The sequence below is a fragment of the Sminthopsis crassicaudata genome, chromosome 5, assembly GCF_048593235.1.
Source record: "Sminthopsis crassicaudata isolate SCR6 chromosome 5, ASM4859323v1, whole genome shotgun sequence".
Lineage (NCBI taxonomy): Eukaryota > Metazoa > Chordata > Mammalia > Dasyuromorphia > Dasyuridae > Sminthopsis > Sminthopsis crassicaudata.
Genome location: NC_133621.1, coordinates 27,163,607 through 27,235,695, shown reverse-complemented (window position 1 = coordinate 27,235,695; position 72,089 = coordinate 27,163,607). Strand labels below are relative to the sequence as shown.

At 39.1% G+C, this 72,089-nt stretch overlaps 1 protein-coding gene across 4 annotated transcripts; it reads left to right on the top strand.

Moving 5' to 3' along the window:
• Positions 1 to 25,243: 25,243 nt before the first annotated feature.
• NR1D2 (nuclear receptor subfamily 1 group D member 2) lies at positions 25,244 to 65,167 on the top strand. 4 transcript variants are annotated; one of them, XM_074268744.1, is made up of 9 exons: positions 25,245 to 25,619; positions 37,370 to 37,437; positions 41,407 to 41,652; positions 42,393 to 42,481; positions 47,205 to 47,349; positions 49,078 to 49,709; positions 52,276 to 52,461; positions 60,804 to 61,014; positions 63,733 to 65,167. In XM_074268744.1, exons 3-9 carry the CDS (start codon positions 41,625 to 41,627, stop codon positions 63,927 to 63,929), a joined length of 1,488 nt encoding a protein of 495 aa, XP_074124845.1. In that variant the 5' UTR covers positions 25,245 to 25,619; positions 37,370 to 37,437; positions 41,407 to 41,624; the 3' UTR covers positions 63,930 to 65,167. The 4 variants fall into 4 exon arrangements, with proteins under 4 accessions (XP_074124844.1, XP_074124845.1, XP_074124846.1 ...); XM_074268743.1 differs by lacking the exon at positions 37,370 to 37,437 and having other exon boundaries at positions 25,244 to 25,619; XM_074268745.1 differs by lacking the exon at positions 37,370 to 37,437 and having other exon boundaries at positions 25,245 to 25,609.
• The last annotated feature ends 6,922 nt before the right edge of the window (positions 65,168 to 72,089 follow it).

Here is a 72,089-nt window from a genome sequence, read left to right as displayed (position 1 = left end):
CAGCATGGAGGAACACCTTGATCAAACCATATTGAATTTAGGTAATAGTATTTCATTGTGTCTAGGACAATAGTTCTCACATGTGGTCCCCAAGACTGAATAAAAATTATTTTCACAACAACACTAAAATATTTTAATTTATAAAAAAAGAACTTTGGGGGAGGAGGTTCCCTAAGAGGTCCTAAAACTTAGAAGTTTGATATCTTCTGGAATAATAGTGGTATTATATTGAAATAGGGGACCCCACAGGGGCAGTTAGGTGGCGCAGCGGATAGAGCGCTAGCCCTGAAGTCAGGAGAACCTGAGTTCAAATATGGTCTCAAACACATAATACTTCCTAGCTGTGAGACCCTGGGCAAGTCACTTAACTCCAATTGCCTCAGGAAAAAAAAAGAAAGAAAAAGGGCACCATAAAATTATACATGAGGTTCTTTTCTGGCTACATATTGATGGCCTTAAAATGTAATGTTGTTTTATTGTATTTTCATTTATTTTATAAAATATTTCCCATTTTCATTTTAATCCATCTTTGAATGAACCCAGTAATGTCTTGGGCCACATATTTGATACCTCTGGTTTGGAACAGACTCTAGAAAGGGTATGAATGTCAAATCAGATGGTAAAGCTAAAGCAAAGTGCAATTCTGGAAGTCCTTTATGACCAGGCTAAGGAATCTGCATTTATTTTCTAGGCAACACAAACCCTGAAGTTATTAAGTAAGCCTCTGCTGTCTATGTGCCGGGCACTGGATGCTGGGGGTACCTTTGTCCAAAAAGTTTCTGCTCTCCTTAGTACAGGATGTGTCCAAGTCCTAATGGACTATTAAGCTTTAATAACTTAGTAAATGATATTTACACTGAGACTTTGGGGAACCTTATATTTATCACCTGCTCAATTTTGTGCATTAAAAATATTCTTAAGGAATTCTCAGAAGTGGAGCTGAGATAATAGAGTAAAGAAAGTTAAGCTTTACCAGCATTCCCCTAAAAGCAACTTTAAAATAATGCCTCAAGTCAAATTCTGGAATGTCAGAGCCAACAAAAGATCAGAGTTCCAGTCCAAGACAACATAGAAAATCAGACATGGTGGAGGAAACTGACCTGGAGCCAACGTGGATGAAATACAGGGATGGGAATGAGTGGAGATGACAGAAGTAGGAACTTCTTCAGGAACTCTTGAGGGAATCAGACAACTTGTCAGAAATTCCAGGTGACACAAATGCTAGCAACAGACATAGGACCAGATGATGTTTGATAGCTCCATTGCTATGCCCATTTCTGGATCATAGTTTAAGGTCAGAGAGGAATACTTTCCATCAAGACACAATGGAAGCTCTGAGGGTCTGTATTACTTCCTTAGATCAGAAACCCTGGAATGATATTATTTCTGGTTCCAAGGGAAGAGTGGTCCTAAGGAGCAGTATTGATTACAATTTTAATAAATCAGAGGCTCTTCCTTAATAAGGATCAGATTAAGACCATCTCTCCCTACCTCACAACATCTTGAAAGGAGTGAAAACTTCCAAACCTTGAGAATTAGCTTTGTAAAGAGCTGTGTGGAAAAACCCTGAAGCTTGAGACACAATCCCTTCTTCCTCCCATTCTGAAAATTAAGATAACAATAAGATAAAATACCAAATTAAGAAAAAGGGTGTGGAAATGAGCAAATAAATGAGCAAAACTGACCATTAAAAAAATAATATGGTAACCAGGAAGATTAAGGCTGAAACTCAGAAGACAATGAATTCTAAAAACCTACAAGCAAAGCTTCAGAGAAAACTGTGAATTGGACACAAGTCCAAAGAGAATTCCTGGAAGAGCTTAAAGAATGATTTTTGTTGTTGTTTGTTTTTTGTTTTTTAAAGAGATAATTGGGATTAAGTGCTTTGCCCAGGATTGCACAGCTAGGAAGTGTTGTGGCAGGCCCAATTTGAACCTGGGTGCTTCTGACTTTAGGGCCAGTATTCTATTCACTGCACTATTTGGCTGCCCCCCAAAATGATTTTTAAAATCAATGCTGGTAAAGAAAAAATTAATTAAAAGAATGAAAGAAAACAAAGACAGAAAATTATGAAAAGAAAACAGTTTGGAAAAAGAGATACTACACATATACATCAAAAAAACAAAAAATGAAAACAACTCAAAACCCTGGAAAAAAAAGAAGGCCTCAAAAAAATGGAATTAGTTAATTCACTAATGAAAATATCTCATTAAAAAGCAGAATTAAAATAAATGGCAAAAGAATTATAAAAGCTTACTGAAGAAAATAATTCCTTAAAAATTAGAATTGGGTAAGTGGAAGCTAACGATTTCATGTGACATCAAGAAACTATAAAATAAAATGAAGGAAAAAAAAATCTTAAATGTGAAATAACATATTGCAAAAACAATTGGCCTAGGAAATAGAGCAAGGAGAGATATTAAAAAATTACTGGATAACTTGAAAGCCATGATGAAAGAGCCTAGACATCATATTTCAAGAAATTATCAAGGAAAACTGACCCAACATACTAGAAACAGAATAAAATAGAAACTGAAAGAATTCATCCACCACCTAAAAGAAATCTCAAAAGGAAAACTGCAAGAAATATAATAGCCAAATTTCAGAGCTCTCAGGTAAAAGAGAAAATACTTTAAGCAATCAGAAATCAACCATTCAAATATTGTAGAATATAGCCAGGATCATAGACAATCTAACAGCTACCAAGTTAAAGGAGTGGCGTGCTTAGAATATGATATTCTTCAATCAAGAATAACATACCCAGTAAAACTAATCCTTTAATGAAAAAACGAAATATTTGATTAAGCAGAGAGCTTTCATGCATTCCTGATGAAAAGGCCAGAGCTGAATAGAAAATCTGATTTTCAAATACAAGATTCAAAAGCAACATAAAAAGGTAAACATGAAAGAGAAATCATAAGGGACTCAATAAGGTTAAATTGTGTACTTTTCTATACAGGAAGATGATATATTTGTCTTTGCTTTATTGTTAGAACAGTTGCAAGGAGTTTACATAGAAAGAAGGTGCAGTAATGAGTGGATTATATTGCAATGATACAAAGAGATGGATAGGCGAGAAAGTAGAATGCCCTGGGAGAAAGGAAAGGAAAAATGGGGGAAATTCTCTTATATTAAAAAGATACAAGGAAGATCTTTAGCAAAGGAGAGAAAAATGGGAGGGGGGAGATAATGCTTGAAACTCTTTTAAAAAGGAAGTGTGTGTGTGTGTGTGTGTGTGTGTGTGTGTGTGTGTGTGTGTGTGTGTGTGTGTGTGTGAACTGCTAATAGAAATCTACCTTAACCAACAGAGAAGTAGGAAGGGAAGGGGATAAGAGAAAGGGGGAAAAGAGAAAGTAATAAAAGGTAAGGCAGAATAAAAGGAGTGGTCAAAAGCAAAACAAACTTTAGAAGAGGAACAAAATAAAAAGAAGGAAATAGGATGAAAAGAACTATACATTTTGTAATCATAACTATGAACATGAATAGGATGAACTCCCTCATAAAACAGAAATGTATAGCAGAATGGATTAGAAAGCACAATCCAACAATATGTTGTTTACAAGAATCATACTTGAAACAGAGAGATACATAGAGTTGAGGGCCTGGGGCAGAATCTATTTTGCTTCAACTGAATTAAAAAGAGGTAGCAATCATGATCTCAGACAAAGCAAAAGCAAAATAATAATAATAATAATAATAATAATAATTAAAAGAGATAAGCAGGGAAACTACATGCTGCTAAAAGAAATCCTGAGCAATGAAGTAATACCAGTATTTAAAATATTTTTGCCAAATGGCATAGCATCCAATTCTTAAATGAGAAATTAAATAAATTAAGGAGGAAATAGTAAAACTATATTAGTGAGGGAATCTTAACTTTATACTACAACATAAATAAGAGAGAAGTCAAATACATGAAAAGAATCTTAGAAAAGTTAGATATGAGAGATCTCTGGGGAAAAAAATTGAATGGGAATAGAAATGAATATACCTTTTCTTAAGGTATATGGTACCTTTACAAAAACAGATAAAAATTACATTTAAGAAAGGGCATGGAAACACACATTAAAAGCTTATTGAAATTAAATAATCTAGTAAAGAATGAAGTCAAAGAATAAATCATGGAAATCATTAATAAATTCAATAAATAAAATGATAACATTGAGGCAACATTACAAAATGTGTAGAATTCAGCCAAAGCAGTACTTAGGATAAAAGAGAAAGAACAAATGAATGAATTGGGCATGCAACTTAAAAAACAACAACAACAACAACAACAATAACAACAACAAAACTTTCAAGAGAACAAATTTTAAAATTCCCAATTAAACACTAAAATGGAAATCTTGAAAATTAAAGTAGATATTAATAAAGGTGAAAGAAAAAAACCCCAAATATTGAAATAGTAAATAAAATCAGGAGCTGGTTTTATTTTTTTTAAAAAAAGCAATAAAATAGATGAACTACTGGTTACTTTGATAAAAAGAAAGAAGAACTAAGTTACTAGTATCAGAATTTTTTTAAAAAGGTGACTACACCATCAATGAAGAGAAAAGTAAAGTAATTTTAGGAGTTACTCTGCCCAATTACATGTCACTAAAACTGATTATCTCATGAAGCTGATGAATAAACTGCCCAGATTAACAGAAGAGGAAATAGAATATTTAAATAAGCCTATTTTAGAAAAAAAAATATTGAACAAGCAATCAATTGAGCTCCCTAAAAAAAAAAAAAAAAAATCCCCAGGGGGCAGCTAGGTAGCCCAGTGAAAAGAGCACCAGCCTAAAGTCCGGAGGACCTGAGTTCAAATGTGACTTAACAGTTAACATTTCCTAGCTGTGTGACCTGGGCAAGTTAAGTCACTTAACCCAAATTGCCTCAGCAAAAATAAAAAAAATTTAAAAAATCCCCAGAATCAGATGAATTCACAAGTGAATTCTACCAAAACATTTAAGAAATAATTAATCGCAATACTATAATAACTATTTGAAAAATAAGTAAAGAAGAAATCCTATCCAAGTATTTTTATGATACAAATGTAGTTTTGATATCTAAACCAGGGAGAGCAATTGGACTAAAGAAATCTATAGTCCAATTTCCTTAATGAATATCATCAATGCAAAAATTTTAAATAAAATACAAGGAGATTACTGCAATAAATCACAAAGATAATATACTGGGATTTATACCAGGTGGAATTTATACTAGACATGTAGGGCTAGTTCAACATTAGGGCTAGCTCAACATAATTTGTCGTAACAATAATAAGAAAGCTCCTATAATTACATCAACAGATACAGAAAAAGTCTTTGACAAAATATAATAGTAATTCCTATTAAAAATATTGGAAAACATAGGAATCAATGAAGACTTTCTTAAACTTATAAGTAAGATCTATATAAAACCAAGAACAAGCATTGTCTGTAATGGGAATAAAACCTTGAAGCCTTTCTAGTAAGATCAGGAATGAAGAAAGGATGTCCATTATCACCACTATCATTTAGTATTGTACTAGAAATGCTAGTAATAGCAATAATACAAGAAAAATAAATCGATGGAATAAAAATAGGCAACAATGAAACAAAATTATCATTATTCACAGATGATATAATAATATGCTTAGAAAATCCTGAATAATCAAATAAAAAATTAGTTGCAAATAATTAACAATTTTAACAAACTTAATCCATATGAATCATTAGCATTTCTATATATAATTAACAAAATTCAGCAGGAGACAGAGAGAGAAATTTAAAATAACTTCAGACATTATAAAATATTTAGGAGTTTACCCATCAAGACAAACTCAGGGCTTATATGAACAATGCCTTTCACCCAAATAAAGAGATATATGAAAATAACTGGAGAAATATTAATTGCTCATTGGTAAGCTGAGACAATATAATAAAAATGACAATTCTGTCTAAATTAATTTACATATTCAGTGTCATACTGAACTATCAAAGAATTATTTTATAGAACTTATTCAGCCATTCTCCAATTGATGGGTATCCATTCATTTTCCAGTTCCTTGCCACTACAAAAAAGGGGCTGCTACAGTTTTGTACATGTGGGTCCATTTTTCTTTATTTTTGTGATCTCTTTGAGAATAGGGACACTTAGGATCAAAGGTATTCCCTTTGGGCATAGTTGCAAATTGCTCTTCAGGATGATTAGATCAGTGGAATTAAATTTTAAAAAATGATTATTAATTTTTTGCATGTAATTATAAAATATTTAATGAAATAAATAAATAATAAAATTAAAAACAAAAAGAAAGATTCTTAAGGCAAAAATGTGAAAAATAGATTGAAAAGGGTCATGACTGGAATCCGAGGAAACCAAATTCAACTTTTAAAATAGAATAGACAAGAAAAGAAAGGGCCAGAACTATGGGAGTGGCAGTGTTAGTGGAATGAAGGATTTGGGATCCAGAGTGTGGAGGGAGAATCATTAAGATAGATCAATTACCAGAGAGGAACGAGTCCAAGATGATATTAAGTTTTTAAGTTAAAGTAATTGTCATAACTGTCATATCCTCAATAGAAATAGAGAATTTAGGAAGTCAAACAAATATGGGGGATCATTTGGATATTATTGAGTTTGGGATACCAGAATTACATCCTTATGATTTGTCTTCTAGTCACATCAATACATTTTAAAAGAGATTGGATAAATAAATTGAAATTCCCTATTCTACTAATAAATAATATATTACTCCAAAGACCATCACAGCATGTTTTTTTATGGAGGAAAAATAAACTGAAAATGGAGGCTATTTATATGAACAGCTGCTCAGCCTGGTGTCTCAATAGTTAGAGAATCTGCTGCTGGGTTAGTGCAGTTGTTGGCCAGCATGTTGAAATGTCCAATCTGTGTTTATCATGCACATACTCTCATATGGAGTGTTAAGAGTCCAATAATTACACAGTTCCAAGAGACCTTTTCATCTGTCTAGTCTAGCTTATACATGAAAGAGTGTTTCTACATCTCAATCAACTCACAATTACTCATTCAGTTCCTGCTTGAAGACCTTCTCCCTCACAACCCATTTCAGTTTGGGACTACTCTTAGGGTTAAAAAATGTTTACTGACAACATAACAACATTATTCTCTTAGAGGTTCCGTTATTGCCTAGTTCTGCCCTTTAAAGGGCCAATCTGATTCCCTTTCCACAGGAGAGCCTTTCAGACCCTTAAAGACAGTCAGCAGGGCCCTCCTAAATATTTTCTTCTTTAGACTGAACATTCTTCAATCCTGGAATGAGCTTATAAGTGACACAGTGCCTAAGAGTAATGTACTTGGAACCAGGTAGCTTTGAGGTCAAATCTGCCCTCATGTAATTAATAGCTATGTGACTTTAGGTAGCCTCAGTTTCATCATCTTTAAAATAGGGATAATAATATCACCTCCTTTTCAGGGTTGTTTTATATATATACATACATATATATATATATATATATATATATATACATATACATATATATATATATGTGTATATATACTGAGCTTTGAAAACCTTAAAGAGCTAAATAAATGCCATTATGATTTTTACTTAATCCTAATTCAACACAAATTTGAAACCTTTTTCTATCCTGGTTGCTCTTGAGCAGGGGTTCTCAAACTACAGCCCATGGGCCACATGCTGCCCGCTGAGGACATTTTTGTGGCCTGCCAGGTTATGGCAAATGGGCTGAGGGTCGGAGACAGAGTGTGAGCTTTTGCTTTTACTATAGTCCGACCCTCCCACAGTCTGAGGGACAGTGAACTGGCCCCCTATTTAAAAAGTTTGAGGACCACTTCTCTTGACATTCTTCAATTTATCAATATTCTTCCTAAATCTTGGCATCCCATACTGAACATGCCACTGAAGATTTGATCTGACCAGGACAGGGTATAGTAAGATTGACTGGCACATTACAAGAAGTTAAGTTTCTCTTAGCCCAGTTCAATACTGCTATGGGAAAATATCTCCCTTTGAGTTAATGTGATAGGCAGGTTTCTACTACAGAATAAACCTATCACAGAAATTGTAGAGGTAAAAACCTAAGTCAAAAAAATAACCTTAAACCAAGGCTTAAGTTTCTGATAAAGGCTTCATATAAAAAGTTTGTAAGAGTGACAGATATAATTTTTAAAAAACTATAGAACAATCTTTGTGGCTTTAAATTATAAAGGTCACACAAGTCTAGTCAGATTTCTTATCTTATGCTTTCTTGAAATCTTTATATTAAATTCCTTTCTTCCTCTCCTTTGGTTTCTTGTTTTAAGAATGTCAAAAGTCTTACCTTACTACTATTATTCCATAAGACATGTTTTAGCTAGATAAGGTTAATATTAACAAGAAACAGGTTTCAATTAGCCAAATATTCCAGGAGGAATAACATAACAAAAAAAAAAAAATAAAATAAAATAAAAGGGAAAAATGCTCACAACAGCTATACTAAGCTTATAATTCAATAAAATTCCCTGGTCTGTCTCCTTTATAGTGTAGAGGTTGGACTGTACTAGGGCAAAATAATGTATACATTGTCAGATAAGATCTCCATAGTAGATTATTTTACTTAATTGTTTCTCTTTGATACAAGGGAAAGTTGAAATTAGAAACAAGATTAAGATAAGAAATGACTTACAAGAAGAAGAGTTATTTATTAAACATTTTAAAACAATAATAACATTTCTATTCCCTCTCCCCCAATCATACCTCTAGCTTCTGATATCTCATATTTGTGTTTTTTTCTCAATAACATGTTTCAATTAAATGTAAAGATAGTTTTCACGTTCATTTTATAAGATTTTAAGTTTAAAGGTTTTTATCCCTCCAAAATTTTATCTCCCCTTCTCAAAGACAATAAATAATCTATTATAGGTTATATATGTGCAATCATTCTAAACATATTTCCATATTAGTTATGTTGTGAAAGAAAAGTCAGAACAAAAAGTAAAAGAATGAAAAAGAAAAAGCAAATAAACAAAAAAAGGTGAAAAATTTGATCCATATTCAGTATCCATAGTTCTTCCTCTGAATATAGATGGTATTTTCTATTCCAAGTCTGTTGGAATTATTTTAGATCACTGCTCTGCTGAGAAGAGTTAAGTCTATCATAATTGATCATCATCCAATCTTGTTGTTACTTTGTACAATGTATTCCTGGTTCTACTTGTTTCACTTTGTGTGTCAATTCATGTAAAATCTTTCCAGGCTTTTCTAAAATCAGCTTGTTCATCATTTTTTAAAATAGAACAACAATGTTCCATTTCATTCATATGCCACAATTTATTCAGCCATTCTCCAACCAATGAGAATCTACTCAGTTTCCAGTTCCTTGCCACTACAAAAAGGGCTGCACAACATGTGGGCCCCTTTCTCTTTTTTATGATCTCTTTGGTATACTGGCTCAGTAGAGACACTGCTGGATCAAAAAGTTTGCAATTTTATAGTTCTTTGAGCATAGTTCCAAATTGCTTTCCAGAATGATTGAAATAGTTCAGAACTTCACTCACAATGCATTAGTGTCCCAGTTTTCCCCCATCCTCTCCAACATTTATCATTCTCTTTCCCTCATATTAGCTAATCTGATAGGTGTGAGGAGGTTCCTTAGAGTTGTTTGAATGTGCATTTCTCTAATAAATAGTAATTTAAAGCATTTTTTCTATATGACTATAGATGGCTTTAATTTCTTCATCAGAAAATTATTTACTCATACCTTTTGTCAACTGGGGAAAGACTTGTATTCTCATAAATTTAACTCCATTGTCTATATTTTTTAGAAATGAGGCCTTTATCAGAAACACTGGCAGTTAAAACTATTTCCCCGCTTTCTTCTTTCCTTCTAGTTTTGGCTGCATTGGTTTTGGTTGTGCAAACACTTTTCAGTTTAATGTAATCAAAATTATTCATTTTGTATTTCATAATATTCTTTTTTCATAATTTTTCATAATGGTTTTTTTTTTGTTTGGTCATAAATTCCTGCCTTCTCCAAAGATCTGACAGGTAAACTATCCTTGTTCTCCTAATTTGCTTATAATATCATTCTTTATGTCTACATCATGAACCCATTTCAACCTTATCTTAATAATGAGTGCAAGATGTTGGTTTCTGCCTAGTTTCTGCCATACTATTTTTGCCAAATAGTGAGTTCCTATCCCAGAAGCTGAAGTCTTTGGATTTATCAAACAGTAGATTACTATAGTCACTGACTACTGTGTTTTGTAAAGCTAATCTGTTTCACTACTTTATTTCTTAAGCAGTGCCAAATGTTTTTGATGACTACTTCTCTACAATATAGTTTTAGGTCTGGTATGGCTACCAACCTTCTTTTGCATTTTTGACATTAATTCCCATGATATCCTTGATTTTTTGTTCTTCCACATGAATTTTGCAATTATTTTTTCTAGCTCTCTAAAATAATTTTTGGCAGTTTGATCGGTATAGCATTGAATAAGTAAATTACCTAAGGTAATTTTAATTTTAATTATGTTAACAGCCCATCCATGAGCAATTGATATTTCCCAATTGTTCAGATCTGACTTTATTTGTGTAAAAAGTATTTTGTAATTATGTTTATATAATTCCTGGGATTTGTCTTAGCAGATAGGTTCCCAAATATTTTATATAGTGTTTTTGCTGGGCTTTGTTGGCTTATATCATACAACTTTGCTAAAGTTGTTAATTGTTTCAAGTAGTTTTTAGTTGCTTCTCTAAGATTCTCTAAATATACTGTCATATCTTCAAAGAGTGATAGTTTTGCTTCTTTATTGCTTACTTTAGTTCCTTCAATTTCTTTTTTTTTTTCTTTTATTGTTAAAGCTAATATTTCTAGTACAATATTGAATAATGGTGATAATGGATTGACTCCTGAGAATGCTTTAGGCTTACCTCCATTCCAAATGAGGGCCATCTCTAGTTGTCTTGATCTGTATCTTGTTACTGGACCCAGATGGTTCTTTAGGGGAAAGTGAGTCAGGTGACTTGTATATCCCTCCCTCATTTACATCCAATTCACTTGAATATCATGGAATCACCTCTCTGATGGTTGTCTTCAATAACTAAAGACAAACAACAACCACTACATATAATGATTGCTGGTTGTTTTAGATATACAGCATCTCATCTTGTAAAAGGTAATTCTTTCCCCCCAAATGCAACATTTATCCCTATCTTATTTACTCTTGATAGATTCATACTCATATTCTAACGTGTCTAGATTTTTTTTTAATCCTAATTGATATACAACATTAGATTATTATAACTTTGTGTCATATATAGGCTTGATAGGCATACCATCCAGTAATTAAATCAGTAATTAAAAACATTATATGGCACAAAACAAAGCATAGATACCTATGACACTCCACTAGAAACCTTCTTTTAAGTTAGCATGAAATCACTAATAGCTCCTTTTTTTTCTAGCCCAACTATTCACAGTACTCATTCGTTCTTTTTCAGGGAAGATTTATAGGAAAGAAAAAAAGGAAGGAAATAATCATTTATTAAGTACCTACTATGTGCTAGCCATTGTGCTAAGTGGACTTGTTACAAATATTATCTATTTTTCTCACATTCTATCTGGAGACATTTTACAATTGGAGAATCTAAGGCAGACAGGTCACACAGCTAACAAGTATTTCAGACTGGATTTGAACTCAGGTTTTTCTGACTCCAGATACAGTGATTTATTTCTTACACCACCCACCTGCTTCTTAGAAAAGCTTAAATCATGTAATGTAGATAACATGCTTTGAACATGGATTATCAGTGAAGTCCAGAAATAAATTGTGAGTTTTCAGTGAGACCAGATAATATTTGGTGGACTCAGTAGTCCACTTCCTAATATCCCCTCATCCACTGAAATAAAACCCAAAATTTTTGACATGCCTAATCTTCTGCTTATGTGAAATATCTCAAGTCATAGAATATCCCAATATCTGAAGGATCAAAATCATAAGTCTATTGGAGGGCAATGGAGAAAGATCTTGTATTCTATAAATGTTACTGGTAACAACTTTGAGACAAGAGAAGGCATTGAAAGCATCATCACTGACATGCACCATGGAGAAGGGAGATAAACCATTCATCTAGTGGTAAGGGCACCAAGGGGTTATGATGAATAAGAGTGCTACACATGGAGTAAGGAACCTGAGTACCAATCTCACTTCAGGCACTTACTATCTGTGTGACTCAAAACAAGTCATTGAATCTCTCTCTGCCTTAGTTTCTTCATCTGTAAAATGGGAAGTCATTGAATTTCTCTCTGCCTCAGTTTCCTCATCTGTAAAATGAGGACAATAATAGCACCTAACACCCTGGGCTGTTGGGAAGATCAAAGGAGATGTGACAACAAAGTGCTTAGTACAGTGCCTGGTGGATAGTAAGTGCTATATTAATTTTAGTTATATTATTATTCTAACAAGAATGAAAGATAACAGACTCTAAACTGCATCCGTGGATATTTTTTTAAACACAGTTAAATCTTTTTTTTTTTAATTAATTAATTAATTTATTTTTAAATTTTATTTATAAATTTTTTGACAGTATAAATGCATGAGTAAATTTTTTTATAACATTATCCCTTGTATTCATTTTTCCAAATTATCCCCTTCCTCCCTCTACTCCCTCCCCTTGATGACAGGCAATCCCATACATTTTACATGTGTTCAATATAACCTAGATACAATATATGTGTGTAAATCCCATTTTCTTGTTGCACATTAATTATTAGCTTCCGAAGGTATAAGTAACCTGGGTAGATAGATAGTAGTGCTAACAATTTACATTCACTTCCCAGTGTTCCTTCTCTGGGTGTTGTTAAACACAGTTAAATCTTAATATACCCCACTGCCATTTGCACTGAAGAACAAAAATACCAAATTCAAGCAAAATTGACTAAGAAAATTGCCTCATGTCCCAGCAGAAGCAACATTCTTAATCTCCAGGCTTTCTCCTCTCTGCTAAGAGGAGGAAACAGGGACTTATTTATTCTTTGGTATCAAGGATATTCACTACATGTAGACTGAGTTTGGCTTCTCAAACCTATTAAGCAGAAACACTGAAAATAGTGACAGCACTTGATATGTTTTATTTTCAGTGAACTCACTCTGGTTTCTAGTGATCACTGCTTTCCTTCTGTGCTTGGGGGATGCTGGCAGTGAACCAGCCACAGGTACAGATGGCTGGATTTCATGGCATTGGGATTTAATGGGCCTCTTCCTTTTTCTGTGCCCAGAAATGTGATCTTATACATGGTTCTTTGTTGGGAAAGACTGACTTCTTGATAGGGGAAGTAGGCTCTTCAATTCTCACTTTCATTGACTCATCCTCTGCAGCTCAGCTTCCTGAGGACAGTTGTTATTTATGGTAAGGCTATCTTTAGCCCCGGTCTAAGGTTTTCTCAAAGGCTGAGCATGTATAAAAAGGGACTCAAGGTACAAATATAAATTAGGTATGGAAGATCTTTATTTTCACTCAGAAAAGAGAATGCTAACCATAAGGCTTCATAGTATATTACAGAATCATTAGAACAGAGTAAAGCTAATTTGTCCCTCTCAGGACAATCAATCGGGAGATTAATATTCAGGTCTCATTGGCTCATAAATAGTTTTTGTAAGGCTGCTAATTAGTGTATATTTTACCTCTACTGAGCTTAGTCCAATTAAGCACCAATCAAAATTCCCTTTCTGGTGGGCTTTCTCTCTCTGATTGCTTTTACTTCCATTGTTGCTACAATCACAATTGATTTGAAAGTCTCTGTCTTGCTTTCTTTCTTTTCTTGTCTTTGCTTTCACTGCCACTGCAGACCTACTCAAAGAGAAAAAAACTAAAAGGAGGCAAAAGCAGCCTCTGGCTCAGGCTTGTCTTGTCAATTCCCCCAACTCTTGATGATGGCAGATTGGTGAGACCTCCATGACTTTGGAATAAGAAAATCTCTATCCATCCCTTGATGACATCACATCTTCTCTGGGAGAGGTCTACCAGCCAGGAGCCCCATCTTTTATTCAGTGGAACACCCCACATCTTTTGCTGTCATGGGATTGTGGTCAGTGACTAAAGGACTATTCAGGATCTATCACATCATTTAAAAACCCCCAAAAGTCCTTTCATTGCCAGGCTATCCCATGGTTAGTAGAAGCCAGGAAATTTATTATCCCAAAGGCCTGATCCGTGAGTCACCTTTTTTTTTTTATACTCCCTGTTTTTTTATAGGGAGACATGCTCACTGAAATAGCTCTGTAACTTCATTCAGTCTTGACATATTTATATGTGTTTTTTTTTATTTTTTACTTCTTTGCTTATGTGTTTCATATTTTAAACTTTAAAGATTTTTTTTGCTCTGACATATATATGTATATATATATATATACATACATATACAAAATGGTATTAAATTAATAAGCTAGATATTCTTTGTGTGCTTTTGACAAATCAAGAAGAAATTCAGGAGTTTTTGATTACTTCTCTTTACTTCCACATATGGAAAAACTTAAAAAAAAAAATGATGAAGAAGCATTCCATTGATTGGGTCCATATGTTGTATGCAAGGCATATATATGAGGTACACAGTGACCCTTAAAGCAGCTTTGAGGGAAATTGCAAGTCACATTATGCTACAATGACATCTTTTCGGATATTAAGCTCTTTAAATGATTATTCAGTTATTTGAATGATATCATTCTGCATAAGTTCCTCTGGCTATTTTGTTTTTGTGCTGCAAATGTGTTAAAAATTTAAATCTCAGCTTGAAATTTTTATTTTTGCTGAGATCAACTTTCTGGATTTGCTCATTTCAACAATGCCTTCAGGGGTGGCACTTCTGGGAATATTGCCAGCATGAGCAGGTCAGCAGGAACTATTTCAGTGTAATTTATAAACTATAAGACAGAGAGCTGGTTGACCTACAAGGATCAACTGTGCAAGAATTAAGGATAACTACAATGATGATTATTCACAGTTTGCCTGTGTTCTTCGGGTGGGGTAGGGAATAAAACAAATCCTTCAGTGTTTTAAAAATTGAGGGGACCTATAAGCATCTAGTTTCTTTCCTTCATGCTCTGTGAAGCATTAAAAATGCCTCAGGAATCTCAAGAGACTCATTACCCTGCAGAATTTATTTAGTCTCTAAAGGGATGCTTAAGAGAGGAATATTATAAATGGTTTTCAAATCCAAAAAAGTGACATGATTGAATAGGGGTCTTGTTCATTATGGTTAATAGATGTAGCTGGGACTATAAAAATTTCTCTTTCTTGGCTTCTCCCCATTATCCTTATATAGTGGAAAGGAGCTTAATGGAGCTCAAAACATTAAGTATTAGGGCAATATGGGAACTCTTTGGAGCCTCCAGACCTATAAGGGGGGCAGACAAGAAGTGCCTACAGGATGTTCTATAAACAGTAGAAAGTATAGCTGATTGTGTAACTTACTCTGTCCCAACTTGATTTGGGAATGGAGAATAGTTTGGACAGTGAGAAGAATGACTATTGGACAATCTGTGAGACTGGAGGTTGGAGCATCCAGGAGAAACCCAGAGTGGGGGCCCTTGCTTGGCTGGTTACAGGGAGGTTCGATATCTCTGGTCAAACAAAAGGACTCTATTGAACCTCCTGTACCGTTGAGATGGACTTCTGAGAGAAGGTATATGTACTGGCACATGACTCACTGGGTAATGACTGATCAAGAGCTGTAGAAGACACAGGAGAGTGGTAATGGGTTGGCTATGGGAGGAACCACAAATGGGAACCCAGAGGAGGCTTGACCATGAGTTCCCCCTGCTGGTAATGTACTAAGCAGCTTCCCTAGGGGCGATGCCTTTGCTGGGAGTCCTTTTTAGAGCATGATTTTAAGTGACTGAAACTCTATCTGCCATTGAGGAAAGATGGCTCATAGAAAAGCATTGTTATTTTGTATGGTAGCTTGGAAAATGTGTTGACTTTGGATTCGGGAAGTGTAGGGTCAAACCCTGGTTCTGCTACTTCTTGTCCATTTCACCTTGGACAATTAAATCCAGCTTTTTTTTCTTCTTAAATTCTGGAAGGGCTATGAATACAGTCCTGGAAACAGGTGAGCGTATATTCATTTTCTGAGAACCAGCCTAGATAATTACAAAGAGCCAGGCAATCAGTAATATGGAGGCTTGGGGATGCATTCTCTCTATAGTTATGGCAATCCATGAAACACGGAATTCAAAATGGACCACAATCTTTCTGTTTCTATCACAAAAATGGTGGTAGTGGGAAAAGGAGCAGAAGACTTAAAGATCACTGAAAGCTGTTGGTATCTTTGAGTTCCTCGTAGAGTGGTCAGTGAGGGGATAAATAACCAGAGGAATGGAATCATATTTCTTTTGATAGTCTTACTATGATGCAAATCAAACACCAAATGGAAGCCCTCGGAGGGTCTTCTGGAAGAAGCAAGTAAAGGAATTTGTGACAAAAGGTTTTTCCATATGACCAAAAGTAAAACAAAAACAAAATAAAACAAAATGGCATCAAGTATATTGGGTCATCTTGTATTAAAGAGTCTAAGATAAAAATTTGTAAAAAGACTGCCATATGTATAATTGAAGTTTATGACCAATATCTGTTGCAGAGGCTGAAAGGGTACTATGTAGCCCATTACTGGCAAGTCAGATACTCCCAAACAAGTCTTGGCTACATTTTATCTTCAGGAATCTGGGAATACCCTCCAGGGATTGGGGTCATTTTTCTATTGCTACTGTTTCAAGCCCCATTCTGGTATAGTTCTTCCCAATATTATTACCTGGTTATTCTCTCTTCCATATCATTATACCATTAGCTTTATCTATCATCTATCACTTACCCAATTAACATCAATTGCTTTTAGCTATTGGGAAATACAGAATGAACTGACGTACAAATCATTCCCTTAGTACCTGGGGCACTTTTCCCTATTCCTCTCCAGTCCCTGGGGAAAGTGGGCTTAAATTTAAAGCATTTTCTACAAAGGGTTCACCACCCACCTTGCAGCATAGCTGAAGGACAATTGCACGCTCTCTCTCTCTCTCTCTCTCTCTCTCTCTCTCTCTCTGTCTGTCTGTCTGTCTGTCTCTCTCTCTCTCTCTCTCTGTCTCTCTCTCTCTGTCTCTCTCTGTCTCTCTTTTTCTCTCTGTCTCTGTCTCTGTCTCTGTCTCTCTGTCTCTGTCTCTAATAGTTTTTATTTACCAGATATATGCATGGGTAATTTTATAACATTGACAATTGCCAAACCTTTTGTTCTAATTTTTCCCCTCCTTCCCCTCCCCCCCAGATGACAGGTTGACCAATAATTGCTCTTTCTTGATTGCCTCTGATCCACTGGAGTAAGCAGTTCCCTTGGAGCATCATTCGTTTCTGGACTTGACTGCCCATAGTTCTAGCATGATTTTCTACTACTTGACTTCTGGAGGCTCATTCTTCCAACCTTTTGAAGCTCCCAAGGTCACAGCCTATTCTGTTCTATCTCCAACCCTCTTTCACCTAAACCAGAAATGCATGTGTACAAATGGGATAAGCAACTGCCCAGCCATCTATTCCTGGCTTTATATCAATCATCCAGGAAGAGAAGCTCTCTCCTCTGCAGAGACTTACAGCAGTCTTTATTTCTTTATTTGAAAGCAATCAGAAAAACAGTCTCAATTTCTACAGTTCCTTTTGAATGCATGCCCAGGAAATAATTAAAAAACCTTTCCCTTTCACTAAAACAGGAGGAAAGCAGACTGGATTGCTACAGGGAAAGAGTATGATGGTTTTAATGATCCCAATTTTTTCCTTGAAATAAGACCCATATTTTTCATATTGATATTCTTCCAGTGATTTCATAAGGCTCCTAGACATGGAATGTCACAGTCAACAGAAACTTAACATGACCAGTCACTCAAAGAACAATGGAATGTATATGGTGTGAGGGAATCTGCTGCAATATATTACAAAAAAAAAAAAAGAATTGTGAAGAAATTTCATGAAGAATTTCATTAGAGATATCATGACTGACCTGGTTACATAACCAAGGCAAAGAAGTCAAAACAACTGCCAGTCTGCATGCTTGTCTGGTATCCGATGTCAAAAGAACGATAAGAAGGTCCCTAGCTTGTTGGGTGGGCCACCTTTATATAATTAATTTCTACATTCACTGCTAAATTTTATCATTGTTTTTGATCCATGATTTTTAAAAAAATTATTCTTTTTTTAATGAATAAAAATCTATCTTTTCTCCTTCCCACCCCCCTCCACCCCACACCGGCCCTCATTGAAAATGAAAGAAAAGCAAAATCCTTATAACATGTCCTAATATAGAACCTACCCACAGAAGCAATAGGTGAGTGTCACTTGGCATGAGATCCCATGGAGCTCCCAGACAAATACCTTTTCATTGTTTGTTTTGTAAACTGGATGCTCCCAAGGAGAGTTGGTGATAACTCGTTGAAAGATAGGACACAGTAAAATTTCCACATTGTCTGGATTCGGGCAATGAACCAGAGAAGGGAGAGATCCCTCCAGTCTACCTCGGCCCTCTCGGTCATGACACTCTCTTACTTAACTGACAGATACAAGGGTTATGTTTAAAGGCACTTGGCGCGAGACCTTGGAACTCCCTGTGTTGACTTAGTCTTGACTTAGTCTCCCCAATTCGAAAAAGACTTCTTTCTTGGAAGCCTCCCCAGTAATCAGAAACACATGGTTCTCCCCATTTTCCAAGGCCATTTCCATCTCACCATCAGGTTAGGTCTGGGTGAATCTCACAATGTCACATCCTCTCTTCCCAAGCACCCAGATAGTAACACACTAGGCAAGATTATTCAAATTAACTTGGGTTGGCAATATCCAGGACAAAAGAATAGGAGAACCAAGTCTTCCATGGTCTCTGCCAAAACATAAATTGCTGAATTCTGAGGACAAAATTTGAGTCTTTGTTAACATGGTATTTAATTCTAATCATTTTCTTTTGTAGTTCCAGAATGACTGTATACCTCTCATTTCATGTAACTCAAAATAAATTGTATGAAGATGAGTTTCACTGTCTCTAATGGGAACCTTGGACATTCTGAGAGTTATAATCACAATATTAAAATTTTTAAAAATTTTATTGATGATTTTTAGTTTTCTATCACAGCTAGAAATAAGATAATAGGTATATATTAATATATTAATTATAGGTAATAATATATTAATATAATCATTGATTATATTAATATATGCCTGTTATCTTATTTCTATTAATATATTAATAAATAATAATAAGGTAATAAATAAGATACTGGGCCTGGAGCCAGGAAGACCATAGTTCAAATTTAATCCAAGATACTTACTAGCTGTGTGATTCAGGGCAGATTACTTAATCTTTGTCTTGGTTTCCTTATTTATAAAATGGGAAGGGAATGATAATAGTGCCTTTTTCTCAGGTGGAGGATCAAATGAAATATTTGTAAAGCATTTTGAAAATTTTAAAACATCATGTAATTGTCTGCTATTATTAACAACAACAATTTTACTTAGAATTGTTCCCTGCCTTAATAACAAAGAAAAACAATTAAGTATTAGGGTCGGTAGAGAGTTAAAGGATTCTGAAAACCATCTTCTTTGCTAATTGTATTATGGTATCTGCAACTTCATTTTTCTTTTTTCCCTCTTCCATTCACTACAATTTTATTGGTTTTGTGGGTACAATAATTTGGATACTGAATATTTTGCATTATTAATATATATTTGGCTTTTTTACATAAAATTAATTTTATATTAATTTAAAATCAACTTTGAAGAAGAAAAAAGCAGAATCTTGTTGAACTTAATAGTTTCTTGGAAAGTAGTGCATAAAACAATCACAAAATCTTGAATCCTGCTAATTTCACAGTTGACATTTCTTTACCTAATATAGTTAATTATTGTAGCATTTACAGGAATTTAAGTTGCTGCCCAGCATTTAAGGAAATAATTTTCCTTTGCCTTTATTACAAAACAGTCAAAAAGATGATACATTAATACCTGAAGCCCAAAACAGAAATTTAGAGCTGACTAAGTAAAATTAATTAGTCCATAGACTACAAGTCACATAAAATTACAACATTTCAAGAAATTTTTAGTGGAAAAGATTTTTTCTCCTCCTGATGTTCTTTTAGTAGTAACATGACATGCAATTTTTTTTCCTTGAACACATTTTTTAATTAAAACTTTTTATTTTCAAAACATATTCATGGATAATTTTTCAACATTGACCCTTGTAAAACTTGTTCCATATTTTCCCTCCATTTTCCCCACCTCCCCTAGATGACAAGTAAGTAATCCAATATATGCTACACATGTGCAATTCCTTTATACATATTTCTACAATTATTGTGCTGCACAAGACAAATCAGATCAAAAAGGAAAAAAAAAATGAGAAAGAAAATAAAAAGCAAGCAAGCAAGCAAACAACAACAAAAAGAGGGAAAATGCTATGTTGTGATTCACACTCAGTTCCCGAAATCATCTCTCAGGGTGTAGATGGCTCTCTTCATCACAAGACTACTGGAACTGGTCTGAATCAACTCTTTGTTGAAAGGAGCCAGGTCCATCAGAATTGATCATCATATAATCTTGTTATTGCCATGTATAATGATCTCCTGGTTCTGCTCATTTCATTCAACATCAATTCACATAAGTCTCTCCAGGCCTCTCTGAAATCATCCTGCTGGTCATTTCTTACAGAACAATAACATTCCATAACATTCATATCCCATAACTTATTCAACCATTCTCCAACTAATGAGCATCCACTCAGTTTCCAGTTTCTTGCCACTACAAAAAGGGCTGCCACAAACATTTTATGCAATCTGTTTTTAAAACTAGGTTTCATGTTTTAGTGATGCACTGCTAGAAATTTCTTACTCGAATTGTGAAGCTTAGAAAAACTATCAGAGAATTGGATCATTCTAAAGCATTTCTATTTATGCATGGTTGAAGCATCACTTTCTCCTTTTGTTTTCTTTCTCTCAGCTGAAGCATGTTGTTAAGCCTATGTCACTTTAAAAATTCTTGGGCCACCAGATGGAATCACATGTTTTTTCATTCTACTTAATGCACCATCTTGACTATATGGCTTTTGTTATAGATTGCTTATGATTTCTTTTAATGTTATATAGGTTATACTCCTTAAAAATACTTAACATTTTCCCCTCAAAAATTTATCTATGGGTGGGTGTTAAAACATAAAAGACCAAATTCCCTTCTTCTGTTTGGATCAAGCCAGGAAAGGACTCCCAGAGGGCAACAGATGAACAAAGCAAAACCTTAAGAAGGTAGCTTAATGAGAACACTTTCTGCCTCTTGCAGTGAGGGAGTGAGGCAGTGTAATGGATAGTGTAGGGCCTGGAGTTCAAATACTTCCTGAGTTAAAATCCAGTCTCAGACACTTCCTAGCTCGTTATGTGATCTTGGATAACTCATTGAACTCTATATGCTTTGGTTTTGTCATTTGTCAAATGAACTAGAGAGGAAAATGGCAAACCATTCTTGTATCTTAGCCAAGAAAACCCTGAATGGGGTCATGAAGTGTTGGACAACAAGCAGGCGGAAGTGAGAAATGGGGCTTGATGCAGGATAATGATTCCTCTGTTCTTGATATTTATCTTATGGCTTTCTTCTTTCCCTCACACTGCTTTCCCCCCAACATTTCCTGCCCCGCCCTAATACTCCCACCACACATTTTGTTCTTTCTCATTCCTTCTCAGAGAAATACTAACTAGAGATAAGATGAGGAAAATGTCATTAAGCCAGTTTGGATGCCTTGAGAAGAGCAATATCCAAAGGCTACTCCATCTAGTCAGAGGGAATGAAGGGTGCTCTTTGTGATTCATTGCCATCACCAATGTTTGTTGATTTGAACTGATGTAATTAAGTAAGGTTGAAAGAGAAGTAGAGTATTATTCAACCTGTTCTAGGCTGCCAAAATTAAGTGTGCTGATGCCTGCAATTAAAATCAGGTCCTCTAGGAAACTCCAACTAAATAGCCTAGGAACATCAGTGTCCCAGGGAGCGTCATCCAGGAACTGATAAGAGGGGTGACTGCCCTTGAATGTACAAGTGGAACAAGATATGACTAATCGTGGAAGACTTTGCAGAGCTGATTCAAAAATACAGGCTGGCAATATTCTGGGAAGAGACTGAGAGACGCCTGGAGTTTAGGGAGTGTATTTTGTCACCTTTGCATACACAATATCTTGCTCACAGAAAAACTTAAGAAAAATGGAATGAATTAATGAAGTAATGCTTGCACCAAGGAAGATGTATCTATGTATGACATAAGATTTTTGCTGCAACATAAGGCTAAACACTGCAGCACCATCTGTGTTAGACGCCAGACTGAAGCTTTATGGCTTTATAGAGTTGGTGCTTCATAATTTCCTAGGTGGTCTACTCACATACATAAGAGATATCTATCTAGTTTCTTGACCACTTAAATGTAATCCCGAAGTTATAAAAGGTAGTAACTTTTGTAAGTTATTAAACTTAGGGACAAAAGTTTACTTAAAATACTAAAAAAAGGTACTAAAATGTGCTTTCTGTGTGCATATGTGTATCTATTACACAAATATTCATATGTTTATAAAGAGGGATAAGATTTTTTTTTCATGAAGAAGTTATGTCAAAATCAATCTAGGAAGCAGAATGATTACACTTGGTGAAATAAAACTGCAGCCAAAAGTCAAAGGATGTGCACCGTGAAAAAATAGTTGGACTTTTTTTGGTCATTCCCTGCCTACATATATACATAATAATCAGTAATTTCTTTGAATGCGGATGGCAGTAGATTTATTATTCTAGTTATTATTGGTAGCTCAATAAACCACACACATTAATGAATTTATAACTCTGATTTTAGACTTGGAACATTTCCACTCTTTCAGGAAAAGTCTTTTATTTGAAGACCCTGAATTTGATTAAACAATATTCTTTGGTTCCCAGACATTCTTTGTTTAAGCCTGCCTTTTTTAAACCTAATTCTTTTCTTGGATGGAGGTGCTTTTCTAATGTGGTGTCAGGCTCTTCAAGTTGTCATCTATTAAGGTAAACTTCCTGTCACACAGGGTTCTGGAGCAAGTTGCCAAGTACTTATAACCCACACTAGTTAGCTTATTATTAGGATGGTCATCTCTGTATGATGACCACTGGACCTTTATTTTCAACTCAAATGATTTTATAGCTTCAGAGAAGTAGGTTTGTATGGAAGTGGGTCCCCAACATCTTACTCTTGTCATTTGGAATATTTTTTACTCTGATTTGAAATGTCATTAAATTTTTCATTGGAAGGGCATGTTGATTCTGGATACCTACAATAACTGATCTTGATAAGCTTGAGGATACTTTTGGTTGTCTGAATAAAATCCATCTAGCATGTCACAGATCTTGGAGGACAAAAACTGGGGGCAGCCAGATGGCACAGTGGATAGAGTAATGGCCCTGAAGTCGGGAGGCCTTGAGTTCAAATTCAGCTTCGGAGATTTAATATTTCTTAGCTGTGTGACCCTGGGCAAGTCACTTAATGCCAATTGCCTCAAGGAAAAAGATAAAAAGACAAAAACTGAAAATCTGGTTTAAAAAATCATTTATTTATTCAACTAATATTTGAATAATTATTATCGCAAGATTAGAAATCAGCTCAGAGCTAGATTAGATCCTTGAATGATTGCACCATTTTCAGGATTGTTATGATCTAACACTTAATTCTGGAATCGCATACATTCTCAAGCACTCATGATTCACAACCTGGTCCCTTTGCCCCCCTGGGGCTTTCGGGGGGACTTGTGGCAAACTGTCTTAGGGTTACCTCTGGAACAAGTTTTGGAGTCTGAGGACCCGGGTCAGAAGCCAGGCTATTCCCGTCTGTAAGTAATAGAGTATTGGGCCCAGCTTCCTGGGGTTGACCAATTACCTTTAAAGTCATTTCCAGCTCAACATCCACAATTCTAGAATTCCCCTATGCAAGCAGCCTCCCGCCAAATATGGAAGGACTTGTATTTTGGTGGTGGATCCTAGAGACCCAGCAAGGGAGTGAAGTCTGAGACTGAGGGAATCGGAGGGCCATCACTTGGGAGTTGGGGTGGGGAGAGAGGCCAACTTCTGAAAAGGAAAGAGGATTCCAAATCCCTACAACAGTGACCAGCCACTGAAGGGAGCCCTTTTCCCATCTCTCTGCCCCTCTCTCAAGGCCGCCTTCTGCCTCGGAGATGGGCCTTCTTGCCCAGCCAGAGGTTTGGCCCGTCTGAGGATGTGGCAAAAGTGTGTCACTGGGTGAGGGAAAAGGCAGAGCGGCATGAAAAAGCACCACAAGGGCAGGCAGAGATTCCAGGGGTCCGGACCCAGGAAAAAGGAGTGATTGGGGAGGTGTTAGGAAGGGGCAGAAGGAAAAACAACTGGGACTGGGGCTAATGGAAGAGGAGGAAGAGGAGGGGGGAAAGGGAAGGAAGAGGGGAGTGCGGAAGAGGACAGGTCAGAGACAGAAATGGGAAGGCCCTGAAGTCCAGTCTTCCTGTTAGGGGTGAGGAAAACGAGTCCCGAGGAGGTTCAATGACTGCCAAGGGGGGATGGTCATCAGGTAAGAAACAACTGCCAGAGATGGCCCTCAGCTCGAAGCCGCCCCAGGCTTTAGCCACCAGACTATCCATACAAGAAGGCTGGAAAAGCTGGAGTCTAAGGGACGGGCAAAGGAAGTTGGGAGGACGTGTCCGGGGAGAAGTGGGACTGGAGAGAAGAGCAAGGAGACGGAGGAGGGGAGGAGAGGTAGGAAAAGGGGGAAGGAGAGGGGAGAAGGAAGGGGATTGAGGAGGGGAAAGGGGAGGGAGAGAGGAGAAAGTAGGGAGGGGGCGGGGGGGGAAGGAGATGGGGAAGGAAAGGAGGAGGGGGAGGCAGAGGGGAAAGGAAAGAGAAAAAAGTAGGGAGAAGATGAGAAAGGGAAGGAGAGAAGGATGGGGAGAAGGATGGAGGAAGGGAGAGAGAAGAGGGAGGGGAGGGGAAGGAGGGAGAAGGGGGAGGGGAGGGGAAGGAGGGAGAAGGGGGAGGGGAGAGGAGAAGCAGAGGATGGGGAAGGGAGAGGAGGGAGGAGGGAGGGGGACAGAGAGGGTGAGGAGAGGTGGGAGGGGGAGCCAGGCAGAGGAAGGAGGGGGCGGGGAGGGGAGGCGGCCGCCGCTGGAGAAGGGAGGGTGGGGGTGTGCGCGCGCTGGTCACGTGCCGCGCTGCCGGCCCGCCCTCCCCCTCCTTCCCCTCCCTCCCCTCGGTGCCCGCTCCCTCCCCTCCCCGCGCTCGGCCCCCTCGGCTCCCTGCGCTCGGCTCCTCGGCCGCCGGCGCCCGCTCTCCTCTCTCTCCCGTCCCCTCCGGTCCCCTCCGCGCTGCGCAGCTTTGCAGGAAGCCTCCTCCGCCGCCGCCTCCTCCTCGGCCGCCGCCGCCGCCGCCTTTGTTGCCCGGTCCCCGGCGCGGGCGGGCGGGCGGTCCCCGGAGCGCCCTCCCTGCCCGTCGGTCTGGGTCCCGGGGCGCCCGCCCGGCCCATGAAGGGCGCCCGCAGCCGCCGGCGCCGCCGCCTCCTCCTGCTCGGGCCCGGGGGGACGCAGGACTGAAGCGCCCGGGGCGGGCCGCGAGGGCACCATGGAGGTGAATGCGGGTAAGAGCCGCGGTCGGGGGCGCGGGGTCCCCCCCCTTTCTCCTTTCCCCCTCTTTTCCCCTCCCCCAGCGGCCCGGCCCGGCTCGGCCCCCCCTCACATGGACCGGCCGCGCGAGCCACGTGCGCGCTGTGTTTACGTTCGGCGGCGCGCGGCCGCGGGTTGGCCCGGGGAGCCCGTGACGCGGCATTACATAATGGGGGCCCTGGCGGCGGCGGCGGGCGGGGACACGTGAGGCCGCCGGGCTCCCTGACCCACATTCCCCGGGGCCGCAGGGACACGTGGGGGCGGGGCCGCAGCCCGAGAGGGGGCGGGGCGAGGGCGGCCCCGCCTCTTTGGAACGCTCCGGGAATGACGCGGCCCCCGGGACCCCCTCCCCGCGGGCTGGCTGGCCCACTGCGGAGACTGCGCGAGGGGGCGGGCGGAGCGCGGGCCGGGCCCGGGGCGAGTGCGGGAGTGTGCGTGGGTGAGACCGCAGTGCGCCGGCCGCTGCCGCCGCCCGGTCCCGCCTCGGGGGGCGCTCTCGGGGTGCAGGCCCCCCCCCCCCGACCGCGGAGAGAGGGAGCGAGTTTGCTCCTCAGGCGACGTGCGAGCCCACGGCCTGGCATCGCCACTGCGTGCCTCAGTTTCCCCACCTGTAAAATGAGGGTTTGGTCCCTTGCAGCCCCACCGCTAGTGTTCCGAGGGCTCGCCCGCACAGGCTTCCTTCCCCCTGCGAGCTCGCGGCCCCGGGCCCTTGTGTCCCCCCGTGGGGAGGGCTCTGCGGGGTAACCGCAGCGGCGGCTTGGGGCTGTCCACGGGAAGCAGAGTCAGGGCGTTCGGGTGCCCGCGGCCCAGAACCCGAGTGACCGAAAGGAACAGATCCCTTTCCTGGGAAGAGAAAGAGCTTTTTCTTAGGGAAGAGCCAGCGGCCCCTCCCGCGCAGGGCAGTGAGGGGATTGGGGAACTGAAATGGGGTCATGCGGAGAGAAGGGCCTCTTACTGTTCTCATGCGGAAAAGTCGCCCGGGGCAGGCGTGGACCCGGGCCTCCCGGTGCCTGCTCCAGACGGAGGGGGCGCTGGTGCCGGGAGCCTGGGGCTGAGGATCGCGCCTCAGGGCCGCCCCGCCAGGGGGCTTTGCCGCAGGCGCCCTTTCCCTGTCCCGAAGTCAGTCAATCAGCATTTGCAGGCACCGAGATTCAGGCCCCGGCCCGGGCAGTGCCCACACAAGCGGGCTTACAGAGTAATTAATAGAGGGGGCAGGCCCTGGAATTAAGGGGCGTTGGGAAACGCGTTCTGTTAAGTGCGGGCCCTAGTTGGGACTTCCAGGAAGCGGGGGTGGGGGAGTGGGGGTCTGCAGCTGGAGCCAGAGGAGTGAGTGTCCAGGCTCGGGGAGCTGTCGGAGGAGAGCCCGGAGCCCAAAGGTTGGGTGCGGGGGAGGTCTTGTTCTGGGGACCTGCGGGGTGGGGGAGGGGGACGGGAAGCGTCAGGGTGGCTGAATGGAAGATGGATTGCCGTGGGGAGAGCCCGAAGCAGCCCCAGAGCCTCCCATCAGCTGTAGTCCCGAGTGAAGTGATGGAGGGGTGGGCAGTGTCAGAGGAGAGAATATGGGGGAGTGCGTTAGATTGCAGAGGTCTGAGGACTGCTGAGGACTGGGGCAGCCACCATCCTAGAGATGAAGATACATCCCCGGGAGCATTGGGGTGGAGGTAGAGGAGGAGAGATTCCGGGAGTCCCTGTGCGACTTCTGTGCTGGGTGGGTGGGGCCGAGTGGGAACCCGCAGAACTGCCCTTAGGACTCATCTCGGATCCTTGCTCAGTGTTTGCCCACTGGACCAGCAGCAATAAAAATGAATTGGTGCACTCCTGTTTTCTTATCTCAAGCATGTCAGCCTTAAAAAATCCGCTTCTTTTTATTCCTTGTCAGCAGCTTATTATTTGAGTGAGTCACCTATCATGCCTCGTTTCTGATCTTTCTTTGAAGGTGATTTTGTGCTCACCCGGGAGGTCCCGTTGAACACACGGTTGATCTGGGAATAGTGCCCATGTGTATGTATACTAGTCATTCCTGGTCTGGGTGAATCGAATTTAATTTTAAAAGATTTAGTGTGGGTTCTTTCTCGGGCCTCCTCATTCTCTTCTGGAAGAAAGGGATAGAAACTAGCCCAGATCAGTGACTCATTGGTGCAGGGAACTCCTTGGCAGGGAACTCCCTCTCCCAGGGCAGCGCAGCGCCTTCTCTAATTGAAGAATGAGAGCTGCCCAACACTGAAGGTTTGGGATTGTTCTGGTTTGGAGGCCAGCTTGCTCTCCACTAGACCAGGCAGCTTTTCAATAGTATTTTAGCTTTCCAATTGTATGTAAAAATAGTTTTCAACTCTAATAGTCCCTTACTTTCATATTCCCTAATTGATTGGGGAATTTACCGTTCCTTGCCACTACAAAAAAAAAAAAAATTGTGATAAACGTTTATTTTTCTATATGTGGCTACTTTCCCCTTTTTTATGATCCCTGTGGTATACATACAGGCCTAGTGTGAGAGGTAATTACAATTTGATTGCTCTTTGGCCAGAGTTCCAAATTGCTCTCCAGAATGGCTGGATCAGTTCACAACTCCACCACCAATCAGGCAGCCTTCTTAAAGAAGGTATTTATGATCCTTGTGTGTGAGGTTTCTGTAAAGTTTACAACCTTTGACCTCTCAGGTTGGCTCCTCTTGAACCTTGTTTCCTAACTTTTTTTGGATGGTCTTCCATTGATGTTACAGAATGTTGATTTAATTTGGAAGGCGGCTCTTTAACATTCCTCTGCTGTCTCATCTTATGTAGCAGATACTGATTGATGAAGAGGGAGAGAGCAGGGAGTCTATCCAAATGGAAGAATGTCTACTGTCCAGATGTTCAGTTTGGATGAACTATTTGTGGAGTTTTGTCTTAGACAGATGCTATGGAGGACTCATGAACTGAGTCCAGACTAAGTGGAGGAAAGCAGTCTTGATGGCCTTTAGAAAATTTGTGATGCTTTTATATTTTTGGAACATGCTTTGGTAATTTTTTTCTTTTGTTACATCATTGTCACTTCCTATTGACAGCCCTCTCCATACTCACAAATTGAATGAATAAGTACATTCTACCAAAACAACCTGTGTTGGTCATGTCTGAAAATGTTGGTCACCTCTGTCAGGAAGTGGGCTTCGTGATTAACTCTCTGAAATTATTATATTGGTCACTGTCCCCCGTTCTGCAGTCTTGTTGTCTTCTGCCTTCTTGTGTTTAGTGTGTAAACTTTTGTCCTGGTTCTGCTTCCTTCCTTCATCAATATATGAGGCTTCCCAAGTTTCTCTGAATTCTTCCTCTTTGATTTTTTTGTAGATCATATCCCTAACATAGGTAATATTCATATATCACAGTTCAGTCATTTTCCAATTAACAGACATTCTTTTTCTCTATAATCCTTTACCATTACAAAAAAGCTGTTATAGATACATATATATGTGTATTTATATATATATATATTTTTTTAAAAGTCCACATATATCTATATACATATATGGACTTTTGTCCTTAATCAACAGATCAAAGGGCACGTAAAGAATTTTTAAAGTATCATTCCACATATTTTCTTTGTCTAGACCAAGTCACAGTTTCACTCACATGGCCCTAGGATGCCTATTTTTCAAAGTTTTTAGGATATTTTCTGTTTTAGTTTTTTGGTCAGCTTTATCAATGATAAGTGTAAAGTGAAACTTCTTAATATAATGCCATTGCTCATGTAATGCTTTTGATGGTTGTGAACATTCTTTCATATGGTAGTTGATAGCTTGCATTTTTTTCTTTTGATGACAAGAGTTTTCATAATCTCTATGGATATATCTGAGGGATAGCTCTTGTTCTTTCATATCAGTTTGTATCAGTTCCCTGATTTTTGTCAAGGATATTTAAAAATACATTTTACATGTCAAATCTTGATGAGATGTTTGCTGAAAATATTTCCTCCACTAACTGTCTTCTAATTACAGGTATATTGATTTTGTTCAATCTTTCAATTTTATGTAATTGAAATTTTCAATTTTGTTATCTCTGATTAGGTCTACCTCTTGCTTACTTAAGATTTTTTTCTCCTATTCAAAGTGATCAAGGTATCTCCTTCCAGTCTCTCTCTCTCTGCTGTAACTTTTTATAGTTAAGATTATATAGCTCATTACAGCATATGGTATAAGATATTGAATTAAACATAACTTCTGGAAAAATACTTTTTGTTTTTTCTCTGTTATTTTTTGTTATGAGTCCTTACTCTATTAGTTTGAATTTATGGAATTATTAAATATTTGATTATACTCTTCAAAGGTTTCATGTTACTTTTCCTTTATAATACAAATGACTAAAAGTTAGGGAGCATGTTTTTTAATTAGTGCTGCTAATTCAGGAGAAAGCCCTAAATCCTGGAGCATATTCATACTATATATTTGTTGGCCAATTTGAAATTTTCCACAGATTTTCATCTATTTTCTGTTTATATATAAAAATTTCTGGCACCAAGGCTGAATAGTAATGAAGTTGGTAATTGTAAATAGAATTGCTTTCATCTAACATTTCAAAAAGATGGGTCTGGGACTGCTTGCATGGACCATGTCTGACAAAAAAAAAATGGAAGCACACAAAACTTGGGCAGAAATTTACAGTTCTTGCTGTAGTGTGTCACAGTAGCTTTCTACTTGCTACATTTTAATGATTTCATTAATATGAGGAATTCATTGTCTTGAAGGACAGAACCTGATTTTCTGCCTGCTACTTCTTATTCTGTCTCTTTCTCATCTGCTTGATTGAGCAATTGATCACAGATAACCAAAGGTTTCCTCATCCTTAAGTCTATCTCATTGTTTCTATAATATTTCTTTCTTTAATGTTTCAGTCATACTCATTGTACCCCATTTAAAAAAAAAATGCTGCTGCGCAGTGGCAAATATAATCTGTAACAAAAATTCTCTTTCAGATTATTCTTTCTCTTGTCTTTTTTTTTTTTTTTTTAAATTTTTTCCTGAGGCTGGGGTTAAGTGACTTGCCCAGGGTCACACAGCTAGGAAGTGTTAAGTGTCTGAGCCAGATTTGAACTTGGGTCCTCCTGAATTCAAGGCTGGTGCTCTACCCACTGCGCCACCTAGCAGCCCCCCTTTCTCTTGTCTTGGCATGTACTCTAGAATTTGGGGCTTTCTACCAAATTAGCAGCACTAATTAAAAACATGCTCCTTAACCTTAGTCATTCATGCTATAAAGAAAAAAATAGCATTGTACTTAATATGGTTGAAGATTTGCTTTTATGATTTTGCTTTCCTTAACTTTTAAAGTAAATAATAATAGTTGTTGTTGTTGTAGTTTGTCTTTTGTTCTTGAAGAGGACCAGGATATCAGGGAGGTGATGCTGTGACATGCAAGAAAATTGCACGTAAGTGAGGGCTGTGCAAGCTCACCTGCCTCACTTACCCCTCCAGAACCATCTGGGTCGAGTGGCAAGAAATATAGTTCAGGATGACTAGAGATGGCCCCGGATGAAATGGGAGACCTTGGCCTTTTCAAGCTCAGGTCTTCAACAGGTCTCAATTTGATTGAGGCTGCACCCATTCAGTGACTAAGGCAAGGTTGCAATTGAGACAAAGAATGGCCTCTTTGACCTAATCAAATGTCTGTGTGTCTGTCTCTCCCTTCTCCCCTCCTCCCTCAATAAATAAATCTAGGAATAGCCTCAGGATTTTTGGTCAAAACAGAAATGATTGCTATTTACAACCGATTTGAGTCAATCAGGACATAATAATGACTGGTGCTAATTATTTGAATGAGAGAAAGAGAGTGCACATGAATAAGAATTGAATATTTTCTTTTGTCCTTAAGGTAGAAGGAAAAACTTTCTAGATTTGAAGGTTGAATTTTTTTTGGGTGAATAACAGCTAACTGATGTCTTTACTTCTAGCCCTCTGGGAACTCTGCCCTGACCTTTCTGAACCTTAGTTTCCTCAATTGCAAAATGTCTTCCTCTAAGTCTAGGATGTGGTTTTATTTACTATCTTCCTGAAAGTTGGTAGTAAGTCAGGCCTGGCCCCCAGTGGCTGAGTGTGTTTCAGGTAGAAATAGACTGGCCAATAAGGCATTGCCTGGCCTCCTTTTTTCCTATAGAGATGTAAAGGTGGCACATCCTTTTTTATTTTTATTTTTTTTTAAATTCCAGTGGTATTTTACTTACATAGTTTTCAGTGTTCATTTTTGTAAGATTGTGTAAGATTTTAGTTCCAAATTTTTTTCTCCTCTTTCTTATCTCTCCCCCCCCCCAAGACAGCAAGCAGTCTCATATAAGTTATACGTGTACAATAATTTTAAACATGTTTTTATGTTAGTCATGTTGTAATAGAAAAATCAGAAGAAAAAGGAAAAACCATGAGGATAAAAAGATGAAAATAGTATGCTTCAATCTACATTCAGTCTCCATAGCTCTCTCTCTGGGTGTGATTGATACTTTCCATACCAAGTCTATTAGAATTTCCTTGAATCATCAGATTATTGACAAGAGCCAAGTCCATCACATTTGATCATCGTTTAATCTTCTTGTTCCTGTGTACAAGGATCTCTTGGTTCTGCTCATGTAAGTCCAGGTCTCTCTGAAATCATCCTGCTGATCGTTTCTTAGAGAGCAATAATATTTCATAATATCCATATACCATAGCTTATTCAGCCATTCCCTAACTGAGGGGCATCCTCTTGGGTTCCAGCTCCTTGAAGGGTGGCTCATCTAGGGCAGAAGTAGTTGAGTTTTTCCTTTTCATTCCAGTTCATTAAATATAGAAGGTACCTGACCAGGGAAACCAAAATGCCTTTTTTTCTTTAGAGCTTAGTTTAACAGGGGGATAAGATATAGACAACAGTAGCTCCAGGTAGCATGTGAACAATGCTAAGAGATAGTAGAAGGGAAAGGTCATTGAGCTGGAAGATCCAAAGAGACTTTGTGGAGGGAGTGATACCTGCTTCTGCAGTGTTAATGTTTTAATGTTCTCTTTTGGAAATTACTTGATATGTTCTTGTCTTTGTGTGTGTCATGTCCCTAGAGATATTAGACTGAGTGGGTGCTTAATAGACATTTCTTGAATTGGAAAGGGTGGATAGTCAGCTGTGTCCACTGGCTTACCCTGCTTAGGAGGACATACATTATTCTGTTTGGTTAATTAAGAGGTCATTGGTGACGCAGAGTATCTTAAGTAGAATGATAAAGATCAAAGCTAAATTTCAGGGGAGTTTTCAGTTTTCAGTTAGGATACTTCAGAAAATTTCTAGGCAAAGGGAAAAAATTGGTTGATAGAAATTGAAAGTGAGAGAGGATGGGATTGAAATAGTAAGTTAAGAGGGCCAGGACTCTGGTAGCTTTGGTAAGAAGGACCATCTCCTCTAGTGAGAGCAGAAGAAATGAGGAGGAGAATCTTGAATGTTATTTCTCCTCCAGCTTCCTCATTTTAGACTTCGCAGTGCAAAGAACAGAGCCAGAGCTGGGACTCAGACCCTTCTGACTCCTCATTTCACTCCCTGGGTTGAGAAGTAGGGGGGAAGACACTTGGGCTGCTTTGTTTTCAGAAGAACTGACCTTTTCAGTAAGGCTTTCTTTGTGTAAAACACATGACTGGCTGTCATTCTCCTAGGCTGTTCTTGCCATCTCAGAATTGAATGTCTGAACCATTTTTGGCCGATCACTCTCTCCTTGCTTTGTTGTGTAGGAAAGGGAAGAAGTCTACCCAGGAAACAGCTCTGCACAAGCAGGTGTTGGAAGAGATGACCTTCCTGGTAGTTTTCTGCTCTGCTCTTGAAGAGAGAAAGATTTGATTGCAGGACTCTTGCCAAGGCAGTATGCCTTATTTATGGGTGAAGAAATCTTGTATCTCCCGTAGTCCTTTATAATACAGCTGTTGACTGAATGATTGACTAATTACTCAATCCCAGAAATAATTGTTAATCGATTTTGCAGAATAATTTTGTAATTACATACAGTATTAATTTTTAAAAATAATTTTTTAGTGTTTTGTTTTTTAAACATTAACATACTTTCTCCAAGTACCTCTCCTCCCTTTCCCTTCAGAGAGCCATCCCATATAAAAACAAGTACTTTTTAAAAGACAAAAAAGGAAGAAAAGGAAAAAAATCAGCCTCATTGATTAATACATCCAAAAAAATCTGTGTAATGTACAACTCTTATGAACTCCTACCTCTAACTAAGTAATGGGCATGGAAGTGTTTTCTCATAGGTCTGTTTTTATATGCCTATTATTTGTAATTTTGCAGCATTTCACTTTTGCTTTTTTGTTGCTTCTTTCCATTTACATTGTTATCAACATTGTGTATGTTGTTTTGTACATAGTATTTCTAATGATAAATCCGTACTAGAAATAATTGCTTTTGAGAGGATGTTGATTGACTTTACTGGAGGAATTAGGAAAGTCCCATTAAAAAGAAAAGAATTATGAATTGTCTTTTCTCTGTCTTCCAAAGATATAGAGGACTGTCAGGAATGGGATTAGAATCCAGAATGTATGGATTATACTCTAAAAAAGGCAAATGCCTGGGAGACTGTTAAAAATAATTATTGAGGAATAAAGGAAATTGTAATTAAGTGGGTGAGTTGGCGGTGGAGCCGATTTAAAAAAAATAGCTTATTATTTTTATTTTTTTTTTAGTAACAAGTTTTTTTTTTTTTTTCCAATTTGTCACTTCAATTGCTTCCCTAACCCCAAACTGATTAAATTTTTAAAAACCCAAAAAAACAAACCTTAAAAATACATGGTTACATAGTCTAGTAAAACAAATCCTCATGTAACTCTTGTCTGAAAAACATTGTATGTCTCTTTAGGCATTTTACATAATGTTAATACAGAATAAATGACTCTAAATCTTATTTTTGCTTTGTATCATTTTATAAAGATCTTCCCAGGTTTTTTTCTGAAATGAAAATAACCTGTAGAGAACTAAGCCTGAGATTCAATTGAGCCATATCACTCTTAAGCATTTTTGAATGAAATATGAAGAATGGGCAGCCCCCAAATGGAAGGAATATAGAAGCCTTGTTATATAACTAATCTAACAGTGTTGCCGAGAGAACCATTTTAATTCTTGCAGTATAGTGCCCATTGTACTCTGAGAGGAAGTGGAGTGGTACTCGGGGATTTTGAAAGAGCACATGAACCTGGCCAAAGGTGTATAGGAGGATTCACAACTTTAAAAGTATTAAAGGATGGATTCTTAAGATGTTTCCAAAATTGAACTAATGGAAGAAGATTATGGCGGAAGCTTTTGCCAAAAAAAGCGATGGCGAAGTTGTAAGAAGCTCCCAACTCATTTGCTTTTTCTTCTCACTAGCAGTTTATTTATATAGTCAAATACTTTAAAAAAAAGCATTTGACTATGTAAACAAAATTCAACCAAGAAAACTGCTGTAACTCCCACCTTCATATTAAAGTTATACAAGATAAGAAAAATCTCATCGTATATTGTTGATCTGTCAAATTGAGATTTTGAACAGGAAAACAGGTTTGTCTTATTGTTTGGGGGTATTTTGGAAGGTCACAAAATCAAAAGAAAAACATCTCTGTTGATCTTGAGGTTTTCCAAATTTGCCTGTGTCTGGGAGTCCAGAAACACTGCATAGATTTCCTCAGTGAAAGATGTGCACAATGTGACATTGCAAATGGAAATGAAGTAAATGAAAAACTCACATCCAGACTATCATAGGCATATATCACTAACACACACACACACACACACACACACACACACACACACACACACACACACACACACAATGTATGTACTTGGTGCTTTTACTAACTACTTAGGACTTTAATAGTCACATTCAGCTCTAGGAGTTCCTACACTAGGAGGTTATATATTGATGAAATTATAGCTATTTTATATGTTTATGTTTATAATCAGACATATAGAATGACTGACATGACATGGGCTGGTCATGGTTCCAGAGTGGACAGTAGGTAGCCAGTTCATGATACTCTGGTAACCCAGAAATGTTAATTTAAAAAGAGAGACACAGGCACACATATACCCTTCAGTGCGTTGAAGAGATCTTTGAAAGATTTATGAAAAGACATGGAAAAGAATTGTGTAGGATACAAAAAAAAAAAAAAAAGATGTTTTTATTAGTATCAGTGGAGGAAGTACTTACATTAATAAAATGAAGACATCAGTATCATTAGTAGTGGCAGATAGTTCATGGGGCAATTTTATAGCAGAATGGTTAAAGAAACTGGAGAGCTTGAGATTTTCCTATCTCAGAAATTGAGTAAATTAAGTTGTATTCTGAATTGCCATCTTAATCTCCTCTTTTAAAAAAAATGAATAAGGATAGCATGAAATTAGCTAATAGTTTCTGGCACAAAAGTATACATGTTCCCAAGTGAATGGAGACTTTCTTGAAATAAATTTATTCAGTTTTTCAGTCAAGTCTGAATCTTCATGACCCCCTTTGAAGATTTTCTTGACAAAGATCTTAGAGTGGTTTACCAGTTCCTTTTCCAGTTCTTTATAGATGAGAAAATCGAGGCAAACAAGGTTAAGTGACTTGCATAGGGACATATAGCTAGTAAATGTCTGAAGCAGCCTTTGAACTTATGTTCTCCAGACACCCAGCACTCAATACATTATACCACTGGCTGCACAAAATTAATAGTAATCTGTCATATTTTCATATTTTGTTTGTTATAGAAAGCGAATTTAAGTGTAGAAACTTCTTGTGTGTATTCCTTTATATAGGAATTTGACCAAATTCATTAGATAAAAATGACCATTGCCATTCTTTTGTCTGATGCTTAGTTGAATTTCTAACTTGTACTGTGTCATTACTTATTTTGATTTTCCTTTTCTTCTGAAGTGAAGGACTTGAGTTACACTATCTTTTCTATTATTTTAGCATGTTTATCCCTGTAGGCATTCCCAAAGTGACTGACATCCACTTTAAAACAGCTGCATTGATTAAAAATGATTTGTGATCTGATGAAACTCATTTACCTAGATAAATTTTGAGGTTGCTTTGTCTTTTCTGTCAAATTCAAAAGAAACTAGCACATATTGACTTAATTTTAAAATGCAGTATTATCGTGTTTATTGTTTTTTATTTATTAAATATTTCCTAATTGTATTTTAATTTGGTTCCCATAATTTTTAGAAATATTCTGGGTCACATCTATTGGCTGGGTGTGACCAAAGGCAACCAAACTGTGCTAGGTTTGCATCACCATCTAGTGGCCAATGTGGAGCACTGTATAGCCTAACTTTGTTTTTCTATAACTTTTGTTTGCCTTAAGCCATCAAAAGGTATCATTTTCTTGTTGGAAAAGTGACAATACCTATTATAAAGGAAAAACCTGTCCTAAATCAGTGTTTTGTTTAATTACTAGAGTTGCAATCATATTTCTTTCTATTATTTGTTATTTTAAATACATTATAGACGACAGATTCTTGTCCTCTAGGCTAAGAAACCAAATATTTTTTTTCAGAGAAGCAGGATGACTTAAAGGGATAGAAGTTGGGAGTCAGAATTGAGAGTCAGAAAGAGCTTAGTTCACATCTTGCTCCTGATCTGACATATCCTAGTGGTGTGACTATGGACACTTGAAGTTCCTTGAACCTTACCTATCTATAAAAATAAGGATAATCTATCACAGAGATCTCTATGAAGTTCAAGTGAGATGTTCTAGGCAAGATTTACATTTCATTTATTGTTATTTTTTCACTAGACTTGTGACTAATGAAGATTAGCAGCTGTTCTGTAATTCATGGTTTTAGAAAACAAGGTATATCAGAGGTAAGCCTTAAACCTAGATGTTTTCAGACTCAGTTATCTTGGGTAATGTTTGTCAAATGCTATTTCTTCCTTCCCTTCTTATTCTATGCTGATTTATTAATAAGAGATTGTCTATATTTTGTCATTCTTTCCTATTTAAAGAGTAATAATATCTTACACTGAAGAGCAGCTACAGTTTTATAGTAAGATAAAGGGAAAAAAGCATTTATATGTGTCAGGCACTGTGCTAAGTGCTTTTTACTGTTATCTCATTTGATAAAGTATTAAAACAAGGGGTTTCATCTATTCCTCAGGAAAGTATTCATATATCCACCCATTAAATAATTATGGAGCAGGTAGTATGTGAGAGCAAACAGCAGAAACAAAACACCCACTACCATTTATTTTAAGAAAGGTGTTAGTTACTTTGTTGTCAAAGATCAGTGTATCTCTGCATTTCTTATCTTGGAACTTTTAAAGTTAACTATTATTATTTGATTTATTATATCAGCTGAGTGACTGGGAGGGTTGAGCCGCCATATTGGAAAAGGACTTCTCTCCCTGGTATTTGCTGTCTGTGAGTAAGAAGGAAGGGGCTGAAAATAGCTGATAAATGCAGACAGGCTGTCCTTTATGGGATCTCTCTGCAGCCAGTCATTGGAGTAGCAGGTTTCTGCTGCATTTCTGCCAATTAAATTTCTGCTCTCTGAGAGACAAGTCATTTCAATTCTAAGATCTGACCTCTCAGAGTGGTGGTGAGGCTCCTGTGAGATGATGTATGTAAATAGTTTTGCATGTCTTAACATAGACTAGAAATGTCAGCTGTTACAGTTCTGACTGATCCTTGTCCCTGTGGTCTCTGTGGTGTGTTTGCTGCCTGGTTCTAGACAGCCATAGAGCCAGTGCTGTTGGGGTTGAGCAGCATTGTGTAATCCGTTGGGGTTGATCACTGGGCCGTTTTCCAGGATCATTTTATGTTAATGGTGTCTTACAGTCAGATAAGATGAAACAGTTCCAGAAACTAGAGGTGCTGTCAGGGGGATGTTCCAGGTCTGGGAGCTACATTGAAGTTTAGATACTCTTCTGATTAGCAACAGGGGAAAAAAAAAAAAAAAAAAAAAAAAAAAAACTAATAAAATCCTCTGAGAAGAATTACACAGTATTCTTAATGATGGTTTTCATGCTTTTCAATGAATAGTCTACCTTCTTGCTCAGTTTTGGCCAATGGCACACGTTTGTGGAGTAGATTTTGGATGACTGGTCCATGTGGGGAGATGAAAGCCACATTCTTAAGGATCATATGTCAGGCATAGAGAGCACCAAGCAATCTTCCCATTTACTACAAGAAGTAAGGAAGGCTTTGCCTAGGGTGAGAGCTATTGCTAACTTTTCTTGGTGCCCCCTTCTTATCATCCAGCACGAGGTTCTTCCTGCTGTTCCACTCACTCACCTATCTGATGGTTAGATTCAAGGCATGGTTTCTCCCTGTGCTTTCCTTCCTTTTCTCTCCCTCTCCCCACAGTGGTCCCAGCTCTAGTTCTCTCCTGGATAGTTTTGGCTATGAGATTTAAAAATGTGTCAGATAGATTGAGAAATGTTATAACCTGAAGGAACTCAAATCTACCTGAAACCTACCTCATCAGTTATCATATTAAATTTTCCAGATTAAAAAAAAACCCCAAAACTTCCAAATCAGAGCCTGTGTGTCTGCAGGTCCATTGGCTCTGAGCAGTTACTGCCACATTTGATAACAGCTCCCTTTTGCCTGTGCAGTTACTGGGGCCTGGGAGCATCTCTGTTCATTGAATAAGACAGCCAGCCAGCTGGGGAAAGGTCCGCTTCATATTATTCAGAAAAATCCAGGTCATCCCCTCTGTCCATTCAACTCATGGGGTACCAGAACTCATCAAGCAGAATGACTATAGTTTTAATTAATCTAGAACCTTGGCACAATTTCAGTTTGTGATGCAGCTAAGCTCATTTATTTGTGACATTAGACATAACATTAAAAATAGCAGTGGGGAAGAGAACGTGTCGGGTAAGTTTCTGGATCATGGGAATTGACTCAGAGGCCATCTAGTCCTAGACACAGCCAACTGAGAATCCCATTCGGTCCCCAAAGGGGCATCTAGCAACTGTCGAAGATCTTCAGCAACTCAGCTTTCCCTGCCCCCAGTGTGGCCCATTTTATTTTAGGACAGTTCTAATTGGTAGGAAGGTAGGACAGATGAAATGAATGTCATGTAAGAATATTGTTCTGCTTGATGCTCAGCAAATAGCTTTGTGGACAGTGACGGATAAAACTAAGTTGGTTTTGTTGTTTTTTTTTTTAATTAAAAAAATTTCTTACAACTAAAAATTGTTTAGTGCCAAGTTTTAATAGGATAAGAATTCAGGAATAAATAAAGCTTCACTGTTTTCCTCAAAGAGTTTTGTTATCTCCTTAGATAAAGCAAGTAGAAAGATAAATCCCTACTGATCCTAAGGCAGCTCTGCAGTGCAGTGGATAGAGGTTTAGGCTTGGAATGGGGAAGAAGTGAGTTCTGGTCCTTTTTCAAACTCTTATCAGACATGTGACTGTGCTCCATTTCCTCATCTGTCAATGGAAAAGTTTGGACTTGAAGTCTGGGCGCTTTTAGCTCTTTATTTATGATTCTATGAGCTTCCTGCCTGAGGCTGGTTCTTAGGTTCTTAGTCCTTTAGAAGTTAGGGGGCTTACGTGTGTATGGGGGGGGGGGGAGCAGCAGGAAGGCTGTTTCTGGAGCCATGATGGGCTCTTTGGTGTTTGGATTGTCTGACTTTTGTCACCTCCCTTTCTTTAGGGTTCTTTGCTGCTTTATAATGGATAAAATGTTGATTTAAAATCAGGAAGACTTGTCAAATCTTACCTCAGATTCTAGTTATTTAACGCTAGCGAAGCTGCTTGGACTTTCCCAGTTTCTTCAGTTTCCTCAATTGCCAAGAGGTGATAAATCATAGTCCCTAGCTCTGTACATCTTGAAGAGCTGTATGACTGTTTCTATTGTCACCACTACTACCACCACTTAGTGCCTCCTTAGGTTTATTCTTGGCTTTTTTTTTTTTTTTTTTTAGCCAAACACAAGATGCATAGGATAAACTCCGTTGATTTCTCTAATGGGGGAGCAACAGTGGGACAAGAGCATATGTCTTCACCTCCAATTGTGGTGTTTTCATTATGAACCATAGACTCATTCAGGATTTTCATTTAATTTTTTTTGAAAACATAAGAAAAAGGGCCTTAATTTTGTTGGTCTGCTTTATGCCATGTCTGCCTATGTAAAACCAGCAAAAGTCTTCTTACTATTGAAATCCATGGTGACCTTTTTGGGACTGGGAGCAGAGAGAAGGGAATTGTTTTTTAGTCTTAATTTTCTCTTAGAATGTGACATCCAAGGATATCATCATGGGAACCATCAGAGAAGAATGGGGCCCAGAGTTGTATTATATGGTATCCTTGCACACTTCATCCTAAACTTTTGTCAAGATTCTGTTTGCATCAGGCATGTCCATCCCTAGTATATACAAAATAAATGCCAGGGAACTAGCAGTGGAGGGCATCAGGAAAGGCTTGGTGGAGAAGGAGGTGCTTGAAGTGACTCTTGATGGAAATACGTCTATGGCATTGCCCAGCTTTCTAGTAATTCCTTGGGTATTAAAGCAGAAGCAAAATTTTATTGCGAAAGCAGTGAAGAGACAGGGCCGAACTCTTGGAAAACTGGAAACCTTCCAGTTAAGGATTCTTCCTCCAAAGCTCTTTCTAAATTCCTTCTCCTACAGAGTCACAAATAAGCAGCAGATTATTTTCTACCACTGTTCTCTTGTGGCTTTCAGCAGCAATTCCCTGGTTGGGATCTCTTATATTCCCATCGTCTGGGGCATTGACCAAGGCAGCACCTTTTGTGGAGGGTCAGGTCGATGGGAGAAGGTTTCAGACAGGTTTTTGTATTGTGCCTTTCTTGTCCCTTTCAGGAGGTGTGATTGCTTACATCAGCTCCTCGAGCTCAGCCTCCAGCCCTGCGTCCTGTCACAGCGAGGGTTCCGAGAGCGGCTTCCAGTCCTCTCCTTCAGTCCCGTCCTCTCCAAACAGTTCCTCGTCAGATTGCAATGGCAACAGTAATGTTGAAGGCACCTTGAAGAGCGACCGGACAGATGGCCCCCTGAAAACTAGCAAATCCGGTGTCGCTGGGATGACAAAGGGTCCTGCAGGGGCAACAAGTAAGTGATTCTCACAGTTGGTTTTGTTTTAACTGCTGCCACTTGAGGGTTCTCTGCACCCCTTTCATCATTCCACAGACTGGCATATTCCTTGATAAAGTTTTGTTCCTTTTCCTTCACCCAGCATAGGGTTTCTCCTGGCTGAGGTCATAAGTTGCATGGTCTTATAGGTCTGCCAGCCTGCCTGTATGAATTGGCCCATCTAGCTCTTTGTTATCTACTACCTTCTTTTCTTCTAAGCAACCTTTCTTGAGGCCTCTCTGTGCATAGGGCTTAAAAAAATAATATGGTTGGACCCAGTATGAAGAGCTATGTTTTCAAGAAATCAGAGCTCTAGGATATATTTTGAGCAGTTTCACAAAATGACACTGTGTAATTTTTTCTCCCCATGAGGCAATTGGAGTAAGTGACTTGCCCAGGGTCACACAGCTAAGAAGTGTTAAGTGTCTGAGGTCACATTTGAACTCAGGTCCTCCTGACTTCAGGACTGGTGCTCTATCCACTGCGCCACCTAGCTGCTCCACAAAATGGCACCGTAAAAGAAAGCCTGAGATACATTTGGATATGGCTATTTGTTGTAGAAATTACTATTTAATTTTAAAAGCAAAGATTTCTTTTGTCCTCTCCAGCAGTTGATGCTTTCAAGTTGTATGGGATCAAAATAGTTGACTATAAAGAAATTCTGAACTCTGTGAAGTGTTTCCACTAGCTTTTCAACCTACTGTCTGTTTGTACCCTAGAATTCAGTGGGATGGTTCTACTGTGTAAAGTCTGTGGGGATGTGGCGTCAGGATTCCACTATGGAGTTCATGCTTGTGAAGGCTGTAAGGTAACGCATGCTACAGTTCTCCTTATGCTGGTGGGTCTGCATTCAGATTGGTGGGCTCTGGGGGGTCATGTTCGACTCCCTGCCCAGGGGAGAAAGAAATAAATGGTGATTGCTCCCCTTTATTTGTGAGTTGTAAGCCTAAGACATTTTGGACTGTAAAACATTTTGTTTTTAACAATCTAATTCTAAATTTTCTAAAACTATTCCTCTTCCCTCGTGACTATTCCTAACAAATAAAACCCTAAGCCTTATGGCTATGGCTGAGTGAAATGCATAACTGGAGAAATTAAGTGGAGCTTGAGATACTTGTTCAAAATCCTTCAGGCTTGATTGGCTCTGGAGAAAGGCATAGTCAATTTTTATGTGTACAGATGCAGGTCTGCAGTCTTAGGGCAGATTCTACTTGGATGAGAGAGTGGGGGGGAATGTCTTCCTTCTCTTAAATATTGCATCCTTCAGAAGAGCCCTGATAAATAGCAGAGCCCACCCCCATGGCCTGGATCCATTTATGATTAGAGCCAAAAACAAAAATTATCACATTTGGCAGCGTGGGCTCCCCCGGGGAGACAGGAGAGCTTACTACTGTAGATGGCTCCTGAGCAACTGCAAGGCTGATTACCTAACAAGTCTGGTCAAAACTTTTTTTTTTTTTTTTTTTAAACTAATCCAGCATCTTTCTAGATTCTAGAATACTGTTTCTAAAGATTCTGTTTGTTAGTGGAATTAAAGACAGAGCCAAATCTCACTGCCCTCACTTTATAGAAGGAGAAACTGAAGGAAGAAATGCATGTCTTGATGGAGAGTCTGTGAAAATCACCTTTAGATCCAGGCAAAGCTCCCTTTGCAGATGGCCTCTCAGGTAGCACACAGATCCCTCCTCTTCAAGGCAGCCTGAATTGTGGGGAAGTTTCTCCTGATTCAAGCCTGAGTCTGTTTCTTTGCCAGTTCCTCCTCTCACTGTGCTAGTTCTGTGCCCTGAGGCAACTCCATAGGACACCTACCATCACATACCTGAAGACAGTTAATGAACCAAAACCTTCGTGACTCCAGACAAGCATGCCCATTTCCCTAAACTATCCTCCTATGTCACAGAGTCTAGACTCTTCTCCATCCTGATTGCCTCCTCTAGCCACTTTTCAATTTATGTATCCTTCTCAGACAAGGGTGCCAAGAATTGACCACAGTGGTCCAGACAGAGTCTAATAAGTAGGCTAATCCTCGAAGCTCTGTCTTCCTGACTTTGTGTGGTGTGGTGATGAAGGCTAGGTAACAAATACATGGCCCTTATTCATACTTCCCTCCGGTCACTATAGCAACAACACCATTCTGAGTCCAGTTTAAGATCTCATGAGTTTTTTAAAAGTTGCCCCATCTCACTGCTGATCCCTGGAACTGGTATCCACCAACACCTCCAGGCCTTGTCCCAAATAAATTCTTTATACTTCTCTGTAAAACTGATTTTTTTTTTTTTGTGCTGCGTGTCAGACTTTCCTCTTATCCTGCTGAAATATGTCTTATATTCAGCTAGACCTACATCTCTGCCCTTATTTGAAAACTAGGATAACTTTTCCCCTCCTCTAACATTGGGGCGGCTAGGTCAGTGGATAGAGCATTAGACTCAGAGTCATGAAGGCTTCATTTACTGATGGTAACTCCAGTCAAGTCACTTCACCCTGTTTGCCTTAGTTTCCTCATTTATAAAATGAGCTGGAAACGAAAATGGCAAACCATTTCAATATCTTTTCCAAGAAAACCCTAAATGGAGTTATGAAGAGTCAGATACAACTGAAAGACAAAAAAACCTCCAACAAGACCTGTGGCTCCTTTGTTTCCATGCTCTTCCCTGTATCATGATAGCGATTCCGTAGCCATATTTGCCTGAGGAGAAAGAGCTAAGCTGAGCCCAGGTTCTTATGTTCATTCAGGGCAGCAAGATACTTTCTTACTCATTTTGGGTATCAACTCTATGTTAGTCAATTTTGTTCTGTCATTTTCAGGATAAAAACCATTTTCCTTTGAAGAAAACCCAGAAACAATAATAATGGAGCAGTTCTAATTCTCTGACAATTATCAGCTTTCTGGTCCTGTTCTTTCTTTCATCCTGCCTTTTCAATCAGTCTAGCTGAATCTCCTTTTAACATCTTCTGCCAGCCTCAGCTCATTCTCAGCTTTGGTTTTCCTGACGATATTTTTTTTTACAGAACTGTGCTATGCTCTTAGATTTACCCCCTGCTGCCTAATCTTACTTTCATCTTCTCTCACGACTGGCCATCCACATGGGTCTCTTCAGACAAATCCCATTGTTCTTCCTACTTGGAATTGTTTCCCTTTGGGTCTTTGGGATTCCTTTCTTGAATATCTTCCCTCCCTTTTTGGCTCTCTTCTCTTAAAGCGTCTTAATCCATGGGATCTGAACCATTGGGAATCTACTTTCTCAAAGTCTTGGATGTATGTTGAACTATTTCTGTATTTCTCCTTTGTCACAAACTCTAGAATTAAGTGTTAACTTTCTTCAAGGTTCCCATCATTTCCTCCTTGGTAATAAGACTCAGATCCAGAATAGAATTTCCTCTAGTTGATTCTCCCACCTTTTGAAAGATGAAATTATTTCTTAGAAAAGTTAATAAGTGATTAGCTGTTCTTTTTTTAAAAAGGAGAGAGAGTTTCAAATGTTGTCTGGATATTTGAAGTTCATCATTACTATTCTAGCAAGCCTTTGTGCTGGCTTGGAATCTATTTCTCAGTCTCCTTCTGTCTGGATGATCTGTTTGCTTCTCCCTCTTTCCCTTTCAACCAAAAACTCTTGGTATTGCTTCTTCCCTCTGATTCCTGGGTTTCCCTCACAGAATAGTCCATCTTAATATGCCAGCCAGGGTCACCCCTCTGGCACATGGGAAGCACTCAGGAAATGCTGACTCTTCTGTTTTTTTTTTTTTTTTTTTTTAATGAGGTATTCTTATCCAATTCTGTAATTCATTTACAGATCTCGTCTCACCCAGATTATCAGTGACATGATAATTCACATGATCTATGAAATCAATTGTTCTATCTTATAATAGAGCCTTTACTTCCTCTTATTGGTTAATTAAACCCTGTTGGCAAATTTAAATTTTTGTTGAGAATGTCCTTTGTGCCCATGGATAGTTATAAATTTGAGGAAGTCCTTGAACTTTAAGTCGCACTTACAATGAGAGAGGCAGCCTTATAGAAGGTGGGAAGTCTTACGTTCCATACTTGCCTACCCTCCCTCGAATTATGTGAAATTAATGGGGTGCCCATACCTTAGCCCCAAGCAGCTCTTTGACCCTTAAGTTTCAGAAGAGCTGCTCCTGATGTACACTTGCAGGGATGATTTGTTTTCTGTGAGCTCCTGACATTAAGGAAATTACAGGCCTGGACCGAAAAAGATTTTTCAAGGCATAGATATTAACTTTTGACTATTTCACATTAGTCCAATTCCTCATGTAAAATCAGTCAACAGATACATTTCTAGTTTTTGTGAAGTACTGTGCTTGGCATTGTGGGTTCTTCAAAGAAAGAAGTCTAACATCTTTGTTCTCAAATAAGCTATCATGTGCACTTTTAAAAAATAATTATTTCTATTACACATTGTTTTATGAATTATGTTGGGGGAGAAAAATCAAAGCAAAAGGATAAAACCATGGGAGAGAAAAAAAAAAAATCAAAAAAGTGAACATAGCATGTGCTGGTTTACATTCAGTCTCTTTAGTTCTTTTTCTGGATGCAGATGGCATTTTCTGTCCAAAATCTATTGGGATTGCTTTGGATCACTGACCCACTGAGAAGAACCAAGTCTTCCGTAGTTGATTATTGCGCAATCTTGCTATTATTGTGTACAATGTATTCTGTTCTGCTTGTTTTGTTCAGCATCAGTTCGTGTAAATCTTTCCAGGCTTTCTATAATTAGCTTGTTCACCATTTTTTATAGAACAATAATATTGCATCACCTTCATGTACTACAGCTTGTTCAGCCATTCCCCAATGGAGGGGCTCCCCCTCATTTTCCAATTTTTGCTACCACAAAAAGCTGCTATAAACTGTAATGTGTACTTTCACTGGACTGACAGTGCAAGGCTGATGTGGGGTTTAAACAGAGGTCCAGGGTTCAGGTGTTTCTTGTGCTGCCGCGTGACCTTGGTCTGGCCATTGAACCACAGGGGCTTCAGTTTGCTCAGCTGTCCAATGAAGACTTGCACTCTCTGGCCCCTTCTAGCCATCTGCCCTCAGGGTTTCTTTGCTTAGAATGAATGGGGATTTGGAGGGGGGTGGGGCACCTCTATCTACCCCAGGGCATGTGGGTGAAGGAATTTGGAGCACACAGGTGGGGTAGCTCAGCAGATAGCTGGCACTCCAAGAGGTTAGGAAGACCACCATTATGTGTCTCTTGGCATCTCTGTGTAGTTGACCTTGAAATACCCTGCCATCACTCTATCTCCCTGATCAGGGATGCTCTAGTGAGGATGGGGGTGGATGTAGAAAGAGGGAGATCTGGTGCTTATGAAGGACATCCTTGTGTGGTTAGGCTTTTAGCATTTTGGTGTCCCTCTACAGTTTCCTTCTATCCTCAACTGAAATGTTATCGGGCTGTAGACACTTCTGTGAGAGGGTTATTGATGAGGGCCAGCATAGATCAACACTGAAGTTCTTGTGAAGAACATATTTTGGTTTTTAAAGGCTGTTGTTTGTATCTCCTTGTTCTTAGGGGTTCTTCAGGAGAAGCATTCAGCAGAATATCCAGTATAAAAAGTGCCTGAAGAATGAGAACTGTTCTATCATGAGGATGAACAGGAACAGGTGTCAGCAGTGCCGCTTTAAGAAGTGTCTGTCTGTTGGGATGTCACGAGACGGTAGGTTCTTCCAGTGTGGGGTCAGCTATAGAAATCTGTAGTTCTGTGTACCTCCTGCAGGCTGCCCAGCCTTGCCCCTTGGAGCTTTTTCACTGGCTCACAGTCATTGCAGTCATACTTTTTTGTCTTTGAGGCTCCTAGTTCTTGAAAGTAGAAATGCCCATGTCTTACTTCTCTTACTGTCCCATGCTAGGTTTGTCCAAATATAATTTACTTTGTCTTCTCCCAAAACAACTTGTTTTCTAATCAGTATTTTGGGTCTTTGTTGCAGATACTTCTTTAAGAAGCCCTTGATTTCTTGGTAGACCCTGGGACTCTTCATCTCTCTAGAGTTCATGCACTCTAATGTGAATGTACTTGAATTGGTAGAATTTAAGTGCTTGGAAAGGAGACAGAGTGGAAAGGAACATGAAAAGAGCTCCTATAGTTTGCAGACATTGATCCAGATGATTTTTGTGGTGGCCCACACAAGCTGAGTGGTCCACGTTGTTCATGGTCTGCAGAGAGCTCATCTTCTCTTCAGTTCTTAGGATAGTCCAGCAGAGGGTGGGGGGTTTCTACCAAGCTATGACTAGGGGGTTACTAAGGGAGAAGCCATGCATCTCTTAACCCAGAGACAACCCTCAGGTTATCTTTGTACTCCGGCAGTACAAAAAGTGACCTTGCATCAAGCAGTCTCTTCAGAACAGAGTTTGACATTTAAACGCTGTGGGATTGTGAGCTGCAAGAACTTTGATGTTCTATGTGTATGTGATTAGTTGAAGATCTGGGCTGGGGTGTTTAATACCCTTCCCAGAACATTATAAGGGTGACAATTGATAAAGAAGAGAATGTTTATGTAGAAGGTGATGGCCAATAAAACAAAGTAAAACAAAATTTTTCTTTGAAAATGCTAATATCAGTGACTGCATTTAGTTTAATTTAGAGACTTCTCACTAAATAAATATATTGAATATTGATCCATGTATAAGCACTAGAATAGAAGTTTTTCTATTTTCTTTTTTCCTTTAGGATCTCTCGGTTCTTAGAAAACAGGGTAGACATCAAGACTATAGATAATAGAAGAATGGAGCATGAATAGTCTTATTTTTTCCACTAAATTTTGTGAAAATATACTAGAATCTGTTCAGATAACCACTTTTATTGATCTTTTTTGTTGTTTTGATTTTCTTCTTTGAGAAGCTGTTTATGTGATTGGTGTTAGGTGTTAAGGATAAGGTCATTAATGTGATTTGATGAGGGGAAGGTTTCTGGGAAGGGCATGATTTCAGAGTAAAGTGACTTTCTTACTCATTGGGCTGACTTCTGAGCGCCCTTGCCACTCATGCTATATGTAGGCATAGGAGAGAGATAGAGACTGGGCTGATGACTTATTGGCAGCGGGAACTCCATGCTGAGGACATTCCCTCAGCCAGTGCCGGGCAGCACCCTTTCTATATATAGGTGCTTAGAGTATTGTATGGTTTAGTGTCTAGCCCAAGGTCTCATAGCCATGTATATTAGAAGTGGGACTTGAATTCAGAGCTTCCTTTTTTCAAAGTCAGATCTCATAATGACTGTGTCACTTGTATATAGCATTGATTACATAGCCATCAAACTTAGAATGAGGTGTTTTAGGGGCGTGGAGATAAGATAGTCTTTAATTAAATGCTGTAAAGAACCATTTTTGTTTTGTTTGTCTTAATAGCTGTATTTTAAATTAGAATTAGATATCTTTCTCTTCCACAGCTGTTCGGTTTGGTCGAATTCCTAAACGTGAAAAACAGAGGATGCTGATGGAAATGCAGAGTGCCATGAAGACCATGATGACCAGCCAGTTCAGTGGTCACTTGCAGGGTGAAGCGTTAGTGGATCGTCATGGGCAGACAACCTCGCCTGCCCAGGAGCAGCTGCGGCCCAAACCTCAGATGCAACAGGAGAACATGAAAAGTCCCTCTCCTCCGCCTTCAGATTTTGCAAAAGAAGAAGTAATCGGCATGGTGACCAGGGCCCATCAGGATACCTTCATGTATAACCAAGAACAACAGGAGAACTCCGCTGAGGTCATTCAGCATCCCAGGGGAGAAAGGATTCCAAAGAGCCTGGAGCAGTATAACTTAAATCATGACCATTGTAGCAGTGGGCTTGGAGGCAGCCATTATCCCAGTGGGGAGAGCCAGCAGCACCTCAGTGGACAGTACAAAGGGAGGAGCATCATGCATTACCCGAATGGGCGTTCCATTTGCATTACAAATGGACACTGTATGAACTACTCCAATGGCTATACTCAAAGAGTATGTGATCGAATACCAGTGGATGGATTTTCTCAGAATGAGAACAAGAATAGTTACCTGTGCAACACTGGAGGAAGAATGCATCTGGTATAGTGGTGTTGATCATTTTTGCTTTCCTTAAATTAAGGAAACTTCAAATATTTCCTAATTTTGGTGTGATTTAGTGAATAGTGCCTGGGCTCAAAAGATCTGAGAGATTTTTGGCACCAGCTTTGTGTAGAATTTTAGGTCAGACTTTTTAGTTTTTAACAAACCCCTTTCAACTCTTAATAACTTGATTTCATTAGGTTTTGAGGTAGTTATGTGATTTGATTGGATAAGAGTAGGATTTCATGCAAATTATAAATCACGAAGGATGCCTTTCTTTTCTCTTGGAAATGATTTTTAAAATTTAAGTCCTAGAGCATAAAGCATTTTTAAAGACACCAAATGTCAGGCCTTCTGATCCCTACTTAGAAAATCACAAATTAACATTATCTGTGTTGAATTATATTTTCCTTTATTCCATTAAATGTTTCCCAATTACATTTTATAACGATTCCATTTACCACCAACACCACCATCAACACTTTGCTACTATACCATGCTTTCTATGAGGAGAGAAAAAGTCACTGTTTCTCCTATTCTTCTTCAGTATTTCCATTGTCTTGTTTCATGTTCATCAGCAGGATCAGAGTTGGACCAATCTTAGTCTGTAAATGAAAAATGTTTTGGAAGAGCCAGTGTTTTTAAGTTCTGAATATTTCTGGATGGATCAGATTATTAGCATTCTACACTGATTAATCCAGATTTTTTTTTTTAAGGGAAAATTCTTATTACAGAACAAGCAGCCTCCCTTTTTATGGCATACAACATTAACTTTATTCAAAAATGGTGTTTTTAAGAAATTGTCCTTTGATCTCACATAAATTCCCAAACTCACCACCTACAAAGTCCTAAAAACAGTCAACAAAATAATCACTTTTTTAAATGCAGAATTTGCCTAAGATTTTCTGTTATTCGAGAATTAAAATTATTTTAACAAAATCTGTCTTAAGGATTCTCTCAGAAATATGTCCTTTTGGAGTCAGCTTTTGAGAATGGAGAGGCAATATTTCTTCCTTTACAAATTCCTTGAAGAACATGCAGTGTTCATCTCCTGTCAGTGCTCTCTCCAGACTAGCTATGATCCTGAAATTAAAAATCCATGTCGTCCCTGGTCAGTGTTTGGTTTTTTCTTCAGCCAGCCATCCTGTTGCCTTTTGTTTTCTAACCACATGTCTTATTTATCCTTCTTTTTCTCCCATGGAGTCACCCGCCTGAGAAGCCCCTTTCAAAGCTTGAGATAAGTTCCTGGGGTTGGTATTATAACACTTTCCACAGCCAGAGAACTATCTGAAGTTCTTAGGTAATCATTGAGAAAGGATCAAGGGGAATCGGCCACAGTCTGGGGCTGTCTGTTTTTAGGTGCCATCTGCTGACTTCCTCCTCTCTCCAGCATGTACAAGTTCATCTCTGGGTTCCTCAGTTGATTGAACAAGAGAATGGGCCGGCACTGGTCCTGCTGTTGGTCAGGAAACAGAGGTTATTGGAAGGTGTAGCAGCTGAAAATGGAATTGGGAAATGGTTAACAAAATAAAGAAACATACATTGCAACATAGCTTATGTTAATTTGTGGTTTTCTAAGTCTGTGTGCTGCTCCCTGTAAGGATCATTCTTATTTGATTTGAGGTAGTAAACAGAGAGCTGGCCCAGGGAGACTGGATGGCTGCTCTGACTGCAAAACTACTGCTTTCATTGATGATGACTTTTTCTTTCTTTCTTTCTTTTTTTTTTTTCTCTTTTGATCCAAGTTAAAAAGTGAATTGAATTTTTCAAGGTGTTCAATTTAATTCTTATAGGGAAGTTTACTTATCCATAAATGATCCTTGCATGATTTCTTAAACATCAACTTTGGGTATAAATAGTAGCTCAAAGGACCTACCACTTTGCTTTGGTTTTCCATTGTGGAAAAGAAATCTAAAGGTCTTTATTTAAAATCCTGCTACTGTCTGTAATACCAGAGATGGCTAAAGGCAAAAATACAGCTGTCTGGTGTGGGCAAATAAAAGACTATGTTGGAAGAAAGTTTTCTTCTTCCCTTCAAATTCTGTGGGATCCATTGAAAACTTGTGAGCCAATATGGATCTTTCTTCTCTGCCTCCCTCCTTCCCTCTTCCTAGTCTTCCTTTCCTTTTTTTCCTTACATCTCTTCCTTCTAAGTCAGTGAAATCACAGGCCTATTCCCCATGTCTCCTTGGAAGCACTCCAAACTGCTCAGCCTATTTCTAGCAAAGGACTGCTTTTGAATCACTAACTGGAGTGCCTATGAAAGTACTGCCATATACAAACTGGACTTTTGGGTCAGTGTAATCATTATTGGAAATAGAAGCTTGTTATATTACTCAAGACTGGAGTAATTCTTGGGTGACTCATATTGGGCATTTAATTTTAAATGCTCATCAGAGTTTTTACAGCAATAAATAGCAAACAGTTAATTGTTAGCAGTTTTTAAGGTGTATGTGCATAGGAGGAGTGAGATAATTTGTGATATAGTTCTAAGAATCTTGATTTTTGAATTTTCTTATTTTATTTCTCTTTTTAAAAAAAAGTTACTTTATTTTGTTTCTTTTAGGTATGTCCAATGAGTAAGTCTCCATATGTAGATCCTCATAAATCAGGCCATGAAATCTGGGAAGAATTTTCCATGAGTTTTACTCCAGCTGTGAAAGAAGTGGTTGAGTTTGCAAAGCGAATCCCAGGGTTCAGAGATCTTTCCCAGCATGACCAGGTCAACCTTTTAAAGGCAGGGACCTTTGAGGTGAGACCATGCATTTCATAGAGTTTTGTGTCTTTTATTAATAAGTAACTTTTTCCAAGACAATACTAGTTGCTAAATGACTGATCCCAAGTCAGGGTTCAATGTGTATAATATATGTGTATGTGTGTGTATATTTTAATTTTAATTTTAGTTTTCAATTCATAGACATTTATTTTCTTTTGCTTTTCTTTTTCCTAATTTAAAAGAAAAGCCAAAACCTCATGATATATCAGCAAAATAAATTCTCTTATTGACAGTGCCCCAAAATGTATGTCTTTCTGCTTCTTGAGTCTTTCACCTTTCTGTCAAGAAGGAGGCAGTAAGGTAGCCTGGTTCCTCATCAGTCCTTCAAAATTGTGTTGGGCCATTGCGTTAATGGGTCAGAGTTCTTGATGTGGTTTGTAAAACCTGCCCTCAGCGGGCTACCTGTGTGACTTGGAGCTAGTCTCTTAACTTGTCAGCGTCCCATGCCAAATCCTCTGTCTGTAAGCCCTAGAATAGGTGCTGATTTGGGAGAGGGAATTTCTTCGCTGGGAGCTCCTTAAGATAAATGAAATCATTAATTTTGGGAAATACATAGCAAAGGGTCGATAACCACTTGATGCTTTTGGGTCCCTGCAGGCCCGGTGACTGTTAAAAGGGTGGGGGGTGCACAGTGGGCAGTCTAGTCCCTTCCCAGCCTGAGTGCCCTTTCCGTGATGCTCGGAGGCCAGGTTGCTCTGTTGTAGCTGCTTGAGGGCCACCTTCCTGCTGCAGGTGTCATCTTGCTGCGTGTGCTGTTGTGCCTTGTGCAGGGCTGTGCTGCCTGAGGTGCAGGGGGTGCAGAGACAGAACCAAGTGGTCCCTGTCCTCTGGGAGGCCCCTTTCTGTCAGGGATGCTGTAGCATGCAGCCCATGGAGCTGATGAATGCCAAGTGATGTGGATTGAAGAAGGAGAAGGCTAATAGTCAGGAATATCAGCAAAGGGGTTGTGGACAAGTTGGCATCTGAGCCGGGTTTGGAAGGAAGGAGAAGGCAGGAAATAGGGATGAGGGGAGATGCCCGAAGGTAGGCCCTGGCACTTGGTGCTGGGAAAGGCCTGGCTGGCCAAGCTGGGGACTTGAGAAGTGGGAAGGCACTAGATGTCCTCTTGCACACAGCCATGTAAGTTTTGCTGGTCTTACATTTATTTCTACAGTCACTCTCTGTCCTCTGTTTTCTTATTAGCATCCACTTGGCAAATGTTAGGTCTAAATTCAGGTGTGTCTGGAGCTAGCTCAGTCTTGGAGAGCAGATTGTTAAATTTTCAGTGTGAGTACATAGAGTTTGGAAATTGGCAAGCACTATACAGGACTTGAGGTATTATTTATTGATTGTGTAGACTTAAAGTGATGGAGATTAAACTGAAATCTGAAAAAAAAGTCCTGTAGACTGGCACATCCCAGGCTCTATTCCATATGTTGTGTCTAAATTCGCGCCCTTCTTTATCTTCCTCATCTTCTCTCACCTTATCTTGAAGACGGTGTGTTTTAAAGTATGCTCTAGCCATGAAACTAGATGAGTAAATGGACACTTCATGTATCCTTCCATGTCAAGTCTGGACTGTTTTTCTGCTCAGACCTTTTCTAGCTTCCACCTTTGACCAGCCTTTGTATTTTAGCCAATTCCTGATCATTCTGGCAAGCTTTGCTGCTTTATTTCTGCATCCAGACCTGCTCTTATACCAGCTTTCTACTAGCAGCTCTGAATATAGGAGGACTCTGTGATGATAGATCCCAGTCATCCCAGTCATGGTTCCTTGCATGCACAGCCAGTCCTAGGGTTAACAAGTTCTTCTCTCTCCCATTGTGGAACCCATAAAAAAGAGAAAGTAGTAATACAGTATCCTTCACTATCTTTCCTCACACATCTCCAAGCAGACTCCTTCCTGCCAGAACCCAGGAGCATAATATTCATTTTTCTTAGTCTGTTCACCACCTGGGTCTCCTGGGTATATCATCTTATACAGAGACTGGATAAAAGTTCATTAGTTGACTCTCCCCTAGGAATTGGAGGGAAGGCTCCTTTTCAGATGTGATGTATGTATACAAATCATCACTTTTCTGCAGATGATAAACTCTAAACTCTGGTTAAAAATATGAGCACATAGGGACCTTCACATTTCAGTGTAAGAAAGAAAGTATGTGTGCCCAGGATCGCAAGTCAGTTCAATAACAGGCATTTAGGAAGCCGTTCCTGTGTGCTCAGCACTGGGCTAATTGCTGAAGAGACACAAACAGCATTGAAGCACTTTATTACCCTCAAGGAGCTTCCATTCTGAGAGTATGTGTGGAGGCAAAGGAAGGCAGCATTGCACATATGGGTACAGACATATATTTATCCACCAAATACACAGACAGTACCTAAACAGACACTGTCAGCTGCAGGGAGATCTCATGTACAAGTTGGCACTTGAGTGAAATTTTAAAGGAAATCAGGAATTTTCTGAGGCATAGGTGATCAAGAGAACAGTCCTGGGAACCCCCAGGACAAAGGCACCGAGACAAGAGTCAGCTGGTGCTGCTGGGCTGGCCATCCTCATGTCCAGCTCTCCTTCCACCAGCTCTGTTGGGGTCTAGGACACCCATTCACTCAAAGGATGGTTCTCCAGTTGCCCACTTATGCCTCACAGAGCCGGCTGTGAATGGGATGTTCTTTCAGCCTCTCTCTTCTGTTAGACCCCTGGACTTTGTTCTCTCCATCAAGAGCAGAGGGTCAGAAAAACGAGTAGAATTGTTTGTATCTTGCTCTGCTGCTAGTGCCGACACGTTCTCCTGGGCCATTTCGGTGCTCTCCCTGAGGCTCCCTGGGCCCAGCTGGCTTGCGGGGTATTTTTCATTGGATTTGGGCTGTTGGGTGAAAAGAAAGTGCATATACATATGGTTGAGCAGAATGTTGAAGCTGAAGTCAGATGTTTTTGGATCAATTTGTGTGGTATTTGATTTAAAAACACTGTGTTAGAATATTTTTCTTTGACACATAATCTCTTGACACTGTGCACTTTTGGGGAAAAGGTCCAGAGCCTCTTGATAGTTTTCTTAGGAATTTCCTTGAGCTGCTGACACCTCAGCTGTCCAGCATTAGGGCTGTCTGTGATCAGCTCCAGGCCCGACTGTACAGCCATGCTCTTTTTCCTGAGGACGTGGAGACTTTGGCCATGTCTTTCAAGGATTCTTCAGGGCCCCCACACTTGAGGTCTTACAGTTCTGGGCGTTTGTCAGCTTCATTGCTCTTTGGCATTTCAGACACTTTCTTTAGGAAAAAATCATTTCCAGAAACAAAGATGCTACTGTTGATGAATTCGTGACAGAGGGCTCTCCTTCTGATGTCCTCTGACCGAGGATAGAGTCTTGCTTTGGTAGAAAATCTGCTGCCCATGCACATTGTTGTCCTTTTCCCAAGTCCTCCGGACATCCAGTATTCCCTCCCTTCAGATGCTTTGTCAGGATCAGCTGCTGCTTCTCAGAGCCATAGAGTGTGGCTGTTTGGGGGCAGTCCAGCCACTGACTGGAGAGGGAGAGGGAGGACTCTGTAGTCTGACTGTTGTAACTTTGGACATTTCTTCTAAGGAGACATTGGGCCTTCTGTCAGTCTGGTGCTTGTGTTTGTTGTTGGATGCGTTTAGTTTGTTCACAGGAGTTATTTATTTGTGACTTAAGTTCTTTCCCCTTTTGTGGCCCCTCAGAACTTGCCTCCTTGCTCCCTGGCTACTTGTGCATGCTGGACGGTTCCTTTGCATCTGTCTGCTGCTCTACCACATGGATCCGGGCGATTCTGTGACAGATCCAGGGGGATTGTGTCCTTCTGTGGCTGCCTTCAGAGGCATGCACCTTTTCAATGCTAGCCTGGGCTTTCACACTGTGGCTTTCTTTAGCTTTTCAGGATCCTTTTTGATTCTTCATTGAGTATGTTCTCCCACGTAGCCTGAGTGGAGTAAATAGAGGTTTTGTTTTTGGGAATAAACTTGGGGTTCCCAAAAAACCCTCCATAGGACATTTTGCATCACTTTCCCTTTTCTGATCTGGCCTATCTTTGCTCATCTGTGTCCTAGATCTAAGTGTTATCCATTCAGCTCTATGTCTGGATGTTTAGATCTTGTGCCTTTTGCATCTGTGGATCATTAGGCTCAACTCTTTCTTTTTAGATAGTACTTAATTTTTTTCCAATGACATGTAAAAACAATTTTTAACCTTTTTAAATAAAATTTTGAGTACCAAATTTTCTCTCTCCCCTTCTTGCTTCCTAAGATGGTAAGTAGTTTGACATAAATTATATAAAGCATTTTTCCATATTAGTCTTGTCATGAAAAAAGAAAAAGAACAAAGGGAAAAAGTTATGAAAAAGATAAAGTGAAAATAGTATGCTTTGGTCTTCATTCACACTCCAAACAATTTCCTGTAGTAAATATGAATAGTTAAGCAAAACAAGCTTCTTCACTGACTGTACAAAAAAAATATACCTACCTACACATGCATGGATGTTTCAAAGTTGTTTGTATTTGTAGTGTTGCTGTTAATGTATAAATTATTCTCTTGGTTGTGCTCATCTCTTTCTTCATCAGCATGTAAAGTCTTAAAAATTGTTCATTTATATAATATTCATATTATTCTAAATTGTTTACTTTATTCTGCATTAGTCTTTCCACATCTCTTTGAGATCATTTATTTCCTCATTGCTTATAGCCCCATAATATTCCATTCTTTTGGTTTCCAGGTTATTTTGTTTTGGTTTTGTTTGGTTTAGGACTTTTTTTTGGCCACCACAAAAACATACATGTTTTTGAACAAAAAAGTGGCTTTTTTCCATCTCTTCATAATAATAATTTGGTTATTGGTCCAGCAGTGGTGTAGCTGATTCAGAGGGCTTGTTCTGATTAGTAACATTTTGTGTATAATTTCAATTTGTTTTTCAAAAATAGTTGTGCCCATTTATAGGTCCAACAGTGTGTCTGTTCACTTTTCTGTTTAACACATCCCTCTAACATTTGACATTTTTCATTTTTTGTTGTCTTTGTCAATCTGATAGGTGTGGAGTCTTAGAATTGCTTTAATAATTATCATTTTTCTAATTAGTGATTTGGAACATTTTTTTTTTAAAATATGGCTTTTGAAAGCCATCCAGAGTGTCTTTTTTTTTTTTTTTTCTTGAAAACTGCCTATTCATATCCTCATACCATTTATCAATTGGGAAAGACTTATTTACCCAAATTTGAATCAGTTCCTTATGTATACAGACATATATAAGCACACATTTGATCAGAAATTTATTGCAAAAATGTTTCCCAATCTTAGATTATTATATTTGTGTAAAACTTTTTAAATTTTCTGTAATAAAAATTATTCCTTTTTATCTTCGGTGATCTTCTTAATTCCTTTTTTAGATTATAAACTTTTCTATTAATAGATCTGATGGATAATTTTTCCCTTTCTCCTATAAGTTGTTTATGATTCAGTCTTTTATAGTTAGATTATAGTCCATATATAACTTACTTAGAATAATGTGTGTGGTTTCGAATCTTAATTTCTTCTGTTGCTATCCACTTTTCCTAGCACTTTTTTTTTTTTTTTTTTTTTTTTTTATCAGATAGTGAGTCATGATCCTAATAACGAGGGTCTTTGTGTTTAATGAATACTAGGATACAGAATACATTTCCTTTGGTATATTGTGTGCCATATCACTTTCATAAATTTATCTCTATTTTTTAACTAGCATCAAATTGTTGGGAGAATTACTGTTTTGTTAGTATAGTTTGAGATCTGATGCTATTAGACACTCTTCTTTCCAGTTCTTTCATGATTTTCCTTGAATTCTTGATTTTTTTTCTGCTCCCCATTTGAGTTTTAGTTCTATTTCTAAAAGTAATTCTTTGTTAGTTTGATGGTGATAGCTTTGAATAAATAAATTATTGTAGATAATATTAACATTTTTATTAATTTGACTCTTCCTATCCAAGAACAATTCATGTTTTCCCAATTATTTAGGTCTGTATTTCTATAAACAGTTATTTGTATATTTCTTATTTGATTCTTGATTGTGGACTTTGTAGTATTTTATATCTTGTAATTATTTTAAATGGAATTTCTTTATCTTTATCCTCTGTCTGGGTTTAGTTAGCAATACATAAGAGATGCTGAGGATTTGTGTGGTTTTATTTTATGTGCTGTAAATTTGCTGATTGTTAATTATTTCAGTTAATTTTTCAGTTGACTCTCGGGTTTTTTAAGTGTACCATTGCATTGCATCTCTTGCAAAAGCATTCATTTTGCATCTGCTTTTCCTCATGTCTTCCTCAATCTCCTTTTTTTGGTCTTTCATCTCTATTTCTTTGTCAAATATAGGTAGGATGACAATGCACATCCTTGTTTCATCCTGGATTTTATTGGAGAGGGCTCATCTCTGTATATGCAATGGTAGCTTTTGATTTTAGATTCGTGTTGTTTACTATTTTAAGGAAGGAACCATTCATTCCTCTAATTTCTATTGTTTTTAAGAGAAATTACTTGTATTTTGTCAAAAGCTTTTCTAACATCTATTAATATAATCATGATTTTTGTTGATGCTAATGTGGTTAATCCAATTTTTAATTTTACTTATTAATATTATGCCAATCCTGCATTCCTGTCATAAAGCTAGTAGTATATGATCTTTGTGATATAATCTTTTAGTTTCTTTACTAAGAATTTATTTAAAATTTTTGCATCAAGGTTCATCAGGGATTTTGGTCTCTTAATTTTCTTTTTCTGTTGTAACTCCTTCTTGTTTATGTTTCAAGATCATATCTGTATAAATAGAAGAAATTTTATAGGGTTTTTCTTGGGTGTTTTTTTTTTTTCCCCAGATAGCTTAATTAATTGATCTTGGATGTTTGATAGAATTTGCTTGTGAATCCATCCAGGACTAGGCTCTTTTTCTTTGTAAGTTCGTTTACAGCTTGTTCAGCTTCTTCCTCTGAGATGAGGCTCCTTCCTTCTCTGCCAGTTCATTTCAGCAACAAAGAGGTCTGTGATCCTCCTGGTGATGATAAGGCCGCTCTCGGGGAGCCATGCACCACAGCTTGGTGGGCACAGCCTGTCCAGCAAGCAGCAGTGAGGGGATCTGCAGAGAAGAAGGCTGCTCCTGAACCCACTGGGACCCCCAATCTGCTGCTGGGCTGAGTACTCAGAGCTTGCCGAAGGTCTTCAGAGAGGCTTCTGGTGGGTGCCAGGCGCCGAGGTACCCGGCCCTCTGTAGACAGAGAGAGTCTGCCTCTGTGCTTTTACAGAGGGATGCCCAGTCGCGGCCCTTGTGCCCAAACCAGACAAGCTTCTCTGATTGATTTCTGAGCAGCTTCTCTCTGTAGTGGCATTGCCGTGTCTTTTTGCCTGAGAAAAAAGCACAGCCTATTTGCTGACAACTTAAAAGGAACAAAAATGGCCTTTCTTTTAAAATCCAGTAGCCCTTCTCTTTTCCAGCTTTCTCACCCTACTTCCACCCCCTTTTGCACAATGAGAAAAGGACAAGTCTCTCTTTTACCTTGATAGGTTGTTGAGGCCCAGAATCAGGGCTTGGTGATAATGTTGGCTTCTGACATGCTTGGGCCATGAAGGTGCAGACAGCTTCTCGGCGTTTAACGTGGCATCGTCTTGGACCCCATGCTAGCTTGGCTTCCTCTCCATCTGGTGCCCTGCATTGTGTGTCTTGTTCAGTCAGTAGCTGCCCTTGTTGTTCCCCCACCCTTCCTCCATGCTGACGTGTTTTCTTTTCTGACTGAAATTTGTTAATTTTCTTGAAGCATCCTCTGAGCAGGATTGAAGTTTTGTATGTTGTCCTGGATGTCAAATATGCTCTCTCTCATGTCTTTTTTAAAAAATGATGTAATTTATTTGCATTTCCCTTAGAAGTTGCATTTTTCTGCCTTCTAAAGTTCATTCCTCTCTCCCTCCCCCCAATTTGCAGGAATATAAAGAGTGGTACTTGTTCTAGAAGGATCAGCTCATAGATACTGAGTTAGAAAATGGGGTCAGGTATCTTTCATTGTAGACCATTTTCCTTCATAAATGAATACAGTGTTGTTTATTAGCTCCATATCCTTGAAAATTCTCTTTGGGTAGTGTCATTATTTGTAGCATTTAAAAAACAAAATGGTTACAAACATTGGTTTTTTTTTTTTTTCTTCTAATTTTATTGTATGCTTTTGATTTTTATTTTAGTGATATTTGAAAATAGTATTTTTACATAGTTGATATATATTAAAAATGTTTCTATTATTTGACTTAGATATCATTAAGCTGGCTTGCTTGATACTATTAATGAATTTTTGAAAGCACTTTTCTTTCTCTTGCTAGGTTTTAATGGTACGGTTCGCATCACTGTTTGATGCAAAGGAACGTACTGTGACCTTTCTCAGTGGAAAGAAGTATAGCGTGGATGACTTACGTTCAATGGGAGCCGGAGAACTGCTCAACTCCATGTTTGAATTTAGTGAGAAACTAAATTCTCTACAACTCAGTGATGAGGAGATGAGTTTATTTACAGCTGTAGTCCTAGTATCTGCAGGTAATCAATTGATCAACAGGCATTTAAGTGCCTGCTGTATGCTGGGTGCTGTGCTAGGTCCCGGGGACACCAGTATAAAGCAGGAGCCAACCCTCCTCCTGAGGAGCTGGAGGGAGCAGAAGGCAGCCACAGGGTCACCACATGGCAAGGAAGAAAGAGGCAGGGAGCTCGGGGTCTGCAGTCGCCAGGGGAAAGTGCCCCCCCCTAGAGGTGGCATGGTCTGGGAACCACAGGATTTACTTTAAGGCCTTTTGTTTGTCCCCTGTGGGAGTGAAAGCTGTACACCTCACAGGTTTGTGCCTAATTCTTGCAGAGTCCTTCCCCGCTGCTCAGCTGACTATTTACAACACTTTTATAATTCTCAGTCCTTACTCTGTTCTGCTGATGCAGCTTTCAGCCAGACCTGATACTTGTGGGAATGCAGATTGGATGGAAGGGTTGTATTAGTCAGTTTAAGACGCCCAGCGGCTGCCCCCAGAAGGACTTCCTCTTCTCCTCCCTCCTCTCCTTCTTCCTCCTCTTCTCCTCCCTCCTCTCCTTCTTCCTCCTCTTCTCCTCCCTTCTCTCCTTCTTCTTCCTTTTCTCCTCCCTCCTCTTCTCCTTCTTTTCTTCATTTCCCTGTCTCTTGCTTGGCTGCCTTCTACCTTCTTCCCCAGGTCTATGGCTTTGTTCTTTGAGAACCAAGCTGGCCACCTTTTGTTTCTGTGCCCCCCCATCCCAGTGACATGAATGTAGCACATGCTTAACAAGTGGGCACCAAACTGGGGCCTTGCAGACAGAAGAGATCTTCGGCTCTGGACGGGGAAACTGGGTCCCCGAGCTAGAAGAATCCACCTCTGTGCTGGACCCCAGGCCTAAGGCCTGAGACTTGGGGTGTACGAAGAGGAAGCGAATGGCGCTGAGGTGTCCAAGCCAGCTTTTACCAAGGTGGGCGGGGCAGAGGTTCATCAGAGCTCTGGTCCCTGCCGGGGATGGCCAGCTGCTGAGTCAGGGAAGGAGCATGAGGTTCTTTCACACTCTGGACCATATGTTTCAGCCATATTTATCACACTTCATTGGGGTAACTCTTGCCAGAAGTGATTGCTGAATATAATAAGCACCATGGTATAATCCCACCAAGGGATTCTGCCCAAGAGTGCTTTATTCACCAGATAAACTTGACAAGCCTCTTATATTTGTCTTGGATCTTGACTGTTCTTTGGTAAGTAATAATATTAAGATGGTAAATCTAATTTCTGAAACCACAGGTTTTAGATTGGACACAAATCCATATGAGTTTAAGAGTCCCTGCAGGACGCTGGGGGCTGGGGGGAGCTTTTGCCCTGGTACTAGAAATAAAGACTGCATAAGGCAGATGTGCAGAAGTGCCAGCCAGTGCCCTGAAGCGATGGGCTGGGGAAGGGAGTCAGGGGAGCGCCGGCCCACCCCCAGGAAACTGGCTGAAACGTTTTGGCAGAAACACGATGTTTGAGGAAGCAGTTGGAGACAGAATGTGGAGATGGCCAATGTACAAGGAAGGTTTGGGGGCTGTCTGCTTAGAGGTGACCTTTCAGCTGCAGACATCTGCATGTGGGAGCCTTGGGGCAGTGGAGAAGGCAGCAGTGCCCCAGGGGTCACTCAGGCTCTGGACTACAGGTTGGCGGGCCAGTGCTGTTGTGTAACCCGGGAGCCCAGAGTCAAGGGGCAAAAGGGGTGAATATGAGCAGTAACTGTACATTGCAAGAGGTCATCTCCATGTCTTTTGTGCTGCTGCCATGAGCTAAGATGGCCATGTTGAAGAGCCCTATTAGCAGCCGAGATCTCTGATAAGGTGGCTGCCCAGGTCCTGGGAGATATGCAGAGCAGCCAGGCTGATGCCTTTTCTGTGGCTGCTCTAAGTCCGGTCCCAGGGAGCACAAGGGGTGAGGGTCCTCAGGCTGCTTGAAGGGGAGCAGACTGTCGGGGGGAGACAGAACAGGGCAGAGCCAGGTCTGGGGGTGCTTCCAGCCTGGACAGAAAATAAAGTGAATTTTATGATGAAGATGGTTTTTAACAACACAGTAAACATTTTAATTGTCCTTCTGAGTGATGAAGCATGAGTGAGCATGCCATTGGTTGATGGTAGAAATCTTTTTTTCCTTCCTCGTTGATTGGACACCAGAAGGATCAGAAGGTGCCCCAAAGCAGCTGTGCCTCTTTGGGATGTTAAACAGCTTTGTTTATTTTTGCACTGTGATGTGAACGTGGTGGGAGAAACTAATGATGTCATTACTGTGGGAAGAGAGCTGCATGGGGTGAGAGGCAGAGGGACTTAGCAGCAGAGACCTTTCAGGTAGAAACGGTCATATTCAAGAGTGATAGAGCAGTTTATAAAATTAGAATATTTTATAGTATTAAGTATCTAAAGCTGTAAAGAATGCTAGTTTATTTCATTTACCAAATGACAACTTGGTTTCTAATATAATAATTATTTTTTACAAAATCATTTAAGATTTACTTAATTGTATGATTAATGAATATCATTGGTTCAGGTTTCTTAGAATCTTTTTTTATATTAATAAATGCAATATAATATTATTGTATAAGTATTATCGTATAAGACTGTGTAAGGCTAGTGAGTAAGAATTACTTGCTAATACTTAATAATATTATTTCATCTCTCTCCCCCTCTTTTCCTTGTCTTCCCCCTCCATCTTCTCCCAACTCTCTTGCCTCCTCTCTCCTCCTCCCCCATACTAGATCGATCAGGAATAGAAAATGTCAACTCGGTGGAGGCTTTGCAAGAAACCCTTATTCGTGCGTTAAGGACCTTAATCATGAAAAATCATCCGAATGAAGCCTCTATTTTTACAAAACTCCTTTTAAAGTTGCCAGATCTGCGTTCTTTAAACAACATGCACTCTGAAGAGCTTTTGGCCTTTAAAGTTCACCCGTAGGGCTGTTTATTTATACATGGATGGGTTCATGCAGACTGTACATTTTGTGCTAAAATGCTTATTTATAGGTTTGTACCCTCTGTGGAGAAAGAGGAACCCTTAAGACATTACATGATTGTTAGAGATCCCTGTAATCACGCAATAATACTGAGAACTTTTCAGCCATGCGGCAATGCACCTGACAGCGTCCTCCATGATATACACCAAATCAGCTGTGTCGCTCTTAAAACAGGAGAAGCTACACTGAATTATAATCACACTGAATGTTAAGGCTTTTTTCATCTGCCAAAACCAAAAAGAATTTTCATCTCCCTGTGGTATAAACAGAACGCACAATTAAAAGGAGGTGGGCTCTGAAGTTATCCTACTTGCATGGAAATTCCAAATCACAGACCTCTGTTTCACCCCCAGGCAGGCAGGGGTGACCCTAAGGAATGGAGAATTGAGCTGGGATTCAGCTGCTCCATGGGCTCTCCCCAGCCCAGCCATCAGCCGCTGCTTGGGGTCCTAAACAAGCCACTTAATTATTTTTTAGGCCTCAGCTTCCTCATGTGGAAAATGGGGCAAATAGCTCCATTGCCTGCTTCACAGTGGGCCTCATGAGGATTAATTTGAAAATGTCTGTAAAGCATATTTACCTCCTGGGAGATAGGCACTATGTAAATAAAGCATTATTTTTCTTCTTACTCATAAATAACTTTTGGAATGATTTCAGTCTACACCAACTCATTCATTATTTAGAGCACATGCATATGTGTATGTATAGCTATACACACACATTGCATGTTTATGACTATGAAATAACATAATTTTGTGTACAAATATGTATGAATATAGTTTTACATATTTCTTCACAATATTTTAAACTGTGAAGAAGTTTATCATACAAGAGGTTTAAAAATAGAGGTATGAAAAGAACCAAATAGGTATACTTCCTGCCTACTGATGAATTAACCATCACTTAAAAATGTTTAGATGTTATCAGATTGAATTTATGCTCTATTTTTGTTAATTTAAAGAACATATAAGGTAATCATGCAACAATTAAGTCAAAACTTAAGTAATATATTTTAGAATCTGCCTTTGGGAAAAGAGAATTAAATTAATTGTCCAAGGTACTAGTTCATTTAACAGTCCATTTAGCTGAGATTCCAAGCTTGAGCTGATAAAATTTGAGCTGCTGACCACTATTCACTTATAGCACTGCTTAAAAAAAAAAAAAAAAAAAAAAAAGGAAATAGTAGCAAAGTGGTTAAGAATGTTGGTTCTTTCTATAGAACTTAATAACTTGTAGTTTAAAGAATATTGTATTTAATATGTTGATAGCATATTTTTCATAATCTGAGACCATTTTTTTTACACTACAAAAATTTTTTTGTTTTATTGTTAGAGTTAAAATCCAAAATTAGAAAGTATCAATCCAATGGCCTAATGTGACCTTCTCTCTGCTGTGCGCATCTAGACTTGGAGGCCGAATGCTATGCCCAAGACTGTTGGGATTTTGTTAATTCTGATTTGTGAAAATGGCCTCTCATTTGCCGCTATCAGGAGAAAACGCCCAGTGGGAGGTGCTGATGAGTGTTTCTGTTCTCCCTTCCCTGCCCCGAAAAGAGTCTTTTAGCGGTGTTCTCTGAAAAAAAGGTGTCCATTCCTCTCGTCATTTGTGAACTGTGTGAAATTGTGAAAAGATGAAAGAAATCTGGTTTACTGATACGCCTGTTACTGTCGTGTCATGTGAGCAAAATGCCTTATTTTATAGTCTGGTTAACTGCTCTACAGCATCGTGACTGGGATTTGAACTGCTGCCACAATACTGCTTAACCAAGTGGGGGAGGAATCCAAGCCCTTCCATGCTCCAAGGCTACAGGTGGTGGCAACATCCTGGATGCCATTTCTCAGAACCATAATTGGATTTACCTTTGACTGGGTATGACCTTTATGGACTAGCTAATGTAGTTTCTGTGAATTCTTTACAAGGTAGCATTCATTATCTTTTTGAGATTTCTTATTTTTAAAGATATCCAAGGACATGGTTTGCTTTCTGTGGGAGTAGACACAGCTTTTTGGGGTATGTTTGGAAAAAAAAAAAGGTCAAATTAATACCGAATTTTTGCCTTTTGAATACACCTCTTTATCAAATGTATCTTTAAAAAAATGATTAAGCCTTTAGGAATGTATAACCAGATCAGTGTAAGTATTGCTTATTAAAATTTTAGTTAGGTTCAATATATACATACATCTATATATACATCTATATAGGTATATAGATACGTGTTTTGTCTTGTGACATTTTATTTGAATGAATTCTTCCTGTAGATGATGGGAAATGAACAAAGAGTTCATATGAAAAAAACAAGGTGCCACTCACAGCACTTCTGTGTTGGAAAATTATCCATATATCGAAACTTCGAATTCCAAAATTAAGCCAGCAGTGTTTTTACAAGCACATCCTTTTACCGAGTCACTGGTCATACACTACATTTAGGAGACGCTGAGAAGACAGCTGATGTGGACAGACAACTTTCTCAGTTGGTGGGACATCGCCGATTGACTGATAACGTACTGTATGAATTCATTGACATTTTAATTCTGCTTTTGCATTTTAAGAAACATATGGGCATTATGTCAACAAACTAAGGGCATTCATTATGTCAGCAAACTAAATCTTGTCTGCGCTTTTCATGTATCCTTCTAAGACCCCCAGGGAGGGGAGGGACAGCTTGTAGGCTGAGAAAAAGAGAAAACCCTGTCTTCTGGGAGATGCTTTTTTCTTAAGGGGGGAGGGAGGAAGACAGATGGTAAATTAATTGCAGGTTTAAACAGTTTCTGACCACGTAATGGATATGGGTTAAGTGTTTATCTTTCAAATCTACATTTCAAGAAATTAATGTAACCTGATAAGATCTGATTTATTTTCTGTAAACATCAGCTAGACTTATTACTGTGCACGAGAGTAACTGCTTATCTCCATTGTTACTTTTTTTTTTGTTTGTTTTTGTTTTTTTGTTTTTCCCCAGTATCAAGTTTGCTGAATGTAAAAGAAGAGTTTATCACTTAGGATATAGATTTTTTTAGGGGGGGAGGGAGAAGCATCTTGAAATCATGACTGACAAACCAAGGAACTTGTCTTCATATGATCCAGAATAAAACTTGAAGCTATCCTTGCATTAAAAGGAAGACAAATGGTTTTGGGGTGTTTGCCTTTTTTTTTTTTTTTTTTTTTTTTTTAAATGAGAGAAATGCATTATTGTAGACAAGACACAGGTTCAGTTTATTGACAAAATGATAATTGATGAGGGCATGGACAATATCTCATCCTGTGTTTCTGAATAGTAGCCTGTACATGGGATGGGGCGGATAATAAATATGATTTCTAACCAAGCGTTTGATTTGGGACTTTCCGGTTTTTGTTGTTGTAAAACTCTTTGTTATGAAAACTTACTGTCCAACACCTACATCTTGACCCCCTAAATGTGCAGGAACACCCCAAATCATTTAAGTGATGAAATCAGTAAAATAGTTAATAAACATTTATGAAGTACCTGCTATATACAAGCCAGTTCCTGCCCTTGAGGAATTAACAATCTAACTGAGGAAAGACAACACAAAAAAGAAAGCTGAGAATGGGGAAAGGTACCTGGCATGGGGGCACATGATGGAAAGAATTCTAAAATGAGAAATGCCAGGGGGTCCTGGGAGCAACTTCAGTCCCTGTAGTGTCAGACTCAAATAGAAATGAGGGCCACCAACCCATGTATAATGATCTTTGCAGGCCCCATCTGGACTTAGTTTTTAAAAAATAGCATCATCTGTGTCATATGATTATATATTTTGTTAAAATATTTTCCAATTCTATTTTAATCTGATTCCAGCCACATTTGGGTGTGTTGGGGGTGCTCTGATCTAGCCCACTTCTACCCCCCATTCTACAGGTAAGGAAACTCAGGGATTGACTGTCACGTTTAAGATCACCCAGCTAATGTGACAGCTGAGATTTGAACATCTGCTTCCAAAGTCACTATTCTGACCCATGCTGTCTGTGCTGCTGCCCTTACGTCAGGTTGGGCCTCCTTATCCCAGTTTAAAGCCCAGCTACTGAGGAGATCTTGGTCGTTCATAAAATTAGAGAGCCTACTGTGTGTCCTGAGGCCTCTGCTGTCCACATCTCTTGGCCTTTTAGGATCCACTCCGGGCAAAACAAAACTGTTTGGAAGCAGTTTGTCGCTTCAAATGAACGTTCCCTTAAGGAAAAGTGATTTTGTTAGGCTTCGGACTCAAATATCAGCTGGAGACATTGACCAAGCTCAGTAGATGTTGATTTTGTTTTGCTCCGGAGGATCTGACCCACTGAGAAATGTAGAGTCAGCAGAAGGGCCTTTTATGAGCACAGAACAACATCCATTTCTAAGATTTGGTTTTAATCCCTTGATCACAATTGAAGTGTGTGGAAATTTGTTCTGTTTTCTCCTTCGGTTCTGAGTTGCTCTCAGTGTTTAGGACATTGCTGCGAACCAGGCTTTGTTAGTTAAGTGTGCTAACAAGTATCTATTCTTTTTGTAGGAGTCAGTCCTAGTAGCAACTCTATTCTTATTGGGAGGACCAGCTTTGGCAGGGGATAATCCGGACTGCTTCTTCAACTAACCTTTTGGTGATAGGACAAAGAAGAATTTTTTATGAATCCAGGAGTTAGATCTTGTAGGAGATCAGGATCAGTTTCTCCAGAAAGACAGTTTAGGCACAAATTCCCAAAGGCATCTCACATATAAAAGGTTTCCTATCACATTTTCTTACACGGTGACCTTGAATATTCCCATCATTCTTAAGCTTTGGGAAACCACTGCTGGCTTTTTCCTTTTTTGTTCCTTCACAGTGTTTTTTATTTTTTAAACCTCCATTTCTTTGGGTGGTCTTAGCCTGGTGTTTTCATTCTTTTTGCTCAACTATTGCTCAGCATGTTGTTTTTCCTCCATTTATTTTTATGTTACAGCTGTCTAATTTTTCTCATTTGTTTGCACCTATTTCCTCAATTTTTCTGTCTCCTGCAGCTATCAAATACAAGATAGGTAATTCTCATCAGTGAGAAGCATAATCCCATTCTCTCCTGATCACTAATTTGATAATAAATATTTTAATGTCTAAAATATTTAGCAAGAGCTGCCTTGGAACGGTGCAAGAAGGTGGGCACAGAGGGCTTCACTTGTGCTTTGTAATGGTTGCTCTGATAACACATTATTGTTTATAACAAAACATTGCAATGGGTGGATGAGGAAGTCAATTTTTTTCCATTACTATTTGAGAATATTTTTTCTTTGCTATTGAGAACATTGTTGAATTGGCAAAGACAGAACAACCATGATTAATAAACAGTTAACACTCCAAATAAAAAGGACAAGGGAGTTCTTAAAACTGTAAAATAAGCTTAACTTTGACTTGTGGCAACATGTTGTAATGTATTATTAAAGGGATAGTTAGACACTTTCTAAATGGAAGAAAAAATCACTAAGAGCAACATTTCATCAACAGCACTCCATGCTAGAGTTCATTTCCATTCTTTTGATAAAGGGAAAGCAGATGCATTTATTAATACATCCTATGTGTAGCTGGGCACTGTGTTTTCCAAATGTGTCATTTGAGCTTCACAAAAACCTCAAGTGGTGGGTGCTTTTGTTACCTCCATTTTTTCAGTTGGGGGAACTGAGCACTTGCCTAAGATCTCATAAGATTACATTTGAACTCAGATTCTAGTGTGCCATCAAACTGCTTCAATAGTAAGTAAACTGATAGATTTAGTGAGACTTTTGGGAAACTCTTCTCTCCTTAAGCACAACACAGATAATAGGGCTTTTGGAACTAAGAGAATAAGCAGACAGACCCAGATAGGAGTCAATATATAAACATCACCCTGGAGGGAAGCATCTATCTAGATGTTCAGCAATTTGTCCATGCCCTAGGGCAGAAGTGTAGAGCATGTGCTGATCATGTTTTCCGGGGAAGCTGTCAAGGATCACTAGCAGTGGATGGCTGAATCAGACTCCAGAGTGATCTTGACAGGATAGAAAACTGATCTAGAACGTCTAAGAAGATGAAACAGTGAAAACAAAGTGCTTCATGGGTTAAAAAAAGTCAACTTCACAAGCACAAGTTGGGGAGATTGAAAAAGATCTGAAAGATTTTGAATCAACAGGGTGACATGAGAACCAGAACATGGAAAGTGTTCAGCCCACAATAGTCTGCCACCATCTGTCCACTTATGGCCTGTCTCATGTCCTGAGTATCCCATTTTGGGAAGGATAGTTATAAGCTGAAGGGTGTCTGGAAAAGGGTAACCAGAATATTGAGCCAGTTTATACAGTTGACCAGTTTATGCAGGAATCAATTGGAAGTATTTCTCCTGGGAAAGTTTAGAAGGGACACAAAGCCTGTCTTCAAAGATTTGAAGGCATATTATGACAAGAGGGAAGAGAATATGTAGAGGGCCGAAGATAGTGGGGGAACTCTGGGTAAGGTATAAGACCCTTAAGCCCAGAGGGAGCCTGCTGACAAGGTCTGGTTTGTCTCCCCACCTCCCTTTGGCATTCTCACCTTTCCTGAGAAGTCACGGAGGGCGAGGTATCTAAGAGTCCCATGATCTGCCCCCAAGTTACAATCAAACCTTGCCATTTTATGAACTTAACTATGCTTCCTACATGCTTCCCTTGGGGTGGAGAAGGCTCTTAGTGGGTTAGATTTGTTTTATTTGGTCTTTAGGGGCAGAATGAGGTACAAAAGGGGTAAATTACAGAGAAGGAGATTTAAACTCAAGGTAAGGAAAACCTCAAACAATTCTCAAATGGAATGGGCTGCCTCTAAGGGACAGTGGCTCCTTCCTGCCTTAAGGTAAGTCTTGGTGGGATATATTTAGAGATTGTTAGGGAATGCTTGGCCAGGTACCAACTGAACTTGGCTTTAGAGAACTCTCCCACCTGAGATTTTGTTCCAATAATGCTGCAACTTCACCTATGAATCGTTTTTTGCTGATAGAAAAAAACAACAAAAAGAGTCTTGGGAAAATGCACCTGTATTTGAATAAAGGTGTTTTGTTTTTTTTTTTCCAAAAGGCACAATACTATAAAGGTTTGCTTCTCTCTCTCTTTTCTTTATCCCCTACCAGTTTATTTTCTTGTTCCCAACCTCCGTGTTGGTGATGGACTGCTCACAGTGATACAATTGGGCATTCATGCTTAATAGTCTTTTTTTTTTTTTTTTTTTTTTTTTTAATTTATTTCTACTGAAGCCCTACAATAACATCAGAACATGACCTGGGGTGACTCTGGGCTTTCAAAGGCAATGCTCTTCAAGTTAAAATTCTATTGGGTCTTAATAAGGAAAAAAAAAGGGAGGTTACCAGCCTAGCTTGGTTTGAAGAGGCTCATTCTCAGATTGATAGAATTTTGGCCACAGCAACTCAAAGACAGTTAACTAAGGGGTAGAGAGGAGAGGTAAGATGCAGAATTTTAATGCCTGTGTCTGCAGACATGGGGAAAAGATGGCTTCCCTACATGTCCCTTGATTATTAAGACAGCTTAGAATCTAATCTGGCGATCTGGGCTCTGTTAAGATTTTATCTAGTTCTTAAGGGAAGAGCCCCCTTCTCATGTGTGCTATCAGCTAAACTAATCTACACAATTTCCTTGATTGCTGTTTCATTTCTTGGTTTGATAACTGTTTGCCTGTTATCTTATGATTACCTTTTGTGTAATAAGCATTTTGTGGGAGAGAGTGTTCATCTCCCTTATCCTTTGACATGATAGGAAAGGTGACTTTTATTTGGGTCTCTTTCCCCCCTCTCTCTATTCCCTGCTAATCAAAGAGCTTCTTTTACATCTATATTCTCATAGAATGTAATAAACATTTATTACATGTGTACCATGGACCATGCACTATATACGAAGTGCCAGGATACTATTAATAAAAGAAATAGTCTGTGCCCTCAAGGAGCTAATGATCTAATTGGGGCATGGGGGGTGGTGAGGGACAAGACAGGAAAGGGGAAGGGGGGGGCTGCCAGGGGGCATCTTGTTCCATAGACTCGGAACCAGATAGGACAGTCAATGCAGAGGGAGAGAGCTGAGTCCAGGTTCTGCATTCTGTAAGTGAATAATGTGGGAAGGATTTGTAGCC

Coding starts and splice junctions, on each gene's coding strand:
- NR1D2 (XM_074268743.1), top strand. Junction 41,653..42,392: donor GGGTCCTGCAGGGGCAACAA/GTAAGTGATTCT, acceptor TTTGTACCCTAG/AATTCAGTGGGATGGTTCTA. Junction 61,015..63,732: donor TGTAGTCCTAGTATCTGCAG/GTAATCAATTGA, acceptor CCCCCATACTAG/ATCGATCAGGAATAGAAAAT.